The following is a 72,089-nucleotide window of genomic DNA, read 5'->3' as shown; positions in this document are numbered from 1 at the left end:
GTCAATCCTTTTGTCAATTCCCTTTTGCTGGGGATATCTTTCTTGACATTGGCCTCGCGTTTGTTCCTTGTTGACTATACCACTTGGATGTACTAGCCAGATCTCATCTTGCATAATTGTAAAGCTGATGGCATATTTTGAAGTCAATTCCCACTGGTTCTGACCAAACAGACTCTACTGGGGAACTTTTCCATGAAAGGAGAAAGATAAAAAAAAGGGAACCGAATAAAAGACAAAGGAAAAAGATGACTCTTTAACAAAAGAAACTATAAATAAAAGCATATCAAACGCCGATACCGACTCTAATAATCATGACATGCACATGTGGCCTATCCTCTGCCGTCAATCATCTTTCAATCTTCACTTGGAGATTCCCCATCTGATTTTTAATCTTATTCGACTTGTAGTGCCCGAAGGGTTTTCACTATCAAGCCTCTCTCATTTTGGTTTTTCTCTCAGCTTTCATCGCCTTATGGTGTCCGTGAAGATTTTCACCGATAAGACTCTCATTTGTATCACTTTCTAGCTGGGGATTTGGAGTGTTGCCGGTATGACTCTTTACTAGGGATTCCTTTGGTTATCCACTCCTTCAACTCACGATCCTCACTCCATAGGGGATCAATGTCTTTTATGCAGGGGGATCAGAGTCTCTTCTGCATGGAGATCAGAGTCTTTTCTGCATGGGGATCAGAGTCTTTTCTGCATGGGGATCAGAACGTTATGTTCTGATAAAACTCTCTCATTTGTCTGACTTGGCGTCTTTTGAAGACTGATCAGAAGGTCTTTCTTTGGACCGTAGTGTGGGATTTTGGATAGGCTAGAAAGGAAGGGTATTAAAGGCTAAAAAATGCATCGATTTTGGGTTATTAACTACAACCTTCGGAACTAGATTTATTTACAACAAACGCAACCTTTGCCCCAATTTCTTGCTTGGGGATACTTTAATTGATTTTTTTTCTCATTTTTCAAAACTATGACCGAGCCGTGAAGCGCCTACGTATCCTCTTTGAGGAATCAGGTCAAACGTAGTTCCCAATTCCTCCGTTTTCTTCTGACTTTCTTTTTTTTTTAATCATTTTTCTCTTCTTTTCTTTTTTCCCTCTTTTTTTTTCTCTTTTTTTTTATTTTGTTGTTGTTGTTTTTTTCTTTTGTTTCTCAGCCATGCTTGCATTTTGTAGTCATTGCTACTGATTCCGACCGAGGGGTATGAAAGAAAATAAATAAGGCTCAAAAGGGGTAACGAAGAAAAAAGTGTTTAGGTAGCAGAACAAAATGCCTTCGTCATTCCAGTCTTCAAAACATGCCAAATGCAAACAACACAACAAAGATTTGTAGCCTCTTCTGATGGTGCTGGACTTGACAATAATATTCAACATCTGCTTGTTCATTTGTCACTTCTAAAGCACCGTTGGGCGACACTCTCACTCTCATTATCATGAAAGGTGAATAATCCGGTTTTCTTTATGTTTTACTTGCCCCAGTTCCATATGACTCGAGCTCTGAATAATCTCAAACCGTCCTTATTTCCTTTAACTGTTTTGATCACCTTTTCGGGGTTTTATGATTAACTTTTAAGATTAGGCCCAAACTGTGTGCGCATGTCATGTCACTAGAATCGGCGCTGAACAAAATGACAAAAGGACTAAACGAAAAGATGACTAGAAATAATAAAAGACCGGATTTTGCATTGGACTACCGGTGAAATGGTTAAAAAACAAAACAAACAGGAATAAAATCCTAAACAACCTGGACAAAATTTAAACAAACCGCTATGACAAAACGGAAAGATAAGCGGAAAGATATTGACACAAAACAATATCCGAATTACAATCCTAATAATCCGAACAACAGAAATGACAACAAAATAAGCCACCACAAGCTTCTCTCTTGCTAACCAAGGAACGGAGCGCCCTCCCACTTTATCAAAACTGGCATCTTAGCCACTGAGCTTCGCATCAGTATTGCCTAGACCATTACCAACTTTAATATCATCAACCTTAGTCAACAAGTCCCCAATAGGATTTGAGTGCTTCTGCTATCAGACCTGATCCCCGCAAAGTGTGCATCATGATGTGCGAGTAAAGGATTATGCGCGATGTTCTAGGCGTCATTGTCCGGCTTACCACAAACCAACCACCTTCTTTCTTTGTGATTCAAAACGAAACAGGTTAAAATGGACTCAGTCGGTCCCCATTATTAACAACATCTTTTCTGTTTCTTTTTTCTTTTTTCTTTTTTTTTCTTTCTTTTTTCTTTCTTTTTTCGATTTTTTTTTTCTTTTCTCTTTTTTTCATTTTTCTCTCTTTTTTTTCATTTTTCTGTTTTTTCATTTATTTTTTTTGTTGTGGTCGAATCTTATGGAGATTACCTACGTATCATGACCCTACATGAATCAGACCTTGCGTAGTTCGGACAAAATGAAAGGTAACAACAATGAGACATTTTTTCTTTATCAATTTTCATAATAAAACAAACTGGGTTTCAAAGGTTTAAAGATGACCTACAAACTCGAAAATCAAACAACCCCATATATTCTAATCAAGAGATTTATAAACTCAAAAACAAAAGGCTAGCTCCCTTTGTCCTTTTGATAAATGCAACCCAACGGTTATTTTTTGCAAATGTGGCCTCTTCCAAATTTCACACGAATTTTGAGGCCGGAGAGGATTGTTTTATGACACGTTACAAACTTGTCCATTCTTTTATGAAAATAACCTTTCGACAACTGAAAGATACTCTAAGGCTATTTTGGCAAGAACGGTTTAAGACGCGGCCGAAGCTGGCTCGGCTTATTTTGACTAAAAATCCAAACGGTGTTCACCTGACCGCTGACTCTTTGTTTTTTTTTTGAAATTATAATAAAAACCTGGTGTTGCAAACACGACCCTTCAGCGTCTCGGGGACGAAGATTTTTTAAGGCTGTGCGGGTCAACTGGACAAAAATCATAAAAAATGATCCAATGTGGCTGTTTATACAAAGTCAGCCTTCCGGCGTCCCTTTAGGGAACATTCAACTATTTTTGACAAAAACAACATCACCCGACTTATTTATGACTCTTTTTATCATTTTTCAAAAATAGAAAACTCAATATTGCAAACACGGCCTTTCAACGCCTCAGGGACGAAGATTTTTAAGGCTGTGTAGGCCAATTGGACCAAATCCAAAACAATGACCCAAAAGGTGGCTGTTTATGCAAAGTCAGCCTTCCGGCGTCCCTTTCGGGAACATTCGGCTATTTATGACAAAACAGCATCACCTGACTTATTTACGACTCTTTTTATCGTTTTCCAAAATAGAAAACTCAATATTGCAAACACGGCCTTTCAACGCCTCGGGGACGAAGATTTTTAAGGCTGTGTGGGTCAACTTGGACCAAATCTTAAAAAATGACCCAAGGTGGCTGTTTATGCAAGGTCAGCCTTCCAGCGTCCCTTTTGGGAACATTCGGCAATGTTTTGACAAAACAGCGTCACCCGACTTCTTTATGACAAATTTGACATGTTTTTTTTTATTTTTTTTTATTTATTTATTGGTTTTGGCTATTTTAGCAAAAGGTGGGGTTGGACCCGATGAGGATTGCCTACGTATCTCACATCCGGTGAGAATCAAACCCGCGTAGTTCGGGCAAATAAACTATTTTTGAGAAGACCCTTTTCCATTTTCTATTTTTTTTACAACAAACAAACAAACTATTATTTTTTCATTCATAACAAACAAATAAACTAACGTAAAACATAAAACATTCCTTCTTTTTCTTTTTTTCAAAATTTCGGCAGAGTTTCGACACTACTTGGACATTGGTTTTTTTTCTAAAAAATAAGTAGTTATATCTCTACACTGTTATTTTCTCCTCTTTTCATGATTTTCTAATTTATGGGAAATGATGACAACATACAAAATCTTTTTGAATTTTCAATGCTCCTTTTTTATTTTTTATTTATTTATTATTATTTTCAAAATGTGGCATGGGAGACATAGAGATTTTCAAGACTTCTTGGATTCTACAAATGTTCCCCATGTGCTTTTCCCAAAATATGAAGCATGGGGGACATATGGAATTCCAGGACTTCTCGGATTCCACAACGTTCCCCATGTGCTTTTCCCAAAAATGAAGCATGGGGGGCATAGGGAATCCAAGACTTCTTGGGCTCCACAATTGTTCCCCATGCTTTTGATTAAAATAACACCATGCTTAAAAAAACGTGTCAGCCTTCTTATTTAACATGATCAGCATGACCAGGTGTGTCATTTGTCCGCAACTATCATTGGTCCGCCAAATGACCTATTCACCCTTGAATAAATACAACATGTAGCACATAGGATGCCAAAAAATGGTCTATTATTTTCAGGTTGCTTGTCCTAGACGGACCCAACCCCTGTGTTAAGTCCCCTAAGTCAAATGCACATGATGCAAATAAACGTTCCTACTAGGGATCCGGCATGATGTCACGTAATTCTATGTTCGAAAACCTGGGTCGGTGTTCTGGACAGTGTACCCGAGCGGACAACTCGAGTTGAGGAAGGAACTCCTTTCCGGGAACCAAAAGGCCAGCCGGCTTAGAAACTTTCTGAGCCTCTTTTATTTAAGGTATGACACTAACAGAATAGGGAGTCTTAGCCAGTAAGCACATCCCCGGAGGTAAGAAGAGAAGGTTTCAACACAGTTTATATGTACAGTTCAAATAATATCAAAGCAGTAAAAGCAGCATTTAGTACATTAGGCTCAAACATGTAAAAATCAGATAAAGCCAAATATAACAATTTATCTAAGCTCGAATTTCTAACCCTGAACCAGTGGTTCTGGGTTAAGCTAGTCCCCAGCAGAGTCGCCAGAGCTGTCACACTTCCTTTTTCCGCGCGGGGGCGTATGGAGTTTTTTCCAATTAAAGGACAATCGAAACGGGATTTGTTTGTTTATTTCGGAGTCGCCACTTGGGAGATTTAGGGTATCCCAAGTCACCAATTTTTAATCCCGAATCGAGGAAAAGAATGACTCCATATTACAGTCTGCGTACCAGAAATCCGGATAAGGAATTCTGTTAACCCGGGAGAAGGTGTTAGGCATTCCCGAATTCCGTGGTTCTAGCACGGTCGCTCAACTGTCATATTCGGCTTGATTATCTGATTTTATACAAATATGAACTTATGTGCAAAATTTAACTTTTAACCACTTTTATCATTTACTATTATTTTTATCAAGAATTGCAACATCGTGGAAATATATCTCGAACCACGTCACAATCAGTGTACCCGTGATTATTGATACATCTCGGCTCTGTTGAGATTTTGGATTTGGGTCACATAAATGTACACCCGAGTTAAGGAAAATAACTAGCGTATTGTTATTTTGGGAAGGCCGTAAAATTCGCTAAGCGGCCTGTCCCGAATTCTAAGTATTTTAATATATACATTTAGAGGGCCCCGCAGCTTGTGCATTTTTGTTTGTCGAGGCTCGTCTCCTTCATTATTTAATAAAAAAAAAAGAACTTGCAACGTCATGGAAATGCATCTCAAACCACGTCACAATCAATGTGCCTGTGATTAGAGACACATTTGGACTCCGTTGAGATTGGGATTTGGGTCACATAAATGTGCACCCGAGTTTAAAATGTAACTTAATTAAATCGCGTCTAAAGAGTCTAACGCGTTATTATCTTTGAGGAAGGCAGTGAAATTCACCAAAACAGTCCATCCCAGATTCTAAGTATCGATTATGACCAATTATTGAGGGCCCCGCAATTTGTATTTTTATTTGGAGAGGTTCGTCTCATTTTTATTATATTAAAAAAAAAACTTAAGGCAACCACGATTTTTCACTTTGCGGTGGCCATAGAATTTGCTAAAACGACACACCTCGGATTCTGATTTCAAAGGATTACTTCTACCAAAGGTTTAAGCCCATATTTACACAACTACTAAGAGCATTGCACTAGACTACATCTGTTGAGCAAAATCACGTAAAAATAAATCTATAACCTAACTGCAATGTTCCTTAATAATACAAGCACTAGAAACAAAACTTAAACAAAACAAAAAAAAGAAAACTAAGCATAATTATGCATCTTTTGCCAGAATCTCACTCATATGCTCATATTAAAAAAACAAGTGAATAACCACATACATATGAGCAGGGAACAACTAAAAATCTACTGAATCAAACGAAGAAAAGCGCCAAATAAAGCCTCAAACAAATCTGAAAGAAAAACTAACCGCGAGGCAGCGTTGTCCTTGAAACGCGATGAACCGTAGACGAACCTTGACACCTCGGACAACAACCTCGACGTACCGGACCTCGACAAACAAAGACGACCTCAACGGAAACGGAAAGCTCGGACCAAGACTATCAACGACCCGAGATGTGGGCTGCTGCTGATTGTTTTTCGACGCAGCAGACCGATACGAGGAGATGGAGCAGAAGGGGTTGTTGGGATGTGAGGAAGGAGCAGCAATGGCGAGTCACTTGGGCGGTGGTCGATGAAGGAAGTTTGGACAGGAGGTGGGTCGACGATGCAGCAGTGGTTGTTGGGGAAGCTGGACGGGATGGAGGGAGCTGGTGGGGGGGCGTTTGGACAGAAAAGATGAAGCAGTGGTTGTGGGTCGATGATGCAGCAGTGGTTCCGACGAAGAAGCAGCAGCTGCTGCTGCTTGATAGCAGCTGAGGCGTGGGGGGTCGTTTGCGGGTTCAGCTAGTGAGGAAGACGATGGGGGAGTTGGGCGACGCAGCAGCAGTTACTGCTGCTCGACGGGGAATGAATGATCTTTGGCGACGCGTCGCAGCAGCAGCAGTAGCGCTGCTCGCTGCTGGTTGACAGAGTGACGATGGGCAGCGAACTGTTTGATCGACGGGCTGCTTTGGTTCACTGCTGGGCGCGAAGAAGTGACGGGAAGGCTGGTTATGGTCGTTTGGACGTGAAAGAGGAGGAGGCAATGGGCTATGGCCTGAGGTTCCTCTCTTTGTTCAGTTCTTTCTTCATGAAGAAGAAGAACGTGAATAGTGCCCTCTCCTTTCTTGTTTCCAAGTTTTCTCCTTCCTCTCTTTCACGTTTCTCACCCCTCCCTCTTTCCAAAATTTTTTGCTTTTTTTAAAATTCTTTTCACACCCCCCCCCCCCTTTTTTGCGTTTTTCTCTCTTTTTTTTTGTAGTTCTTTTTTTATCCGTTCCTTTTTCACGGTCCCCCCCCCCCTTTTTTTCCAATTTCCTTTTGTTTTTTTAATCCAATCCCCCTGCCCGTTTCCTTCTTTTCTAATTCCCAACTCCCCCTGTCCCTTTCCTTTCTTAAAGAATTCTTTGCTTTTAAAATTCTTTCCTCCATTCTTTTTGTCTTTTTCCTCCCCCCTTTTCACGTTATGTCCCCTCTTTTTTCCAAATTTTCAGCCTTTGTGCAAAGAACATGGACCCTACATGTGTAGGGGTCCAAGACATGTGTCCCCCATGCGTGGTGGGGTTCGGATTATTATGGGTTAGATCCGAAAATTATGCCTAAAAACGGGTAGTTTAAACCCAAATATTATTCTTTGCCCAGACCCGAGAATAAAACACGATGTTATTCAATTAATCCTATGTAAGCAAAATAACTACCGAAATAACACTAATTATTTAAAACAAAACTATTTCTTCTTTTTCTTTTTTTCTTAGTATTTTTTTCAAGACTAAAATAGCTACAAAGCATAAATAAAACTATTTTTGTCATTTTCGTTTTTATATAAAGATAAAATATAAAGTACTATTTTTTTGTATTTTTCAAAATTAAAAGAAATACATAAACTAAAATGTTTTTATAAATATATTTTTTGTAATTTTTCCTTTTGCGACGAAATAAAGTAAAATATTCAAAATTAGCTAAAATAGCTATATTAGATCTAAATTAAAAATTCGCGCCAAAAATGTGAAAATTCCCGGGGAGGGTCAAAAATCACACGTCTACACCGATCACACTCCTAAGTCACAAATCATCCCCCGAAGCTAATCGAATCGTCGGAATCCACATCCGAGCCTTCTAACTCATAGGTCAACATCCGGTTGACTTTTCCAAAACAAGCCTTCCTTAAAGAGACTAAGTGTCTCATTTCCTTCCAAAAATCAACCCAATTCAACTTGTTCACACAAGACACTGATAATGAAGCATAACGAAACAGGAAATGGGGGAAACGGAGCGGTTCTCATGAGACGACGGGTTGGGTCGTCACATGGCTAGCACGAAATTGGAAGATTTTTAGAAATACAAATGTAAATACAAGTTTTGTAGTAGCACAGATTCGAAAGGAGATAAGAGAAAGGATAGGATTAGTACAACATTCAAAAAAATCTAGTAGATGTTATAGTTTGATTCAAAAGTTATGTAATTAGTTTGAGGTTTTCTTGATAGTTTGAGGTCTAGATGCTCATAGAACCCCTCCTGGAAGGTGGCTATGGTAGTAAATGCTCCTGAGTTGTATAAAGGTTGTTGTTAATGATATTTCACAGGTTATTACCCAAAAAAATATCAAACTTCTAGTTTTTTATTTCAGACCTCCATCCAAAAAGAATAATGCAATTTAGAGCCTAATGTGATGACCCGCCATGTCATCATGCCACATAGGCGCCATTTGGCATATATTAATGTCATGTGGAAGCTTACATAAGAATAAGGCTAGCATTTGTCAGAAGATTTTATAGAGGTATGGACATTTCCTTAGGAAAAACCTAGATCCTTATGGATTTGCTAGGAAAGTCCTTGGAATCTTCTAGGCTTGTAGAGAATTCTAGAAAAAGCCCTTATCTTGTAAATATCAAGAACTTGTGTAATAATTAATATTTATGCACTATCCCCTAGGAGACTAGTATATAAAGGGGGTCATTCATTTGTAATTCATCAAGCAAACAATTCAAGTTCTCTCTAATACAAAGCTTCCTTGAACAATTCTCTTGTGTTCTTTCTACCATTCTCTTAGCGATCTTAAAGGTAGTAAGGCTGACTTGGTATAGCAAGAACGTGAGCAATTTGTGCAAGATCGTGAGCGAGTTGTCAAGTGCCGCACGTGTACTTAGTTAACAACTAAGGACGTGACAATGTGGTATCAGAGCGAAGGTTTCAACTAAGGGAATGGCGAACGGCGGAGAAATTAATGTTGCCAACACCCAAGCCAACATCATCCAGGATGCTGCTGGCAAGAGCGGCCGTAGCAAAAAGAGGAATGCCACCAACAAGAGCCAGGAGGTGTCACCTGAGGTTGTGTCAAACGAAGGGCTTACATCCCAAGAACCATCTGCCACTGAGGCGAGCGAGGATGAAGTGGAGGTCCTTCCAGAGGACGTCTCGCTTGGTAAAGAGTGGGTGATGAAGATGAACGGGGGGATGGATGCCGTGGAGATATTTGGCCAACGCTTGGGGAAGGTGGAAGGCACCCTTAATGTTCTTGAGGGGCACACTCTTAAAGAGATTGAGAGTATCCGAAATGACTTGGAGGGACGTACACAGACTGAGATGGAACTAAGGAAAACCATCACTGCCTTAGAGTGCAGACTCATGGAGGCTTTGAGTACTATCGATGCTATGAAGGCAAAGATAGAGTCACTCGAGGAGCATGTCAATGCTGGCATGACCGAGGTAGCCAGTAATGTTGTGGTGACGAGGGAGGCCAAAATCGAGGCTCCTAAACCCCCAATGTTAAAGGTGTTCATGATGCACAAGAAGTGGAAAACTTCCTTTGGCACTTGGAGAACTACTTCAGGCACGACAAAGTGAGGGACGACGAGGCCAAGATCAAAACTACGGTATTGTACCTCTTAGAGACTGCCATGCTATGGTCGAGAAGGAAGATGGACAACATGGATAAAGGTTTAGGTACTATTAGCACATGGGATCAGTTCAAAGCGGAGTTCAAGCGATAGTTCTTTCCAAACAATGTCTTGTACGAGGCAAGGCGCAAGCTTAGGGAATTGAAGCAAACAGGGAGCATACGTAACTATGTCAAGGAGTTCACTACCATTATGCTTCAAATGCCCAACCTGACCAATGATGACTTGTTGTTCCACTTCATGGACGGGTTGCAAAATTGGTCTAAGCAGGAGTTGCAACGCCGACAAGTCACTAATATAGACCAAGCCATAGTGGAGGCCGAATCATTGATGGACTTCAGGCATGACAAGCATGACAAAGGTAATGGCAAGGAGTCAAAGGTTAACAATGTCAAAGGTGGGGGAGACCGTGGCAAAGGCAAGGAGATACAACAACAATACTCCAAGACTCAAGATTTCAAAAAGTCGAGTGGCCGTCAGGGCTATGCCGAGAAGAAGGCACAGGTCGAGAAGAAGGGATGCTATATATGCGGAGGGCCACATGGCTTCAGGAATTGTCCTGACCTCAAGAGCCTCAGTGCCATGGTACTTGAGCGGAAGGAGCAGCCACAAGGAGAGAGTCCGGGAACCGCACAATTGGGTATGATCGGATTATGTGGTGTTGTCACGAAGCAAGCTATCCAACCTACCGAGAATGGCAATCAGTACGTGGATCTCACCATCAACAACAAGCCCGCTCGTGCAATGGTGGACACTGGAGCAACTCATAATTTCGTGATTAAGGCTGCCACAAAGAGACTGGAATTGAAGCTTGCTCCAACCAACTCTCGCGTCAAGACCGTGAATGCCGAGATACAGAATGCTCGTGGGGTAGCTAATGGAGTTGGTGTCAAATTGGGAACTTGGAAAGGTATGACAAACTTTACCGTAACCGCTATGGATATCTTTGACATCATACTGGGGCAAGAGTTCTTTAGACATTGTCATACTTTAATCGACCCCTACCTCCAACGTCTCTTGGTTATGGAGCGAGAAGGAGCTTGCATGGTACCTACAATGACTATGCCACACGGACAGATCCAAGCACAACTCTCAGCTATGCAGGTTGTCAAGGGGATCAAGAAGGGGGAGCCCACATTCGTGGCAACCATTGCAAGTCTAGAGGAAGACAAGAATTTTCAAGATATAGTGTCGCCTTGCATAGAGAAGTTGCTTGAGGAAAACAAAGATGTCATGCCCGAGGAGTTTCCTAAGCACTTGCCGCCTAGGCGAGAGGTGGATCACAAGATTGAGTTGGAGCCAGGGGCTAAACCACCCGCATTTGCCCCATATCGTATGGAACCGCCCGAGCTGGAGGAGCTCAAGAAACAATTGAAAGAGTTGTTGGATGTTGGTCACATTCGCCCATCAAAGGCACCTTTCGGCGCACCAAGTATTGTTCCAGAAGAAGAAGGATGGATCGCTGCGTTTGTGCATAGACTACCGAGCACTTAATAAGGTCACCGTGAAGAATAAGTACCCAATCCCGCTCATTGCTGACTTGTTCGATAGACTTGGGCAAGCCAAGTACTTTACCAAGGTGGATCTTCGAAAGGGCTACTACCAGGTTCGCATTGCGGAAGGGGATGAGCCAAAGACAACATGTGTGACGAGATATGGAGCCTTTGAGTGGTTGGTGATGCCCTTCGGCTTAACCAATGCACCGGCCACATTTTGCACCCTTATGAACAAGATCTTCCATCCCTACCTTGATCAGGTCGTGGTAGTCTACCTAGACGACATAGTCATCTACAGCAACACCTTGGGGGAGCACATGGAGCACTTAAGGAAGGTTTTCCAAGTCTTGCGAGAGAACGAGCTATACATCAAGAGGGAGAAATGTGAGTTCGCGCAATCAAAGGTGCACTTCTTGGGCTATGTCATTAGCAATGGCGAGCTACGCATGGACGATGCTAAGGTACGTGCTATCCAGGAGTGGGAGGCACCCATAAAGGTAACTGAGTTGAGATCCTTCCTTGGCCTTGTTAACTACTATCGCCGGTTCATCAGTGGATACTCAGCAAAGGCCGCACCATTGACTGAGTTGCTAAAGAAGAACAAGCCATGGGTTTGGACGGAGCATTGTCAAAAGGCATTTGAAGGCCTTAAGATAGCTGTAACAGAGGAGCCAGTCTTGGCGTTACCTGACTTTGCCAAGACTTTTGAGGTGCACACAGATGCCTCAGACTTTGCCATTAGAGGTGTCCTGATGCAGGATAAGCATCCCATAGCATTTGAGAGCCACAAGTTAAATGAGACGGAGCGGCGTTACACGGTACAAGAGAAGGAAATGACTGCCATTGTGCATTGCCTTCGTACATGGAGACATTATCTGCTCGGGTCGAGGTTCGTGGTCAAGACTGATAATGTGGCTACTAGCTACTTTCAAACACAGAAGAAGCTCACACCAAAGCAGGCTAGGTGGCAGGATTTCTTAGCCGAGTTTGATTATGCGCTAGAGTATAAGCCGAGAAAAGGTAATGTTGTAGCCGATGCCTTAAGCCGGAAAATCGAGCTTGCTGCAATCACTTCAGTGAGATGGGATATTCGGGAGGCTATAAAAGAAGGCATGCAGCATGATCCAACAGCCAGACAACTTATCGAGTTAACTAACAAAGGCAAGACGAGATGGTTTTGGATAGAAAACGGCCTACTACTTACCACAGGTTGGCGGGTCTACGTTCCTAAGTTTGGAGACATTAGACGACAAATCATAAAGGAGAGTCATGACACAATGTGGGCTGGTCATCCAGGTCAACATCGCACTAGGGCCTTGGTTGAGTCAGTCTACTATTGGCCACGCATGCGAGATGACATAGAGTGCAGACTTGTCTTGTCTGTCAACAGGACAAGATTGAACAACAACAACCCGGAGGACTTTTGGAGCCACTACTAGTTGCAGAGCGTCCATGGGAGAGCGTGACTATGGACTTTATCACTTGCCTGCCGAAGTCTGATAGTTATGGTACTATTATGGTGGTCGTGGATAGATTTTCCAAATATGCCACCTTCATGCCCGCCTTACCGGGTTGCACAGCTAAGGAAGCCACCAAGCTATTCTTTAAGAACGTGGTAAAGTATTGGGGCTTACCAATGCATATCATCAGTGATCGAGACCCCCGCTTCACTAGGAACTTTTGGAGAGAGTTGTTCGACATACTTGGCACGGAACTGCACTTTTCTACTAGTTTCCACCCACAGACGGATGGACAAACGGAACGAGTCAATGTCTTACTAGAATGCTACTTGAAGCATTATGTAAGCACGCATCAGAAAGACTGGGCAAAGCTCCTAGACATCGCCCAATTCTCTTATAACTTGCAGCGGAGTGAGTCCACTGGGCGGACACCATTTGAGCTAGCAACAGGCCAACAACCACAAACTCCACATTCATTACCAGCCGCATTCGAGGGAAAGAGTTTGGGAGCTTATCATATGGCTAAAGGATGGGAGGAGCAGCTCGACATTGCTAAGTCCTACTTGGATAAGGCAGCTAAGAAGATGAAGTTTGCGGACCGTAAGCGGCATCCCACATACTATGGAGTTGGGGACATGGTCATGGTGAAGTTTAACCCAAGACAGTTCAAGGCACTACGGGGCATGCATCAGAATTTGATTCGCAAGTATGAGGGGCCATTTAAGATCGTCGCCAAGGTAGGCAAGATCTCATACAAGCTTGACATGCCATCGTATCTTAAGATCTACCCTGTCTTCCATGCCAGCATGCTTAAGCCATATCATGAAGATAAGGATGATCCGAGTAGGGGCCAATCAAGTTGGGCGCCAATGACTATCACCTCCTCGCATGATCGGGAGATTGAGGCTATCATAGATTACCAGGCCAAGCGAAAACAAGGGCAAAAAGCCACCGCTATGTTCCTTGTCCATTGGAAAGGGCAATCACCGGAGGAGGCCACGTGGGAACGATATGAAGACTTGTGGCAATTCAAAGATAAGATCCGAGAGTTTATGCAGCAGCAGTGCGCCGCGGTCGTCGCAATATTGGGTGGGGGGGAGTGTGATGACCCGCCATGTCATCATGCCACATAGGCGCCATTTGGCATATATTAATGTCATGTGGAAGCTTACATAAGAATAAGGCTAGCATTTGTGAGAAGATTCTAGAGAGGTATGGACATTTCCTTAGGAAAAACCTAGATCCTTATGGATTTGCTAGGAAAGTCCTTGGAATCTTCTAGGCTTGTAGAGAATTCTAGAAAAAGACCTTATCTTGTAAATATCAAGGACTTGTGTAATAATTAATATTTGCACACTAGCCCCTAGGAGACTAGTATATAAAGGGGGTCATTTATTTGTAATTCATCAAGCAAACAATTCAAGTTCTCTCTAATACAAAGCTTCCTTGAACAATTCTCTTGTGTTCTTTCTACCATTCTCTTAGCGATCTTAAAGGTAGTAAGGCTGACTTGGCATAGCAAGAACGTGAGCAATTTGTGCAAGATCGTGAGCGAGTTGTCAAGTGCCGCACGTGTACTTAGTTAACAACTAAGGACGTGACAACGTGGTATCAAAGCGAGGTTTTAACTAAGGGAATGACGAATTTCTAAATTTATGCATGTTTTAAAAATTATATTAAAAAGGTACTACAAAATGCTACGTCTAGTTTTTCAATTAATGAAATCTTAAAAAAGCGTAGTTTAATGCAACTATAATGTTGTCACTTAAGGAGTTTAATAGTAATATTTCTATTAGTTATATATATGACTTATTAATACCATATATACGTCGATTACATTTACATTTCTTTCCACTCAAATGCTAAAGATTCTACTTAATGTAACAATCACCATAGATGCAGTCATACAACCTCGCGTTGTAGGATAGACACATCTCTCCGCCATTTGTATTCAAAGGTTTCGAATTTGAGCCTTTTCCTCTTTTAATAAGCTACACACGGTGCAAATTCAAATTAGTCGGAACCACAGTACGCGTAACATCGGATGGAAAACAAAAAAATCATTATAAATGCTAAAATAATTCAAAAGGACTGATGTTCTCAAAGTTGTATTTAAGATTTACAAGCATGTTTCTGTTTCGCTTGAAAAAAACACCGGATGGGAAACAAAGAGAAATCACCATATTTAAGGTTTACAATCCTGTCTGTTTCGCCCAAAAATGAGCAAGAGATACATCAGCAATATTAACAAATCAACTATAATGGGGTGAGGGCAGTAAGTACGCAACCTTGCCCTACCTTGTGCAGGTAGAGAGGGATTTAAAATACCTAAAATGGAAAAGAAAACTTTGCGACGTTCTTTTACATTGTAGTGCATTAAACAAACTAAGGATGTTACAACTAGAACAATTTTCATTATATCTCCAATGAGTTTAGCACGTCGATAACCACTCATGGATGGAAATTATATAGAGCAAAGACGAATCCAAGATTCAAATTTAATGGGTTCAACATTTAAGTTCTTATGGCTGGACCCATTACACTTTTGAATCTAATGGTTCAAAAATCAAACTCTTTTGAAATCTTTGTGATTTTTCACAAAAGATCTATACTTTGTGTCGAAAATGTTGGATTCAGTAGAACCTGTTGGTTGTATGTTCCATCCGCCACCGATGCAGAGGGTTGTGAACGTTTTCGGCTCTCGTTTCAAGAGATTTGAGCTCCATTCTCTAGATTTATGGCCTCATTTATGTTCTTAGCCAATTCTGCAGCTGTTCCAATGTAAGTATGAGGTGTTAAGTTCAAGAGAGTTGTCTTCGCATCAGCCGGTATGTCCAATTTTTGTATGAATTCTCTACAAATTTCTTTGGTCACTGTTCTTCCTCGGGTTAACGCCTTCAGTTTCTCATACGGCTCTGGCACACCATACCTTCGCATTACCTAAACACCAAACAAAAATAGAACAAATAAACTTTCTAAAATTCTTCATGTTTTATTAAGCCAGGAACATGGGAGGGGCTCGAGAAAATTTCTTGAAACATATCCTAGCAAACACTATCAGCATTACTACTACAATATGTTTCATCGATCATACGGGGAATCTCAAGTTTGGAATCTAGAATTATTGCATACACAGCAGGTTGACTAACACTAACAATAAGATCAGATAAAGCAAAAGCTGCATACCGTTTGTATTGGTTCGGCAAGAACCTCCCAATATTTATCTAAATCTTCAGTCAGAGCAGCTTCATTCACCTAGATTAAAAACCGATAAATCAGAACAAATTAATAAATTGATAATTCAAGATGAGTACGCGGACGTGTGGAATACAGTACGGTAACTTCTCCAATATCTGTATCCACATTTTATTCAATACAACAACAACAAACCCAGTGAAATCCCACAAGTGAGATATGAGGAGGGTAGTATGTACGCAGACTTTACCCCTACCTTGGTGAGGTAGAGAGGTTGTTTCCAAAAGACCTCGGCTCGAGAGGATGTCCACATTTTACTCAATGTCGTGAAAAAATGGGAGATGTACATTTTATAGCACTTGGCAGTCTAAGCGCCTCGAGATATTCAGGAAAGGATACGACGTGCAATTTCAACTTGTACTGCTTACCTGAAGCTTCTTGAATCCCCTGTAATGCACTTCAGTTAGCAAGAAGAGAATGTCCTAGTCCTACTCCCATGTTTCTCAGAACAGTTGAATCTGTCAAATCCCGCTGCAAAATGACAAAATTAGGATCACAGAAAAATTACGAACACAATAGATGGAACTGAAACAATCAGAATAGCAACATAACCCACAAACCATCATGCTCAAAATTTGTCTTGTCTTTGCTACTCTCAAGAACAACAACAACAATAACACAACACAGTGAAGTCCCGCAAGTGGGGTCTGGGGAGGGTAGTGTGTACGCGGATCTCACCCCTACCCTGGGAAGGTAGAGAGACTGTTTCCGATAGACCCTTGGCTCAAGAAAGGTGAAAAGAGACAGTAGAGACAAGCAATATCAACAAAGAGGGCCAAAAAGATAATAACGACAAAGGAAACATTAGCAACAAGCTGTCACAACTTTCAAGATAAAGATAGAGATAAACATGACCGCATTAGACATACCTGCCAACGTGAAATAGGTAGTTTAGTGCTCAAATGGTATAGATTTCCATTAGCTACTCCAAGATTGCCTTCACTATTTTCAAAGTCAATCGGATTTACTTTGTGAGGCATCGTGGAGGATCCAATTTCACCAGCTTTAGTTGTCTACGTAACATAAAAGAATTATGAACTCCATTATCCGACAAAAGAATAATAATAGACGATATCCAAAATGTAGGATACTCACCTGCTTAAAGTAACCCAGAGAAATGTATCCCCAAACATCTCTATCAAAATCAACCAAAATGTTGTTAAACTGAACAATCGAGGGAAAAAGTTTGGCCATATAGTCATGAGTTTCAATCTGCATTACAATGAAATTGAGTCAGAAGTTGAAAACAGTCTCTAATTATGCACTCATTCAGAAAGGTATATAAACTTCAATACACGTATTTCCTCCTTTCTGTTATGCACGACACACAAACTTTGGTTTCTGGTCCATTCCAAAATCAACACATTTCTATATTTCGAAACTCTTTGATATTAATATTTGCATTTTGCCTTAATCACATGCTTTATAGGAAATGTTGCACGTTGAAGACCACAAGATTCTATGGGTTATTTTATTATGATATATATATTTGGCTTATGTCTTAAAAGTCTTTCTTTCTTGGACTATGTGCCTAGTCAAATACCGTCATATAAACTAAAACAAATGGAGTACCTCACAAGCTATAACCTCCCTCTAACTAATGAACAAAGCTCAACTATGAAATGAATTATGCAGCACCAAGACAAATAATTAAAAGAAAGGGCACAGTAAGCCTAATATGGTGCTGAAGAATCAAAAGGATTCAATCTGTAAAACAAACCTGAGGAACATATGGATTGAATTTTAATCCAAGTGACATCACAAACTCCTGAACAATGTGTGGCCAGTTTACTTCAGGATATGCAGCTACATGTGCATTGTAATTTCCTACAGCACCAGCAAATTTCCCGAGCATCTCAATTTGAGAAATCTCCTTTCTTTCCCTGCTTAATTGATAAGCAAAAATTGCCATTTCCTTTCCAAGGGTTGTTGGTGAAGCTGGCTACAAGTTGCAAAAACAATGAGCAATGCTTTGAAAAAAGAAGTGTTCAAAAATTATTAAGAAGCGAACTACATTTTGCAATCACTAAGCATATATATGAATGACCAAGGCCGGAGCTAGAAGTCTCGTTACGGGTTCGGCTGGACCCGGTAGCTTTTGTTCAAGTAGTGTTCAAAACCTATTCAAAGTACACCTAACTAGAGGATGTATGGGGCAAGAAAATTATACCTGCCCGTGGGTGCGAGAAAGCATGGGAACAGAAGAATATTGTGTGGCCATGTCACATATCGCTCTAATCAATTCATCCATGACCGGCAAAATGACCATGTTCAAAGCTCCTTTTAGCATGGGAAAGATTGTTGATGTCCTCAGATGTACAAGCAAAGTGAAAAATCTCGAGCACCTACCACAGAAACAAGATAAATTCATAGTTAGTTACATCACATAAAAAATTTGGGTCGATAGTTTTCACATAAATCTCTTTAACTCTAGTTTCCTACTTAGATTGAAAGAAGATGAACGTGTAAAATACACCAGAGATTTATCCATACCATAACTATCTCTGGATGTGATCGACATCTTTGTTTCAAGAAGTATTCCACTGCTTTCACATCATGGTTCGTGACTTTCTCAATCTTCTTAACTTCCAAGGCGTCGTTCATACTAAATTCATCAATCAAGTCTTGCAAAAATGTCTGAGCTCCTTCGGAGAAGTTTGGAAATTCAGAGATTTCATGTATTTGAGACATTTTTAACAACCATTTAATCTGACAAAACAGAGACGTCAACGGATTAGTAGAACTTTGTATCTTTTTGAAAAATTCCAAACGCAAATGATCTTGAAATTAGACTTTAGTGACAGATGGTCAAGGGGGAAAAAGTAACAACCTCAACCAAAACGCGGAAACGAATTAAGCCAAACTCGCTCATAAAAGGAGCCAATTCTTTGACTTTACCCCAATAACGTCCATCCAATGGGCATAGAGCTGATAAACGTGAGAGTTCTAGATCTTGAGAATGATCGGAAAACATCCCTTTGACCTGAGAAGTTAAAAGGATACGATGTGAATAAATCATATAAGCAATAAGTTCAAGAAAAGAAAAGAACCATCTCTCCAGTAAACAACAACAACAACAACAACAACCCAGTGTAATCCCACAAGTGGGGTCTGGGGAGGGTAATATGTACGCAGACCTTACCTCTACCCCGAGGGGCAGAGAGGCTGTTTCCAGGAGACCCTCGGCTCAAAGAGGCAACAAGAGACACTATATTAGTACTATCAATAGACTCATAATAAAACAACATAAAATACCATAAAATCCATAACATAACATAAATACCATAAAATAACAAAGTAACAGTAATATAAGACATATAGGAAATACGAGAAAGATGTAAGGTATTAATACACAGCAGATAAAGCCCATCATCAGTAGTTGATCAATAGCATCCTAAGACTAATTCCTAACTGGCTAGTCTCACTCTAGTGCGCTGTAAAAAGACATCACAATTTCCCCTAACCTACAACATTAATGCTCGATCTCCACAATTCCCTGTTTAGGGCCATGTCCTCAGTAACCCTAAGTCGCGCCATATCCTGCCTGATCACCTCTCCCCAATACTTCTTAGGTCTCCATCTACCTCTTCTCGTACCCACCACCGCCAGTCGTTCACACCTTCTCACCGGTGCATCTGTGTTCCTCCTCTGAATGTGCCCGAACCATCTGAGTCTTGCTTCCCGTATTTTGTCCTCCATGGGGGCCACACCCACCTTCTCTCGAATATCTTCATTTCTAATCTTATCCTTCCTTGTATGTCCGCACATCCACCTCAACATCCTCATCTCTGCAACTTTCATCCTCTGGATGTGTGAGATCTTCATCGGCCAACACTCGGTCCCATACAACATAGCAGGCCTAACCACTGCCCTATAAAATTTACCTTTCAGTAACAGTGGCACTTTCTTGTCACACAGGACCCCCGTCGCTAACCTCCATTTCATCCACCCCACCCCTATACGGTGTGTGACATCCTCGTCGATCTCCCCGGACCCCTGAATAAACGACCCCAGGTACTTGAAACTACCCCTCTTAGGGATGACTTGAGAATCGAGCCTCACTTCCACTCCCGCTTCCGTCGGCTCTGCCCCAAATTTGCACTCAAGATATTCCGTCTTCGTCCTGCTCAACCTGAAACCTTTGGACTCAAGGGTATGTCTCCAAACCTCTAACCTTTCGCTGACGCCGCGTCGTGTCTCGTCGATTAGGACTATGTCATCAGCAAATAACATGCACCATGGCACCTCCCCTTGAATATGATGCGTTATAGCATCCATCACCAGGGCAAATAGGAAAGGGTTGAACGCAGACCCTTGGTACAACCCCGTAATAACCAGAAAATAATCGGAATTGCCTCTTGCTGTCCTAACCCGAGTCTTAGCTCCATCATACATGTCCTTAATCGCCCTAATGTAGGCAACCGGGACCCCTTTAGCCTCTAAGCATCTCCATAAGACCTCCCTAGGAACCCTGTCGTACGCTTTCTCTAGATCGATAAACACCATGTGGAGATCCTTCTTCTTATCCCTGTATTGTTCCACCATCCTCCTAATAAGGTGGATAGCTTCTGTGGTAGATCGCCCCGGCATGAACCCGAACTGGTTGTCTGAAATAGACACCGTCCTTCGCACTCTCATTTCTACCACTCTCTCCCAGACTTTCATGGTATGACTTAGTAATTTAATACCCCTATAGTTGTTACAGATCTGGATATCGCATTTGTTCTTATACAACGGGACCATTGTACTCCACCTCCACTCTTCGGGCATCCTATTAGTCTTGGATATAACATTAAGCAACTTAGTAAGCCATTCCAAGCCTGCTCTACCCACACACCTCCAAAGCTCAACCGGAATTTCATCTGGTCCGGTAGCTCTGCCCCTTCTCATCTTACGCATTGCCTCCATGACCTCATCGACCTCAATGTCCCGACAATCACTTAGTTCATGGGGGCTGTCGGCATTCCTCAATTCACCTAGTACAATATCCTGATCCCCTTCCTCATTTAGAAGTTTATGAAAGTAGGTCTGCCATCTCCTCTTAATCTGGTCATCCCCCAACAAAACTTTGTGGTCCTCATCCTTTATGCACCTCACTTGGTCCAAATCCCGAGCCATCCTCTCTCTCACCTTAGCGAGTCGGAGTAACTTCTTCTCCCCGCCTTTGTTCCCTAGTTCCTCATACAAACGAGCAAAAGCTGCCGTCTTTGCCTCCGTCACTGCCATCTTTGCCTCCTTCCTAGCTACCTTATATCTTGCAATGTTCGCTCTCTTCTCCTCCTCTCCAGTGCTCCCCACTAACCGCAGGTAAGCCACCTTCTTCGCTTCCACTTTACCTTGTACAACTGAATTCCACCACCAGTCTCCTTTGTGGCCACCGGTGCGGCCTGAAGATACCCCTAACACCTCTCTCGTCGCCTTCCTTATATAGTCTGCCATCGTCGACCACATAGTGTTTGCGTCCCCACTACTTCTCCAAGCTCCCATTGCCGACAACCTTCCTTCCAACTCCTGGGCTTTAACCTTAGTCAAGGCGCCCCACCTAATCCTCGGGCGGCCTCGTATTGACCTCTGTTTCCTTCTTATCATAATACTAACGTCCATCACCAAGAGCCTATATTGCGTTGTAAGGGTCTCACCTGGGATAACTTTGCAATCCTCGCACAACCTTCTCTCGCATCTCCTGAGGAGGAGATAGTCAATTTGAGTCTTCGCCACCGAACTTTGGTAAGTAACCAAATGCTCCTCTCGCTTCGGAAAACTCGAGTTTGCCTAGATCAAATGCCTTGGCAAAATCCAGCAGTGAGGTGCCCCCTCCGTTCCGTTCCTCGAAACCAAAGCCGTCATGCACCTCAGTATAACCACCTGCAGATGACCCAATATGACCATTGAAATCCCTTCCTATGAATAACCTCTCGGAAGGCGGAATACTACGAACAATGTCATCCAACCCTTCCTAAAAACGCCTTTTAATCTCCTCATCACAACCTACTTGCGGTGTGTACGCGCTAACGATGTTTAAAGTACACTCACTGTCACACCTCCTTTTTGCGCGCCCGGCCCCGAAGGGTTAATGCGCGAGGGGAGTTTTTCCACTTTAAGTGACAATATTCGAAATGGGATTATTTATTTAATTCAGAGTCGCCACTTGGGAAAGGTTTGGCTTTTGGTGTCCCAAGTCACCGGTTTATCTTGAATCCCAAATCGAGGAGATTTTCGACTTTTCCAAATGAAGTCTGCGAACCAGAAATTCTAAGTAAGGAATTCTGTTGACCCGAGGGAAGGTGTTAGGCACCCTCGAATCCCGTGGTTCTAGCACGGTCGCTTAAATTATTATAATGGCTAAATATCTGATTTAAATACATGTTGTGACTTATGTGCTTTTATTAAGTTTAAACCGCTTTTATTATTATCATTTATTTTTATAGAATTGCAACGTCGTGAAAATGCATCTCGAACCACGTCACAATCAATGCACCCGTAGTTGTTAACACATTTCGACTCCATTGAGATTTGAATTTGGGTCACATAAATGCGCACCCGAATTTAAGAATGTAATCTAATTAAGCCGCGCCTAAAGAGTCTAACGCGTTATTATTTTCTGAGAAGGCCGTGAGATTCATTAAACGGCCTAGCCCGAATTCTAAATATTATGATTAGTTGTTGAAGGCCCCGCAATTTGCATTTTCCTTTTTATTTGGCGAGGCTCATCTCATTAAAAAAAAATAAAACCTACAATGACTACATTTCTTATTGTTTTCGTTTCCAGAAATAGAAGAAGGAAAGATGTATGCTAATTGAAATATAAAAACCGGATTACTACCAATTTCTAATCACTTATAAAAATGAAAAGACGCCATACCTTACGAAATATTTTGTTTGAACAAAGAGGCTATATGGAGGTGGATGGAATGCAATACTTAATCCGAACATTTTCTCGAATCGAGCTTAACTAGACTTATTTAAGCTAGGTTAAGGAAATTGGATGCTAGGCATTGTTACTAATGGGGATTCGAACATGTACCTATATGTTGCCTAACGGTCTTGATAAATGGAAAGAAAATAACACAGAACATTATTGTGTAGGTGGAAATATTCTATCCTATACATGTCATTATTTGATGGGAAACCAGTCGAAAGTTCTATGCCAATTATCCACACCTTCTATATATTATGCCATTACATCTTGTACTTAGCAAACAACTAGAAACTAAGATGCAAAGAGCTAAACTTGATTAAGTATTGTCTAACTAATCTTTCACTACTGAATCACACTAATCAATTTATACAACAGAGATCAGTGTATCACAAGCAGTACAAAACAGACATCTGAATCTTCTTCAAGAACTCCTTTCATTTCATGCTTTTGAACTGTTACAGTTAACACCAAAGTGGGATTTGAAATGTGTACCTGGAAAAACACTGAATACTGAAATGCAAAGAAGAAGTGAAGTAGGAAAGTCAGCAGCAGCAGGAAACCAAATAGCAGCAGCAACAGCAGGTAACCAAATAGAAAGCAGAATCCCAGTGCAAGATGCAGCTGGAACCAATGAAAGATGACAGAGTGTGGCCAGTTCCCAGTAATATGAATCAAAATTTAGGCAAAAACAGATCTGGGGATGCACTGATGCTACACGCCACTAAAAAATCTCAAACAGAACTTAGAAGAAATGATATGGAATAGGGAAATCCGGCCAGATGAGAATCAAAACAAAGAGGAAAAGATGCAGTTCCTCTTTCCTGTGTTATCCTCCCTCTATCTATTTCTGTCTGTGTGTATATATTTGTATGTATTTCCACTCTCTCTTTCAAAAATTCCTCACAGTGTGTGTCTTTTCTCTTCTCAAATCTTCAGGGTTCTCTCACCTCTAATTCTGTATATTTCCCTTAGGCGTGTCCTCTTTTATAAGACTTCCTTACCCCTTTTAACAGCCTGTTTAGACTATCACCATACCCCTCCCATGTGCCTTCCTTTTTCAGTTCCACTTTAGCTAATTAAGTATTAAACCCCATCATTCCCCTGGCAGGCTTAAACTTTCCCATTTTATTAACTAAAAGCAAGCATGGGCAGTAGAATATATCTGACAGCATATGCTGTCAAACCATTTAAAAACTTAACAAAAACCTTTATGCAGGCCACAGGCTGGGCACAAGGCACATGAGGTGCACCAATGCACATATTGTGCAGGAGTGCACATGCCCTCCAATTCAGAATTTAAACCAAACATCCCTCTTACATTACTGATCCAATTCAAACAGCTATAAGTAAACAAAAACTGGTTCTTAATTGACTCAACAAATGCTTAGCAGAAGTAGATCGATTTGTTATTGTTCGGACAATTGAAACTAATTGACGACACATGTCGACTCGACTATATTAGCATTAACATACACAATCGTAACCAAAAATCAGACATTTAACAGTATCGACACATAATTCGAATTATACTGACTGAGCAAAGTGGTACTCGAGGAACCAATTGCTCAGTCAACATTTGAAGCTCATTATTGTACAACAAATACATATGTCTTATCAGAATAGGAGGGGGGGGGTTTTAGACGAACAACAGAGGTTCAGGCAAAGTGGTTGAAGCACAGTTGATAGAAGTCAAGGACAGAAAACGAACAGACCCTTACAACAATCAAACGAACCAAAACAACTAAGAAAAGAAAGAAACTCACCTTAAACCGCAAAAGATCAAAAACCTTAACTCGGACTTGGTCAGGCTTTTCTTAAGGCTGAACGGACTTTAAACGAAGTGTTTCTCAGATGAGAAACACTTTGATTAAAGTCCATTAGACCTTAATCTCTTCGGTTGAACCAGTGACGGAGGAACACAAAATTTTCAAAACTTAGATCTGGGATTCAGGCTTCCCTGATCAGATTCGGACCAAACCAAGTATGGTTTGGTCACGAGGGGGGTCTGGGGAGTGTCTGGTGTGAAGCTGGGGTTAAACTGTGTAGATCAAGTTTTGACTCGAATCTTCAAATGAAGATTCGAGAAGGTGGGGAGGGATTCGAACTACATGGTTAACAGATCCATGTTCAGGAAGGCAAGGGGATTCTAGGGTGTTAAGGGGAAGGTCACCGGCGTTCATACCGCCAGTTTTCATGGTGGGGGATACAGGGGCGGCTCTAGGGTTTGAAGGGGATGAGGTTGTGAAGACGAAGGCTGGGGTTCGGATAGGGGGGCAGGGTAGGATTATGGGCTTATATAGTTAGTGGGTGGACGGATCTTGACCGTTAGATCAATTTAGATCTACGGTCTGGATCTGATGGTTAAGTGGGACGGTGTCGTTTCAAGTGTTGAGGGTTTGGGTTCGGTCCGGGTGTAAACGGGTCGGGTTTGTTGGTGGGTTACGGGGAATTGATCTTGGCCGTTGATCACTCTGAGATCAACGGCCCAGATCAGGCACGATCTAAACGACGTCGTTTGGACACCCTGGGTACTAAGTGGTCTGGACCGGGCAGGCCTGGGTTTTGGGCATTGTTTGTTTGGGCCAATTTTATTGAATTGGCCCAATCCGGAAGAAGAAGGGGTCCTTTCTCTTTTTTTTTTTTTACTTCTTTTTCTTATTTATATTTTTTTTTTATTATAAAAATACAAAAATAAGTAAAATCAAATTAAAAATAAACACCTAGTACAATTATTTGCACACACATTAAAATAATTCAAAACAGGTAAAATTAAACAAAACAAAATCACGGACAAAGATGCTTGTTTATGCTTTTCTATTTAAACCGTGTTACGGTTCAGATTATGCATGACACGTACACATATTTTTTAAATTTTGTTTTAATAAAGTAAATAAATAAAAATGGGCCAAAGTCACAAATAAATCAACAAAGTGCCGCACAGAAATCCAAAAATTGTACAGCATGACCAATTTTATTCTTTTGGAGCGACTGTCGCGCAAAAACAAAAATCACGTGCTCACAGCTGCCCCTCTTTGTTCGGAAACACGAAGAGTTTTCGTGCAAAGATAAAGTGAGTGTATATGAGCGATTTTTGCCTATGGACCACTCCGTATGAAGCATTTTTTTTTTTGAAAGGTCTGACCGAATCTTGCTTCAAAGATTTCCTACATATCTTGGGCTAAATAGGAATCAGGTCAATGTAGTTCGAGAAGTTTTGGTAGCTGGGACTACCATGGGACTGCAATGCTTGCTGCTACTGCTGCTGCTGTTGTCACTGCTACGTCACTGACCGCCTTATTACAACCAAACAAAAATTGGAAACTTGAACTAACTACTTATATGCATGTCACCTGCTAGTTACAAGATTCCTATCTATGATTCTTTTACGACATGATCTTGGGTCTTAGCTGATTCTGCTTGTAGACTCCGATCTGAATCTTGATGCTTGCGAGTTGCGGCGACTTGTTTAACCTCTGGGATACTGAGTGAGACGCGATTGGCAGGGTTCAGGCCCTTAATTAAACGTTGGAGTCAACCCTCCTTGCATTTACTCCGATATCTCGGGACATCTTCTCCTCTTTTTTTTTTGTGATTCCGAACTGGGATTCATCTCGTGGGTCATTTCGATCCATGTGGCTCGAGGTCAGACCTGCGGGAAAAAACAAACAAACGAACGAAACTTTCTGCCCCAGTTTCACTAGGAAAATTTCGTTAATTATTCACCAGGAAGTTCATAAAATTGATGAAAGAGGATATGCATGCTCAGTTCAGGGTTGGAGCCCTAATACCGACTAGCTGGGGAAAGGATTAGTTCAGGGTTTAAAACCCTAATGCCGAACAAAGGAAGAATTCAGTTTAGGGTTTTAAAACCCTGATGCTGACTAAAAAGGAAAAAGTTCAGTTTAGGGTTTAAAACCCCAATGCTGACTAAAAGGAAAAGGTTCAATTTAGGGTTTAAAACCCCAATGCTGACTAAAAGGAAAAGGTTCAGTTTAGGGTTTAAAACCCTAATGCTGACTAAAAGGAAAATTCAGTTTAGGGTTTAAAACCCTAATGATGATTGCATGAAAAAGCTCAGTTTAGAGTTTAAAACTCTAATGCTGGCTGAAAGGAAAAGTTCAGTTTAGGGTTTAAAACCCTAATGTTGACTAAAAGGAAAATTCAGTTTAGGGTTTAAAACCCTAATGCTGATTGCATGAAAAAGCTCAGTTTAGAGTTTAAAACTCTAATGCTGGCTGAAAGGAAAAAGTTCAGTTTAGGGTTTAAAACCCTAATGCTGACTAAAAGGAAAATTCAGTTTAGGGTTTAAAACCCTAATGCTGATTGCATGGAAAAGCTCAATTTAGGGTTTAAAACCCTAATGTTGGCTGAAAGGAAAAAGTTCAGTTTAGGGTTTAAAACCCCAATGCTGACTAAAAGGAAAATTCAGTTTAGGGTTTAAAACCCTAATGCTGATTGCATGAAAAAGCTCAGTTTAGAGTTTAAAACTCTAATGCTGGCTGAAAGGAAAAGTTCAGTTTAGGGTTTAAAACCCTAATGCTGACTAAAAGGAAAATTTAGTTTAGGGTTTAAAACCCTAATGCTGATTGCATGAAAAAGCTCAGTTTAGAGTTTAAAACTCTAATGCTGGCTGAAAGGAAAAAGTTCAGTTTAGGGTTTAAAACCCTAATGCTGACTAAAAGGAAAATTCAGTTTAGGGTTTAAAACCCCAATGCTGACTAAAAGGAAAAGGTTCAATTTAGGGTTTAAAACCCCAATGCTGACTAAAAGGAAAAGGTTCAGTTTAGGGTTTAAAACCCTAATGCTGACTAAAAGGAAAATTCAGTTTAGGGTTTAAAACCCTAATGATGATTGCATGAAAAAGCTCAGTTTAGAGTTTAAAACTCTAATGCTGGCTGAAAGGAAAAGTTCAGTTTAGGGTTTAAAACCCTAATGTTGACTAAAAGGAAAATTCAGTTTAGGGTTTAAAACCCTAATGCTGATTGCATGAAAAAGCTCAGTTTAGAGTTTAAAACTCTAATGCTGGCTGAAAGGAAAAAGTTCAGTTTAGGGTTTAAAACCCTAATGCTGACTAAAAGGAAAATTCAGTTTAGGGTTTAAAACCCTAATGCTGATTGCATGGAAAAGCTCAATTTAGGGTTTAAAACCCTAATGCTGGCTGAAAGGAAAAAGTTCAGTTTAGGGTTTAAAACCCCAATGCTGACTAAAAGGAAAATTCAGTTTAGGGTTTAAAACCCTAATGCTGATTGCATGAAAAAGCTCAGTTTAGAGTTTAAAACTCTAATGCTGGCTGAAAGGAAAAGTTCAGTTTAGGGTTTAAAACCCTAATGCTGACTAAAAGGAAAATTTAGTTTAGGGTTTAAAACCCTAATGCTGATTGCATGAAAAAGCTCAGTTTAGAGTTTAAAACTCTAATGCTGGCTGAAAGGAAAAAGTTCAGTTTAGGGTTTAAAACCCTAATGCTGACTAAAAGGAAAATTCAATTTAGGGTTTAAAACCCTAATGCTGATTGCATGGAAAAGCTCAGTTTAGGGTTTAAAACCCTAATGCTGGCTGAAAGGAAAAAGTTCAGTTTAGGGTTTAAAACCCCAATGCTGACTAAAAGGAAAATTCAGTTTAGGGTTTAAAACCCTAATGCTGATTGCATGAAAAAGCTCAGTTTAGAGTTTAAAACTCTAATGCTGGCTGAAAGGAAAAAGTTCAGTTTAGGGTTTAAAACCCTAATGCTGACTAAAAGGAAAATTCAATTTAGGGTTTAAAACCCTAATGCTGATTGCATGGAAAAGCTCAGTTTAGGGTTTAAAACCCTAATGCTGGCTGAAAGGAAAAAGTTCAGTTTAGGGTTTAAAACCCCAATGCTGACTAAAAGGAAAAGGTTCAATTTAGGGTTTAAAACCCCAATGCTGACTAAAAGGAAAAGGTTCAGTTTAGGGTTTAAAACCCTAATGCTGACTAAAAGGAAAATTCAGTTTAGGGTTTAAAACCCTAATGATGATTGCATGAAAAAGCTCAGTTTAGAGTTTAAAACTCTAATGCTGGCTGAAAGGAAAAGTTCAGTTTAGGGTTTAAAACCCTAATGTTGACTAAAAGGAAAATTCAGTTTAGGGTTTAAAACCCTAATGCTGATTGCATGAAAAAGCTCAGTTTAGAGTTTAAAACTCTAATGCTGGCTGAAAGGAAAAAGTTCAGTTTAGGGTTTAAAACCCTAATGCTGACTAAAAGGAAAATTCAGTTTAGGGTTTAAAACCCTAATGCTGATTGCATGGAAAAGCTCAATTTAGGGTTTAAAACCCTAATGCTGGCTGAAAGGAAAAAGTTCAGTTTAGGGTTTAAAACCCCAATGCTGACTAAAAGGAAAATTCAGTTTAGGGTTTAAAACCCTAATGCTGATTGCATGAAAAAGCTCAGTTTAGAGTTTAAAACTCTAATGCTGGCTGAAAGGAAAAGTTCAGTTTAGGGTTTAAAACCCTAATGCTGACTAAAAGGAAAATTTAGTTTAGGGTTTAAAACCCTAATGCTGATTGCATGAAAAAGCTCAGTTTAGAGTTTAAAACTCTAATGCTGGCTGAAAGGAAAAAGTTCAGTTTAGGGTTTAAAACCCTAATGCTGACTAAAAGGAAAATTCAATTTAGGGTTTAAAACCCTAATGCTGATTGCATGGAAAAGCTCAGTTTAGGGTTTAAAACCCTAATGCTGGCTGAAAGGAAAAAGTTCAGTTTAGGGTTTAAAACCCCAATGCTGACTAAAAGGAAAATTCAGTTTAGGGTTTAAAACCCTAATGCTGATTGCATGAAAAAGCTCAGTTTAGAGTTTAAAACTCTAATGCTGGCTGAAAGGAAAAAGTTCAGTTTAGGGTTTAAAACCCTAATGCTGACTAAAAGGAAAATTCAATTTAGGGTTTAAAACCCTAATGCTGATTGCATGGAAAAGCTCAGTTTAGGGTTTAAAACCCTAATGCTGGCTGAAAGGAAAAAGTTCAGTTTAGGGTTTAAAACCCCAATGCTGACTAAAAGGAAAATTCAGTTTATGGTTTAAAACCCTAATGCTGATTGCATGAAAAAGCTCAGTTTAGAGTTTAAAACTCTAATGTTGGCTGAAAGGAAAAGTTCAGTTCAGGGTTTAAAACCCTAATGCTGACTAAAAGGAAAATTCAGTTTAGGGTTTAAAACCCTAATGCTGATTGCATGAAAAAGCTCAGTTTAGAGTTTAAAACTCTAATGTTGGCTGAAAGGAAAAAGTTCAGTTTAGGGTTTAAAACCCTAATGCTGACTAAAAGGAAAATTCAGTTTAGGGTTTTAAAACCCTAATGCTGATTGCATGGAAAAGCTCAGTTTAGGGTTTAAAACCCTAATGCTGGCTGAAAGGAAAAAGTTCAGTTTAGGGTTTAAAACCCTAATGCTGACTAAAAGGAAAATTCAGTTTAGGGTTTAAAACCCTAATGCTGATTGCATGAAAAAGCTCAGTTTAGAGTTTAAAACTCTAATGCTTGCTGAAAGGAAAAAGTTCAGTTTAGGGTTTAAAACCCTAATGCTGACTAAAAGGAAAATTCAGTTTAGGGTTTAAAACCCTAATGCTGATTGCATGGAAAAGCTCAGTTTAGGGTTTAAAACCCTAATGCTGGCTGAAAGGAAAAAGTTCAGTTTAGGGTTTAAAACCCCAATGCTGACTAAAAGGAAAATTCAGTTTAGGGTTTAAAACCCTAATGCTGATTGCATGAAAAAGCTCAGTTTAGAGTTTAAAACTCTAATGCTGGCTGAAAGGAAAAGTTCAGTTTAGGGTTTAAAACCCTAATGCTGACTAAAAGGAAAATTCAATTTAGGGTTTAAAACCCTAATGCTGATTGCATGAAAAAGCTCAGTTTAGAGTTTAAAACTCTAATGCTGGCTGAAAGGAAAAAGTTCAGTTTAGGGTTTAAAACCCTAATGCTGACTAAAAGGAAAATTCAGTTTAGTGTTTTAAAACCCTAATGCTGATTGCATGGAAAAGCTCAGTTTAGGGTTTAAAACCCTAATGCTGGCTGAAAGGAAAAAGTTCAGTTTAGGGTTTAAAACCCTAATGCTGACTAAAAGGAAAATTCAGTTTAGGGTTTAAAACCCTAATGCTGATTGCATGAAAAAGCTCAGTTTAGAGTTTAAAACTCTAATGCTGGCTGAAAGGAAAAAGTTCAGTTTAGGGTTTAAAACCCTAATGCTGACTAAAAGGAAAATTCAGTTTAGGGTTTAAAACCCTAATGCTGATTGGCTGGGGATAAAGCTCGAGAATACTACACGATCTATTTTTCTCTGTTTTCTTGTTTTAATAGAAGATAAGAGGGAGTTTCGTGGAAGCTTACCTTTCGAGTGAATTCATCATTGCCGAAGTACTTCCTGTACCCGTGTACCTTCTTCTTTGGGCGACACCTGCTTCTTGCACGGTTGTCTTGGATTAGACCTGTTTCAACCTTTCAAACAAAGAATCGTTTGTTAGTTCGGAAATGACGGTCGGTTTGGTGACCTTGATCGTTCCCAGTTGCTTTCTTGCGTCTTTATTTCTGTTGTGAAGTTCCGCCATTGATTTGATTCGAATGGCGAAACCCTTCTAGGCTGTTCAGGCTTGTATTTCTAGATTCCGCGATGATTTGCCTCGTAAGGCCCTTTTTTTCTTTTGTCCCGTTTTGATTGAAGGTTCTCAACGGGGATTTTATTGGAGGTGTTCTGTGGAGATTTGTACAAAAGGAAGCTCTGTGGGGGGAATATTTACAAAGGGACTCGCTGGGGACGTGCTGGGGATTTGTTTCAAAGCGGGCTTTCTAGGGTTCGTTGGAGTAAGCTTGTTGGGGAATGTTTACAAAAGGACTCGCTGGGGATGTGTTGGGGATTTTTTTTTTTTTTTATTGGGGGAGACCCTGCGGGAGATTGTTCAAAAGGGGAGATTCTGTGGGGATTTGTACAGAGGGAGACTCTGTGGGGGTTTGTCCAAAGGCGGACTTGCTGGGGAAGATTTCAAGATTTCTCTCTTTCCTCTTTACTCTGAAACGCCATCAAACGTCATGATTCATCATGCTTGGGCAATCATACCAACGAGATGAGGCGCTTTCCTTCATGAGACGGGATTCCGTGCTAACAAACCATGCCACCTGTCCTTTCCGGTGTGTCCTGAACTTGGGGTTAAAATGCAAAAAGGGATTCGAAAAGAAACAAAGAAAGGGGAAAACAAATCAGAAAAGGAATACCCTTTTCGGGACGAGAAAGACTTATCTGAGGAAGATAACGCTGGCTTTAAATGACATGACATGCTCTTTGGACTGGACGTCCGACCTTCCATGAACTTGCGTTTTCCTGAACCAGTACAGATCTGTGATTCCAAAATCGGTGGAACTTTTGCCGAGACCTTCTTGGGGTAGAGTCATTCTTTTTCGGCCAACAGCGCCCTTTGCGGGTTTTCGCTGGCTGACCTCTCTCATTTCTCTTCCTGTCACCGCTTGATAGCACTCTTTGCGAGTTTCTACTAATCAAGCTCTCTCATTTTGGTTTCTCTACTCCCGTCGCCTCGTGGTGCCCGAAGGTTTTCACCGCCGAGACTCTCTCATTTTATCTCTCTCAATTCAGAGTGTGATGGTCTTCATTTGTGACGCTTATTGATTCCCCACCATATTTGGTGATTGATTTGAAAGCTTGTGCTTGGTAAAGAGAGGTAGTGATACTAACTTCTCAACTGCTCGACGTGCCCCGATTTTCAATTTCAGGGTGAATGGGATTTTATTGTTGGTGTGACTGAACCTCAGGGAGAGGCTGCCTACGTATCCTTTCGGAATCAAGTCAAACGTAGTTCAGGCCTCAATCAATGTTTTGTTTTGTTTTCTCTTTTTTTTTTTGTTTTGTAAGCGGCTCAAAAGTTGGTAGAGAGAATTGGGTAGTGTTTGGGGAGTAGTGGGGAATAAACACCTTCGCCATTTTCAAACGTGTCAGGACCACTGGAGTATGATTTAGACGTAATACCTCTTGACTGCTCTGCATTTACTGCTGTGTCGGGGTCATTTCCTTCGATATCACCTAAATACAATGCTCCTCTTGGAAATATTTTCCTTACGATGTATGGGCCTTTCCAATTTGGGGCAAACTTTCCTTTTGCTTCTTCATGATGCGGCAGAATACGTCTCAGTACCAATTGTCCTACTTCGAAATTCCGGGGTCGGACTTTCTTGTTGTAAGCACGGGCCATCCTTCGTTGGTATAACTATCCGTGACAAACTGCAGCCATCCGCTTTTCATCAATCAACGTCAATTTCTCTAACCGAGTCTTAACCCACTCGCTGTCCTTGATTTCTGCTTCGACAATGATTCGAAGTGAAGGAATCTCTACCTCTGCCGGTATTACGGCCTCGGTCCCATAAACCAGAAGATAAGGAGTTGCTCCTACTGACGTGCGTACCGTAGTGCGGTACCCCAATAATGCAAAAGGTAACTGCTCATGCCACTGTCGGGAACTTTGGATCGTTTTCCTCAGAATCTTCTTGATGTTTTTGTTTGCCGCTTCCACGGCACCATTGGCTTTTGGCCGATAAGGAGTGGAATTCCTGTGTGTTATCTTGAATTGCTTGCACACATCTCCCATCAAGTGACTGTTCAAGTTTGCTGCGTTATCTGTAATGATAGTCGCAGGAATACCGAAGCGACAGATAAGATTTGAGTGTACAAAATCCACCACAGCTTTCTTGGTGACCGACTTGAGAGTGATAGCTTCTACCCATTTTGTGAAGTAATCGATGGCTACCAGTATAAACCTGTGTCCATTCGAAGCCTTTGGTTCAATCGGTCCAATGACGTCCATGCCCCAAGCGACAAATGGCCAAGGGGCGGACATGGGATGCAGTTCCGTGGGAGGTGCATGAATCAAATCACCGTGCACCTGACACTGATGACACTTCCGGACAAAGCTAAAGCAATCCTTTTCCATGGTCATCCAATAATAACCTCCTCGAAGGATTTTCTTCGCTAAGACATACCCGTTCATGTGAGGTCCGCACACACCTGCGTGTACTTCGTGCATGATCTTTCTCGATTCCTCGATATCGACACATCTTAGGAGATTGAGGTCCGGGGTCCTCTTATATAACAATTCACCGCTTAGAAAGAAACCACTTGCATGTCGCCTAATGGTCCTCTTCTGATCTCCAGTAGCATGCTCTGGGTATTCTTGCGTCTTCAGGAATTTCCTGATGTCATGGTACCAAGGCTGCGTACTTGATCCTGCCTCGATTACACTGCAGTAACCGTGTCTTTCCTTGATTTGGATTTCCAAAGGATCGACGTGGGCGTTGCCCGGGTAGGGCAGCATTGAAGCCAAAGTAGCAAGTGCATCTGCCAGTTCATTGTGACACCTCGGAATGTACCTGAATTCTATTGATGTAAAGCGCTTGCTGAGGTCCTCCACATGTTGTCGGTACGGGATAAGTTTGACATCCCGAGTTTCCCATTTGCCTTGAGCCTGCCGGATGATCAGGTCAGAATCTCCCATAATCAGCAAGTCTTCGACATCCTGATCGATTGCCATATGCATGCCCATAATGCAGGCTTCATACTCGGCTGTATTGTTTGTGCAAAAGAAACGCAGTCTAGCTGTGGCGGGATAATGCTGACCGGAAGGCGAGATCAAAATTGCTCCAATCCCTACACCCTTGGCGTTCATGGCTCCGTCAAAGAACATCTTCCAAACATGAGCTTCTTCCGAGATCACTTCTATGGTGTTTACCTCTTCATCTGGAAAGTAGGTATCCAATGGCTGGTATTCCTCATCGACCGGATTTTCGGCCAAATGATCAGCTAACGCCTGGGCTTTCATGGCCGTGCGAGTGACATAAACTATGTCGAATTCCGTAAGCAAGATTTGCCATTTAGCCAGTCTCCCAGTAGGCATTGGTTTCTGAAATATATACTTCAAAGGATCCAACCTGCTTATGAGGAATGTAGTGTGGGCTTGGAGATAATGTCTCAGCTTTTGAGCAACCCATGTGAGAGCGCAGCATGTCCTTTCCAGCAGAGTGTATTTGGCCTCGTAGCCGGTGAATTTCTTGCTCAAGTAGTAAATTGCTTGCTCCTTCTTTCCGGTTACGTCATGTTTCCCGAGGACGCAGCCGAAAGAATTCTCTAAGACTGTCAGATACAAGAAAAGTGGCCTTCCTGGTTCCGGAGGGACCAAGACCGGGGGATTCGAAAGGTATTCTTTGACTTTATCAAAGGCTTCTTGACACTCAACTGTCCATTTGATCGCCGCATCTTTCCTTAAAAGCTTGAATATGGGCTCACACGTGCTTGTCAGCTGGGCAATGAACCGACTGATGTAATTCAACCTGCCTAACAGACTCATCACGTCTTTCTTTGTTCTCGGGGGAGGCAGATCTCTGATGGATTTTATCTTAGTTGGATCTAGCTCAATTCCTCTCCTGCTTACGATGAAACCCAAAAGTTTGCCCAACGGAACTCCGAAAGCGCATTTGGCGGGATTTAGCTTCAGGTCATACTTCCTTAGCCTCTCGAAGAATTTCCTCAAGTCTTGGATGTGATTATCCTGCGTCCTGGACTTGACGATCACATCGTCCACGTACACCTCTATTTCCTGATGCATCATGTCATGGAAAATGGCAGTCATGGCCCTCATGTAAGTAGCCCCCGCATTCTTCAAACCAAATGGCATGACCCGGTAACAGTAGGTGCCCCAAGGCGTGGTGAAGGCAGTTTTCTTGGCGTCCTCTTCATCCATCAGTACCTGATGATACCCAGCATAACAATCTACGAAAGACTATATCTCGTGTTTGGCACAATTGTCAACGAGGATGTGGATGTTGGGCAGCGGGAAGTTATCTTTGGGACTCGCTCTGTTCAGATCTCGGTAATCTACACATACCCGAGTTTTCCCGTCCTTTTTTGGTACTGGAACCACATTCGCCAACCATGTTGTATATTGGACTACCAGGATCACTCCTGTTTTCAATTGCTTGGTGATCTCCTCCTTAATCTTGTCACTGACCTCGGTTTTGAACTTTCGTTGCTTTTGTTGAACTGGAGGACAATCAGGATGAATAGGCAATTTGTGAACCACTAGATCGACACCTAGTTCCGGCATGTCATCATATGACCAAGCAAACACGTCTTTGAATTCAAAAAGAAGTTGAATTATCGCCTCTCGCGTTTTCTTGTCCGTGTGAATGCTTATCTTGGTCTCCCGGATTTCTTCCGGGGTTCCTAAATTTACCGGTTCAGTGTCATTCAGATTTGGCTTAGGTTTATTCTCGAAATATTCCAACTCTCGGTTTATCTCCCTAAAAGCCTCTTCCGCATCATATTCTGGTTCTGGGTTCATTAATTCGCAGTTAAATAACTCATTGTGATCTGGGCGTGAAGTCCGCAAGCATGTCATATTTAAAGCCGCATTATTAGGACTGAAAAGAAAGATAAAAGGAAAAAAGTAATAAAAATCATAACAGAAGAAAGAATAGGAAAGCAATGATGATTTTTATTTTTTATATTTTCTTTGGAAAGTTGGAAGACAACAATGTTTACAACCAGGAATTCAAAGCAACAATTGAAAAGAAGAAAACGTTCAAGTTATGTCCTGGAGATAACTTGTGACACAGGAAAGGTGGCAGGACAGGTCTACCCGGACTTCCGTCTAGTCGGGAATGGCGTGGCCTCCCAGTTTTGAAGTTGGGCGCTCGGCCCCATGTACAGCATCTCAGCAGTGCTTGTGCCTTCACCTGGTTGAACCATGTGGACCTCGTAGAGCATCTCTCTCATTGCCCCACATATCTCCTCGATTTCCTCAGCTGTGAAGACTTCATCATCTTCTTCTTCAATGTACCTCGGCCTGATGAAAGTTGCGTATAAATCCGGCAGTGGTTGAGGTAACTTCCAACCCTCATTTCTCCTTTTCTTTGCCCATTCTTCGTCTGCTGGAGTAGGTTTGAAACCTATTCCAAAAGGTTTCTTAACGACTGGCAAAGTAATGGGTTCTGTTATTCCCTGAAGGGTTCGTCCAAGTCCCTTCCCTGGCCTAAATCCGTGCCGGATCATCTCTTTGGCCACCATAAACAAGGCGTTAGACAAGAAAGGCTGGGGGCAGGGTATTCCCTCTTCGTGCTGCTCTGCCAGTACAATCTCGTAAGCTTGATAGACCGTATGTTCACTTCCTTCTCTCGGTTCAAGGTACGGGATGGATGGGTCCCGATAAATGGCATGCTCATCTTCCCCGTGGACCACGATCTCTCGGTCTTCATACTCGAATTTTACCATCTGGTGAAGAGTGGGCTCCTGCCGTATAGATCCAAGGTCTGCCAAGGAGAAAATTGTAGGATGTGTCCATGTCGATCACCTGGAAGGTTACTCGAAATTCGACTGGTCCTATGACCAACAACAAGTCTATTTCTCCCATGGTATCTCTCTTGATGCCGTCGAAAGCTCTTACGCAGACATTGTTGGGTCGGATTCTTCCGGTCCCAATTTCCATTCTTTGTAGCGTGGAGAGCGGGCAAATGTCAACGCCTGAGCCTCCATCCAACATTACCCGCTTGACATAATAGTCTTCGCATTTAACTGTTAGATGCAAAGCCTTGTTGTGTGCTGCTCCTTCCGGGGGTAAATCATTCTTGCTGAAAGAGATTTGGTTGACGGCGAAGAATCTTTCTGTCATCCGCTCTAGTTGCTCCACCGAGGTTTCAACTGGTACATATGCTTCATTCAGGGTTTTCAACAGGATCTTTTGATGCTCGGTTGACTTCATCAATAATGACAGCATGGATACTTGCTCAGGGTACTTGCGCAGCTGATCTATCACTTCGTAATCCGGCATTTTCATTTGTTGGAAGAACATTTCCGCTTCTTCGACACTCACGGGCTTCTTTGAAGGGAAGCGCCTTTGCGTGGCGTTGTTTAATTCTTGGGTATTTGAATACCTTCTAACGAAAGTATTTTCTGGAAGTTCTCCCATGACCTCTTTACCTTTGTACATTACCAAAGTCTTTTGATAATTCCACGGCACTGTGGACGGGTTGGTCATTGGCTTTTGTGGCACGCGTCCGATAACCACTGGCTCATTCAGCTGAGGTGGTTGAATCGTCCCCCGGACCACATGGGCCCCTTTTGGCACGTACATAGGTTTTGTCTTTTTGATCCCGAAGTTCTACGCCTTCTCAGCTCGACCTCGCGGTATGTAAAGAACTTCATTTTTTACAGGTACCACTTTCTTTTCTACCTTCTTTTCAGGCTTGTTCTTTATATCCTTGACCTCTTCCCCCTTTTCTGGTTTCTGGTCTATTTCAGGTCTCTTCCCCGTGTCGACAATGGCAATTATGGCTTTCAGAGCAGGGTCGAACTCTTTGTCTTCACAAATCATTCCAATCAGCGGCCCATTATTGTGAGCGGGCAATGGATTTTTAGTCACATTTGGGATCTCTTCGTCCCTTAGCACTATTTTCCCCTGCTCTATCAAATTTTCGACCGCTCTTTTCAATGACCAGCAGTCGTTTGTATCATGTCCCTCGGCCCCTGAATGATAGGTGCATCTGACTCCGGCTTTGTAAGAAGGCGATGTTGGGTTTTGCCTTGTTTGGGGAATTGGTTGCAAGAAACCCAACTGGACTAGCTTAGGGAACAAAGTAGAGTATTGTTCACCGATGGGCGTGAAAGTCCATCGTCGAGGTGGCTCCTGGGGGCGGTAGTTATTCTGCGGGGGTTGCGGGTTATAGTGGTTGCGGTAAGGAGGCTGATTTCTGGGAGGTGGAGCTGGGCCTCGGTTGGCTTGTTGCGGTGGATGATTATAAGGTTGGGCATTCATGACCATATAAGGTTGATGAGCATATGCCAAATTTGAGTGGGGGTAGTAATGTTGTGGGGCTCTTTCCGGAAAATGGGGCCTAGGATGACGATACTCCCTTGCTTCCGAGGCCGCCATAGTCGTTTCTTCCTTCTTCTTCCCCCTTGTCGTTCCTCCGGTCCCGCTTTGGACGGCCTGGGAGGTCGCCCTTATGGCTGCCTGACTCAGAATCCTACCTGTTTTCAAGCCATTTTCCACCATCTCTCCAATCTTGATCACTTCCGCGAATGGCTTACCCATGGCTGACATCATGTTTTGGAAATAGTCAGACTCTTGAGCCTGGAGAAAGGTAGTGACCATTTCCACTTCATCCATGGGAGGCTTCACTCTCGACGCCTGTTCACGCCACTTAATAGAATACTCTCTAAAGCTTTCCGAAGGCTTCTTCTTCAAATTCGACAGAGAGTTTCGGTCTGGCGCAATGTCAATGTTATACTTGGAATTGTTTTACAAAATCTCTGCCGAGATCATCCCATATATGCCATCGGGACATTTCCTGATCCATATACCATTCCGAAGCTATCCCTACTAGACTTTCCCCAAAGTATGCCATTAGCAGTTCTTCTTTTCCGCCGGCTCCCCGCAATTGGTTGCAGTATTTCTTAAGATGTGCAATGGGGTCACCGTGCCCATCGTATTTCTCAAACTTGGGGGTCTTGAAACCCGTTAGCAGGTGCACGTGAGGAAACATGCACAGGTCGGCGTAAGAGACGCTCTTTTGTCCGCTCAATCCTTGCATATTCTTCAGACTTTGTTCAAGGCTTCTCATCCTTTTGGCAATCTCATTTTGTTCTACAACTCTGGGGTTCTAATCCTGCCCTGGTGCGAGCTCGCACTGAGGTGGTAGAGGATTAGTACTGGTAGCGAACCTAGTTGGTTCCATTGAGAACGATGGTGCTTGGAATGTAAAAGAGGATGAGTCAAAGCTTGGCTTGTACGTGGTAGGTTGTGCCGTAACTGGGCAAGGCGATGCAGTAAAGATGTTCATGCTTGCATCAGTGGCCGACATTCGGGGATGAGGTTCAGAAGGCGATCCAACGGAGAAGGCTGAGGTGGTTGGGTACCCGAATGGGGTAGCAGGATAATTTATGGGGACATTAGAAGTCCCACTTGACTTGGAGAGTAACTCAGGGAATCCGGGGACGACACTTGGCGGCTCTTTCCCATTATTCCATTCGTCCAGCATTTCCAGCATGCGGAGCCGTAGGATTCTATTTTCCTCCGCAGTTGCGGATTCAGGTGTGAGGACGGCTGAGATTGAGCTCTCCTCAGAAACAGGGATCGTTTGCAATGGAATTTCTGAAGACATTTCCACACTTCCTTTTGACCTGGTGAAGTAAGTGTGAGTACTGCTTCTGGCCCTAACAACAGGTGGTTGAACGCTTCTCCTTGACCTCGTGAAATATGAGTGTGAGGCCAGACTTTCACCAAACCAACCGTCTTTTCAAAAACCCTGGAAAAATGCTCAATGACAAACGCACGGTTAATTTGTAGCAAATAACAGATAGTTAATCTCACGTTGGGCATGATGCACCTATACAGCTAAGTGGATTACTATATGTTTGCTACGAGAGCATGCGTCATTCCGGCATTCTTATTAGTTTCTTCCCCTTTTTTTCTTTCTTTTCTTTTCTTTTTCTCTTTTGTTTTTCCTTTATTTATTTTATTTATTTTGTAGTAAAAGAAATGCGACCGGATCCGATGAGGATTGCCTACGTATCACGATGCCTACGTGAATCAGATCATTACGTAGTTCGAAAAACACAAATGAGCGTGAAAGAAACAAACTCTTTATTATTGAAGCAGTCTATTACAAACTACATTCTGCAAAAATCAAACTTTGAAAAATAAACCTAGACTCAAAAATAGACTAAAAATCACCCTGATGGAAAAACAAACAGAAGACGCTAAGATACAGGCTTGACTTATGAGTGCATTATGGTTTTGAAAATTGGTGTCCGCGGGGCATCGTTCGGCCTCGCCGCGGTCCTAGGCGTGAGATCCCTCTCAACTTGCTCCAGCTCGTGCATAGTCTGCTTGACATAAACCATTACTGCCGAGGGGAAGGTAACACTGGACATGTTCTCACATCGCAGACATCGTCTGGTGATGGCATGGGCAATGGCTTTGATCCTATCTCTGGTTTGCTTCTTTTCTATGAGTAGGCGTTTTATCTGATCGCTGCATATCTCGAATACTTGAATATCCTGTATATGCTGATTCTCCAATCGTCGTACTTCCAACTTCATCTGGGCTATTGAGTCATACCAGTATCTGCTCTCAATTTGGAAATCCTTGGCCTGACTAGCTGCTTTGATCTCAAGTGCTGCCATCTCTCTCTTTATCTTAGCAACAGTCTTCTCGTGGTCGCCTTCCAATTGATTCAGGTATCTGCGATGCTTATCTGTTCTTGTATCCCACTGTGCTTTGAGCTCTGCTATGACGTTTTCAGATTTCTCCAAACCATCTTGCCACTCTCTGATCTCGCTTTTTAGCCTTTTTGTCAGGTGCTCGTCTGATCGACGCCTTGGCTGTTTATCTGCATCCAACCTTATCTGTTTGATCTGGGCTCTGAGCTTTTCATTTTCTTGAATCAACCTATTCCGCTCTCCCAGATCGGTAGCAACTTGCACGTTGTGTTCATATTTCAAGTTTTCCACTTGTTGCTTTAACCTGCTGATTTCGGCGCAATAGCCTCTTTCTTTTGCTAACCAATCCCACTGCTTTTGTGATGATTCGGTAAAATTCCGGATGTGGGGTCTCTTAGCTGGCCTTTCATGCTCGAGTTCCCTTCTGTACCATGCAAGGTAACATGGCGCCGTTTCTCCTTTGGCTCGATCCCGCACGCAAGTATCTGATTTCAAATATTGACCCTCATTCCAGATTTGGCGAATCTTTGCTTCTGGGAACTGTCCGTTAGGACTTATCTCAACTGCTTGAGTGCTTAGATCTTCCTCATGAGGTACTGTCTGGCATCTTCCGAACTGTCTTAAAACTCGGCAGGGTGCGTAAGGTTGAATGCTCTTAAGCCCCATCAGTAAGAAATGAATTTTAGCTGAAGACATATATAGGATCTCATTAACAGGCAACCATCCCAACGTCCATTGTATTTGGCTGGCGGTAAGAGCTTGAAAGAACGAGGTCCATGCCAGGACTCCTTTGGGCAAACTGATCTCTTTGGTTCTCGTGTAAGATTCTTCTATGCGGGTCTTTTCCGGGGAACCATGGCTCAAAATCTCGGAATGATGGCAGAGGTGCTCGGTCATCCATATCTGTAGGAGCAAGTTACAACCTTCGAAGAAATTTCCCCCAGCTTTACAAGCTGTGAGAGCTCGAAAGATGTCGGATACCACCATAGGCGCGAGAGTATTGTCACTTTGCGTGAGTAAAGTGCTGACGACCCCAGATATCTTCAAATCAATGTTTCCATCTTTCCTTGGAAATACCAGAAGGCCCAGGAACATCATCATGAATGCTACCCGTCTGTGCTCGTCCCACTTCTGACGAACTCCTTTGCTGCACAGTTTGTTGATTGGATTATTGAATCCCCCTCATGACCGTACCTATCATATATGAAGCATGGAGTACAGAATCCGGCTGCTAGATCCGGGTTGTGGACTGTTCTAGGTATTTTCAATGAATCTAGGAACCGATGTACCGTGACGACTCTTGGGGCGACCAAGTATTTTTCCCTCAAGGGAAGCTCAGTATTCCCGATGTATCCGGCCATTTCTTCCAAAGTCGGGGTGAGTTCAAAATCAGAGAAATGGAAAACATTGTGCGCCGGGTCCCAATAGGTAATCAAAGCTCTTATGATATCTCCCCGGGGCTGGACTTCCAACAGACCCACAAGACCTTTCAGATATTTCTTAACCTCATTTTGTCCTTCAACACCTAGATCATTCCACCATAGCCGTAACTTGACAGGGATTTTGGTCATTATTGAAAAATGTTCATTTTGCATCGTGCTCATCCTGCACATTTATTAAGGTGATTTTAACAAAACGACTTGACTCAAAATATTTTAAACAGAGGGGATCAAGTTTTGAACACGTCCTTTAAACACTTCGGGGATGAAGAGTTTAAGGCTGTGCGGGTCAACTGGACAAAAATGCTAAACAAGACCCAAAAGGTGGCTGTTTATGCAAAGTCAGCCTTCCGGCGTCCCTTTCGGGAACGTTTGGCTATTTATGACAAAACAGCGTCACCTGATTTATTTATGACTCTTTTAAAATTTGACACATTTTTTTTTATTTATTTATTGATTTTGGCTGTTTTAGCAAAAATGGGGGTTGAACCCGACGAGGGTTGCCTACGTATCTCACATCCGGTGAGAATCAAACCGGCGTAGTTCGGGCTATCGTAAAATAGGAAAAAAATGAATAAACCTAGAAATCAGGAATGCGTATTTTTTACATTTTTTTTTTGAAAAGAGATAAAGATTAAAGAAACTATTTATTTTTTATATTATTTTTTTTAGGAAAAATTTGGACTATTAGTCTGGATTCATAAAAGGGGTACTACGAAAGAAACAACACATTTTTTTGAATTATGAATTTTCGATTTTTTTTTTTTACTTTTAAAATAAATACCTTTTCTTTTTTATTTTTTGATTTTGAAAGTGATAAAAGAAAATTTTTATATTTTTTTTTAATAACTCTCAATAAACAAGACAGTTTTTTTTTAGAAAAACTCCGGCGAGGTTTTGACACTACTTGGACATTGGTTTTATTTTCCAAAAATAAGTAATTATCTCCCCTACGCTGCTATTTTCCCCTTTTTTTTTAGGAACCGGTCGACATGCGGAACCGAAGCAAATAAATGCACAACACAGATAGGAATGCAGCATGATGGTCTTTTCCATTTCAGGTTGCCTGTCCTAGACGGACCCAACCCCTGTGTTGAGTCCCCTAAGTCAAATGCAATATGATGCAAATAAGTGTTCCTACTAGGGATCCGGCATGAAGTTTCGTTATACTAGGTTTAAACCCTGGTATTTGTTCTAGACTGTGTACCCGAGCGGACAACTCGAGTCGAGGAGGGGGCTACGTACCGGGGACCCGCGAGATCGTCCGGCTTTGTAACTTGTCCGACCTCTTTCTTATTTCAGGTATTGACACTAACAGAATAGGGAGTCTCGACCAGCGAGCTTCTCCCCAGAGGTAAGAAGAGAAGGGTTTCGGCACAGTTTATATACAGTTCAGATAATATCAAAGCGGTAAAAGACAACATTTAGCACGTTATGCAAAAACATGTAATAAAGATCAGATAATAAAGCCAAATATAACAATTATTCTAAGCTCGAATTCTTGAACCCTGAACCAGTGGTTCTGGGTAAACAATCCCCAGCGGAGTCGCCAGAGCTGTCACACCTCCTTTTTGCGCGCCCGGCCCCGAAGGGTTAATGCGCGAGGGGAGTTTTTCCACTTTAAGTGACAATATTCGAAATGGGATTATTTATTTAATTCAGAGTCGCCACTTGGGAAAGGTTTGGCTTTTGGTGTCCCAAGTCACCGGTTTATCTTGAATCCCAAATCGAGGAGATTTTCGACTTTTCCAAATGAAGTCTGCGAACCAGAAATTCTAAGTAAGGAATTCTGTTGACCCGAGGGAAGGTGTTAGGCACCCTCGAATCCCGTGGTTCTAGCACGGTCGCTTAAATTATTATAATGGCTAAATATCTGATTTAAATACATGTTGTGACTTATGTGCTTTTATTAAGTTTAAACCGCTTTTATTATTATCATTTATTTTTATAGAATTGCAACGTCGTGAAAATGCATCTCGAACCACGTCACAATCAATGCACCCGTAGTTGTTAACACATTTCGACTCCATTGAGATTTGAATTTGGGTCACATAAATGCGCACCCGAATTTAAGAATGTAATCTAATTAAGCCGCGCCTAAAGAGTCTAACGCGTTATTATTTTCTGAGAAGGCCGTGAGATTCATTAAACGGCCTAGCCCGAATTCTAAATATTATGATTAGTTGTTGAAGGCCCCGCAATTTGCATTTTCCTTTTTATTTGGCGAGGCTCATCTCATTAAAAAAAAATAAAACCTACAATGACTACATTTCTTATTGTTTTCGTTTCCAGAAATAGAAGAAGGAAAGATGTATGCTAATTGAAATATAAAAACCGGATTACTACCAATTTCTAATCACTTATAAAAATGAAAAGACGCCATACCTTACGAAATATTTTGTTTGAACAAAGAGGCTATATGGAGGTGGATGGAATGCAATACTTAATCCGAACATTTTCTCGAATCGAGCTTAACTAGACTTATTTAAGCTAGGTTAAGGAAATTGGATGCTAGGCATTGTTACTAATGGGGATTCGAACATGTACCTATATGTTGCCTAACGGTCTTGATAAATGGAAAGAAAATAACACAGAACATTATTGTGTAGGTGGAAATATTCTATCCTATACATGTCATTATTTGATGGGAAACCAGTCGAAAGTTCTATGCCAATTATCCACACCTTCTATATATTATGCCATTACATCTTGTACTTAGCAAACAACTAGAAACTAAGATGCAAAGAGCTAAACTTGATTAAGTATTGTCTAACTAATCTTTCACTACTGAATCACACTAATCAATTTATACAACAGAGATCAGTGTATCACAAGCAGTACAAAACAGACATCTGAATCTTCTTCAAGAACTCCTTTCATTTCATGCTTTTGAACTGTTACAGTTAACACCAAAGTGGGATTTGAAATGTGTACCTGGAAAAACACTGAATACTGAAATGCAAAGAAGAAGTGAAGTAGGAAAGTCAGCAGCAGCAGGAAACCAAATAGCAGCAGCAACAGCAGGTAACCAAATAGAAAGCAGAATCCCAGTGCAAGATGCAGCTGGAACCAATGAAAGATGACAGAGTGTGGCCAGTTCCCAGTAATATGAATCAAAATTTAGGCAAAAACAGATCTGGGGATGCACTGATGCTACACGCCACTAAAAAATCTCAAACAGAACTTAGAAGAAATGATATGGAATAGGGAAATCCGGCCAGATGAGAATCAAAACAAAGAGGAAAAGATGCAGTTCCTCTTTCCTGTGTTATCCTCCCTCTATCTATTTCTGTCTGTGTGTATATATTTGTATGTATTTCCACTCTCTCTTTCAAAAATTCCTCACAGTGTGTGTCTTTTCTCTTCTCAAATCTTCAGGGTTCTCTCACCTCTAATTCTGTATATTTCCCTTAGGCGTGTCCTCTTTTATAAGACTTCCTTACCCCTTTTAACAGCCTGTTTAGACTATCACCATACCCCTCCCATGTGCCTTCCTTTTTCAGTTCCACTTTAGCTAATTAAGTATTAAACCCCATCATTCCCCTGGCAGGCTTAAACTTTCCCATTTTATTAACTAAAAGCAAGCATGGGCAGTAGAATATATCTGACAGCATATGCTGTCAAACCATTTAAAAACTTAACAAAAACCTTTATGCAGGCCACAGGCTGGGCACAAGGCACATGAGGTGCACCAATGCACATATTGTGCAGGAGTGCACATGCCCTCCAATTCAGAATTTAAACCAAACATCCCTCTTACATTACTGATCCAATTCAAACAGCTATAAGTAAACAAAAACTGGTTCTTAATTGACTCAACAAATGCTTAGCAGAAGTAGATCGATTTGTTATTGTTCGGACAATTGAAACTAATTGACGACACATGTCGACTCGACTATATTAGCATTAACATACACAATCGTAACCAAAAATCAGACATTTAACAGTATCGACACATAATTCGAATTATACTGACTGAGCAAAGTGGTACTCGAGGAACCAATTGCTCAGTCAACATTTGAAGCTCATTATTGTACAACAAATACATATGTCTTATCAGAATAGGAGGGGGGGGGGGGTTTTAGACGAACAACAGAGGTTCAGGCAAAGTGGTTGAAGCACAGTTGATAGAAGTCAAGGACAGAAAACGAACAGACCCTTACAACAATCAAACGAACCAAAACAACTAAGAAAAGAAAGAAACTCACCTTAAACCGCAAAAGATCAAAAACCTTAACTCGGACTTGGTCAGGCTTTTCTTAAGGCTGAACGGACTTTAAACGAAGTGTTTCTCAGATGAGAAACACTTTGATTAAAGTCCATTAGACCTTAATCTCTTCGGTTGAACCAGTGACGGAGGAACACAAAATTTTCAAAACTTAGATCTGGGATTCAGGCTTCCCTGATCAGATTCGGACCAAACCAAGTATGGTTTGGTCACGAGGGGGGTCTGGGGAGTGTCTGGTGTGAAGCTGGGGTTAAACTGTGTAGATCAAGTTTTGACTCGAATCTTCAAATGAAGATTCGAGAAGGTGGGGAGGGATTCGAACTACATGGTTAACAGATCCATGTTCAGGAAGGCAAGGGGATTCTAGGGTGTTAAGGGGAAGGTCACCGGCGTTCATACCGCCAGTTTTCATGGTGGGGGATACAGGGGCGGCTCTAGGGTTTGAAGGGGATGAGGTTGTGAAGACGAAGGCTGGGGTTCGGATAGGGGGGCAGGGTAGGATTATGGGCTTATATAGTTAGTGGGTGGACGGATCTTGACCGTTAGATCAATTTAGATCTACGGTCTGGATCTGATGGTTAAGTGGGACGGTGTCGTTTCAAGTGTTGAGGGTTTGGGTTCGGTCCGGGTGTAAACGGGTCGGGTTTGTTGGTGGGTTACGGGGAATTGATCTTGGCCGTTGATCACTCTGAGATCAACGGCCCAGATCAGGCACGATCTAAACGACGTCGTTTGGACACCCTGGGTACTAAGTGGTCTGGACCGGGCAGGCCTGGGTTTTGGGCATTGTTTGTTTGGGCCAATTTTATTGAATTGGCCCAATCCGGAAGAAGAAGGGGTCCTTTCTCTTTTTTTTTTTTTACTTCTTTTTCTTATTTATATTTTTTTTTTATTATAAAAATACAAAAATAAGTAAAATCAAATTAAAAATAAACACCTAGTACAATTATTTGCACACACATTAAAATAATTCAAAACAGGTAAAATTAAACAAAACAAAATCACGGACAAAGATGCTTGTTTATGCTTTTCTATTTAAACCGTGTTACGGTTCAGATTATGCATGACACGTACACATATTTTTTAAATTTTGTTTTAATAAAGTAAATAAATAAAAATGGGCCAAAGTCACAAATAAATCAACAAAGTGCCGCACAGAAATCCAAAAATTGTACAGCATGACCAATTTTATTCTTTTGGAGCGACTGTCGCGCAAAAACAAAAATCACGTGCTCACAGCTGCCCCTCTTTGTTCGGAAACACGAAGAGTTTTCGTGCAAAGATAAAGTGAGTGTATATGAGCGATTTTTGCCTATGGACCACTCCGTATGAAGCATTTTTTTTTTTGAAAGGTCTGACCGAATCTTGCTTCAAAGATTTCCTACATATCTTGGGCTAAATAGGAATCAGGTCAATGTAGTTCGAGAAGTTTTGGTAGCTGGGACTACCATGGGACTGCAATGCTTGCTGCTACTGCTGCTGCTGTTGTCACTGCTACGTCACTGACCGCCTTATTACAACCAAACAAAAATTGGAAACTTGAACTAACTACTTATATGCATGTCACCTGCTAGTTACAAGATTCCTATCTATGATTCTTTTACGACATGATCTTGGGTCTTAGCTGATTCTGCTTGTAGACTCCGATCTGAATCTTGATGCTTGCGAGTTGCGGCGACTTGTTTAACCTCTGGGATACTGAGTGAGACGCGATTGGCAGGGTTCAGGCCCTTAATTAAACGTTGGAGTCAACCCTCCTTGCATTTACTCCGATATCTCGGGACATCTTCTCCTCTTTTTTTTTTGTGATTCCGAACTGGGATTCATCTCGTGGGTCATTTCGATCCATGTGGCTCGAGGTCAGACCTGCGGGAAAAAACAAACAAACGAACGAAACTTTCTGCCCCAATTTCACTAGGAAAATTTCGTTAATTATTCACCAGGAAGTTCATAAAATTGATGAAAGAGGATATGCATGCTCAGTTCAGGGTTGGAGCCCTAATACCGACTAGCTGGGGAAAGGATTAGTTCAGGGTTTAAAACCCTAATGCCGAACAAAGGAAGAATTCAGTTTAGGGTTTTAAAACCCTGATGCTGACTAAAAAGGAAAAAGTTCAGTTTAGGGTTTAAAACCCCAATGCTGACTAAAAGGAAAAGGTTCAATTTAGGGTTTAAAACCCCAATGCTGACTAAAAGGAAAAGGTTCAGTTTAGGGTTTAAAACCCTAATGCTGACTAAAAGGAAAATTCAGTTTAGGGTTTAAAACCCTAATGATGATTGCATGAAAAAGCTCAGTTTAGAGTTTAAAACTCTAATGCTGGCTGAAAGGAAAAGTTCAGTTTAGGGTTTAAAACCCTAATGTTGACTAAAAGGAAAATTCAGTTTAGGGTTTAAAACCCTAATGCTGATTGCATGAAAAAGCTCAGTTTAGAGTTTAAAACTCTAATGCTGGCTGAAAGGAAAAAGTTCAGTTTAGGGTTTAAAACCCTAATGCTGACTAAAAGGAAAATTCAGTTTAGGGTTTAAAACCCTAATGCTGATTGCATGGAAAAGCTCAATTTAGGGTTTAAAACCCTAATGTTGGCTGAAAGGAAAAAGTTCAGTTTAGGGTTTAAAACCCCAATGCTGACTAAAAGGAAAATTCAGTTTAGGGTTTAAAACCCTAATGCTGATTGCATGAAAAAGCTCAGTTTAGAGTTTAAAACTCTAATGCTGGCTGAAAGGAAAAGTTCAGTTTAGGGTTTAAAACCCTAATGCTGACTAAAAGGAAAATTTAGTTTAGGGTTTAAAACCCTAATGCTGATTGCATGAAAAAGCTCAGTTTAGAGTTTAAAACTCTAATGCTGGCTGAAAGGAAAAAGTTCAGTTTAGGGTTTAAAACCCTAATGCTGACTAAAAGGAAAATTCAGTTTAGGGTTTAAAACCCCAATGCTGACTAAAAGGAAAAGGTTCAATTTAGGGTTTAAAACCCCAATGCTGACTAAAAGGAAAAGGTTCAGTTTAGGGTTTAAAACCCTAATGCTGACTAAAAGGAAAATTCAGTTTAGGGTTTAAAACCCTAATGATGATTGCATGAAAAAGCTCAGTTTAGAGTTTAAAACTCTAATGCTGGCTGAAAGGAAAAGTTCAGTTTAGGGTTTAAAACCCTAATGTTGACTAAAAGGAAAATTCAGTTTAGGGTTTAAAACCCTAATGCTGATTGCATGAAAAAGCTCAGTTTAGAGTTTAAAACTCTAATGCTGGCTGAAAGGAAAAAGTTCAGTTTAGGGTTTAAAACCCTAATGCTGACTAAAAGGAAAATTCAGTTTAGGGTTTAAAACCCTAATGCTGATTGCATGGAAAAGCTCAATTTAGGGTTTAAAACCCTAATGCTGGCTGAAAGGAAAAAGTTCAGTTTAGGGTTTAAAACCCCAATGCTGACTAAAAGGAAGAAGATTCGAATGAAGATTCGAGAAGGTGGGGAGGGATTCGAACTACATGGTTAACAGATCCATGTTCAGGAAGGCAAGGGGATTCTAGGGTGTTAAGGGGAAGGTCACCGGTGTTCATGCCTCCGGTTTTCATGGTGGGGGATACAGGGGCGGCTCTAGGGTTTGAAGGGGATGAGGTTGAAGACGAAGGCTGGGGTTCGGATAGGGGGGCAGGGTAGGATTATGGGCTTATATAGTTAGTGGGTGGACGGATCTCGACCGTTAGATCAATTTAGATCTACGGTCTGGATCCGATGGTTAAGTGGGACGGTGTCGTTTCAAGTGTTGAGGGTTTGGGTTTGGTCCGGGTGTAAACGGGTCGGGTTTGTTGGTGGGTTACGGGGAATTGATCTTGGCCGTTGATCACTCTGAGATCAACGGCCCAGATCAGGCACGATCCAAACGACGTCGTTTGGACACCCTGGGTACTAAGTGGTCTGGACCGGGCAGGCCTGGGTTTTGGGCATTGTTTGTTTGGGCCAATTTTATTGAATTGGCCCAATCCGGAAGAAGAAGGGGTCCTTTCTCTTTTTTTTTTTTTACTTCTTTTTCTTATTATTTTTTTTTTATTATAAAAATACAAAAATAAGTAAAATCAAATTAAAAATAAACACCTAGTACAATTATTTGCACACACATTAAAATAATTCAAAACAGGTAAAATTAAACAAAACAAAATCACGGACAAAGATGCTTGTTTATGCTTTTCTATTTAAACCGTGTTACGGTTCAGATTATGCATGACACGTACACACATTTTTTGAATTTTGTTTTAATAAAGTAAATAAATAAAAACGGGCCAAAGTCACAAATAAATCAACAAAGTGCCGCACAGAAATCCAAAAATTGTACAGCATGACCAATTTTATTCTTTTGGAGCGACTGTCGCGCAAAAACAAAAATCACGTGCTCACACTCACCCACCACCAATTTAATAGTCATTAGTCTACCAACGACGTTTAAGAAAATGAGCTGAGTACTGATGAACCCCACACCAAATATGAACTTATCAAAAGGCACTTATACAGCAGTCAAGCACATACAAAGAGCAACCTTATGCCTTAGGTACCGTAATGAGTGTGCTTAACATTGGAGATGACTAGTCAATGAAGTGGCCTAGCGGTCAATGACGTGAGTTGAGAACCATGAGGTATCGGGTTCAAATCCGAGGGGATGCAAGAACACTAAGTGATTTCTTACCATTTGCCCAAGCTTTGGCGGACACACTTACCCAGTACCCGTGCTGGTAGCAGGTAGCCAGGTACCCCGTAGAATGAGGTGCGTGCAAGCTAGCTTGCTCAGTCCAAGGAGGAAAAAAAGGCCAAGTAAACATCCATAGAAAACTAATTTTCACCAATTCGAAATAACTAGTATACCCCACCATTGCCTGAACTTAACAATTTGCTAAAAGCAGAACGAACCCTTAATACCAGTATACCCATTGACATCAAAACTAAAAAAACAAGCATCCAGCACAAAACTAACAACATAAACGAATATTTTTTAGAAGAGAAAAAAATAGAATTGTCAGGTAGAATAAATAGCATTGAAATTTCATCTAAAAACAAGGAACCCAATAGTAAAAAAAAAGGCACCTTTTCTTGAGTTTTCAAGGAGCTGACGATGGACCCTTTAGCAATTGCTCTGCAAGAACAGTTTTTTATAGTTGGGAAAGAAAAGTTAAAGGGATTGACCAAAGAATTCGGAAATAAATTGGACTTTTGGGTAATGGGGATTGATAAAAACATGTTTGATTGATATTTGAAGAATTGAAACAAGTTCTCAGTTCCATTTTTTGTCAAAGCTATAACTCCAGGGCTGGAGTGGTCGGAATATGGAAAAATAGAGGAGTGGCGTCAAAGGTATAGGGTTTTAGCACTATGGTTAGGGGGCAATATGAACCCAAAATCATCTAACCCGGCCAATTAATGGGTTGAGTTATAAACATTTTAGTTTATGAGTATTTTTGATAGCCCATTCTGACCTATTTAACAGTCCAAATACAACTCATGAAACTCATCTAAAACAAAGTATCTCAACCTAACTTATTTAGAAATTTATTTAGTTGCACCAATTTTTTTATTTTTTTATTTTCTGTATTTTTAATTTTTTGTTCTTTTATTTTTCTACACCACACACTACCCACTGTGACGACCCAAAGGGTCATCACCTGTTTTCTCTTTCATTTCGTGCTTTCAAGGCCTTGAAAACCTCACTTTTAGTCACCTCAATTTGCGTGCGCAATCCGGGCGCGTAGCCGGAAAGCTTAAATATGAATTCTGTGTAAAAATTGATGAATTTTGATATTAATATGATTAAAGTTGACTTTGGTCAACATTTTGGGTAAACGGACCCGGACCCGTGATTTGACTGTCCCGGAGGGTCCGTAGAAAAATATGGGACTTGGGCGTATTCCCGGAATCGAATTCCGAGATCCCAAGCCCGAGAAATGAATTTTTGTGTGAAATTGTTTTCTGAAATTAATTAAGGAAAATGGAAAGGAAATTTGATCAGCAGACTATGGTATCGGGCTTGTATTTTGGTTCCGACGCCCGGTACAAGTCTTATATGTGATTTAAGCGCTTTCTGTAAAATTTGGTCGAAATCAGACGTCATTTGACGTGTTTCGGACCTAAAACTCTAAGTTTGAAAGTTTATGAAGTTTGATGAAAAAGTGATGATTTTGAGGTTTGATTCCTCGTTTATGATGTTAATTTGGCGATTTAATCGCATGGTTAAGTTCGTAGGAGGTTGTTGGGTTAGTGTGCGTGTTTGGTTAGGAGCCCCGAGGGCTCGGGAGTGTTTCGGAGGTGGTTCGGGGTGTTTTGAACTTAGTAAAAAGTTGCATAAATGTTCAATTCTGATATCTGGTATGTTGTTCTATGCGATCGCATAAGAGCTTCCGCGATCGCATAATGTAAATCTTGAAGTGCCCAGTTTTGTTCTATGCGATCGCATAGTAGACTCCGCGATCGCGTACCTCTCAATTCCTTCTATGCGATCGCACCCTTCCCTCCCGCGATCGCGTAGTGTTAGCCTAAGAAGCCCTCCATTTTCCTCTATGCGATCACATAGACTAGCTCGCGATCACAGTGAACATTTTCCCCTTCCTCTATGCGATCGCATTGCCTTACCCGCGATCGCATAGACCAATTTTGCCCAGTGATTTTTTTTAAGTTTTCAGAAACAATAGCTACGGGTCTCATTCAAAAACACACGAGCTCTCTTCTTTCTCAAGCAATTAGGAGCCCATTGAAGTCCTCGTTCTTCAAGACCACTTGGGTAAGTAAATTCCCACTTATTTTCTTCATTTTTTTCTTCATCATTCATCAATTCCTAGGCTCAAATCATGTAATCTAGGGTTGAAATTGGGGGAAATGGGTAGTGTTAGGGCTTTTCGATTTTCTTTGATTTAGACCTCGTTTTGGGGTCGAATTTGAAAACAAATTGTATATTTGGGCTCGTGGGTGAATGGGGGATATGGAATTGGTCTGAACCTCGTGTTTTGACCAAGCGGACCCGGGGTCGATTTTGGAATTTTTGGAAAAAAGTTGGGAATCTATATTTAGGCATTGGGTTTGATTTGTTTAGCTATTATTGATACTATAAAGTCGTTATTTCATAGATTTGATTGAGTTGGAGCCGAATTCAAAGGGAAAGCGGTCGTTGTGGATTGATTTAGCCGTGGAAGTTGAGGTAAGTGTTTGGTCTAACTTTGGCTTGAGGGAATAGGAGTAGAGTCGTATTTGCTAATTGCTATTTATCGAGTACGGTGTATAGGCATGGTGACGAGTATCTATACACTAGTGTCTAGCATGACCGTGTGTCCTTATATTGAGATTATCCTGAATTGTCGTGATTCTTCCATGCTTATTTGATGATTTCTATATATTGTAAAGAGCATGAGACAGAGATTATGATTACTAAACTCCATGGAGCATGGCTTGAGTTGTGTTACAGATTGAGAAGGTATATGATATGAAATGACTCTTTGGAGCGATGGCTCGAATGTTGGAGTAAATTATAAAGTAAGGTACGAAAGAGAGAGATGGTTTATTGGTTATTCCCTCGCCGGGACGTTTTGTTGGTTGTTGATTTTTTTTCTCCCTTGCCGGGACATTGAGTTTATTGATATTGTTTCCCTTGCCGGGATTTTCTTCCCTTGTTTGTTTACTTCTTGCCCTGTATTTGTGACTGTTGTTTGGATGAGAAAGTATGATATTGGTGGAGCGGGTTGCCCGCCGCAACAATGATAAACGATATGGATCGGGTTGCACGCTGCAACAATGATAAACAATATGGGTCGGGTTGCACGCCGCAACAATGCTAAACGATATTCATGGATCAGGTTGCACGTCGCAACAATGTATCTGAGGGTCGGGTTGCACGCCGCAACAATGTTAAACGATATTCATGGATCGGGTTGCACGCCGCAACAATGATATTTGAGGACCGGGTTGCACGCCGCAACAGTGGCTGACGCCAGTGTGTTTTATTTGGAATATTCGTTTTCTTGATTCGCTATAAATTCTTTGGTTGTTTCTATCTTATATGGTGATTTCCTAATTATAATTGTTGCCTCCCCATAACTTGATCCCCCCTTCTGTTTGTTGACTGTTTACTTCCTGTATTTCTTTCCGTTGTACGTATATATTTGAACTGTACAGGTTTATTTGGTGGTCTGGTCCTAGCCTCGTCACTACTTCGCCGGGGTTAGGCCACGCACTTACCAGCACATGGGGTTGGTTGTGCTGATGCTACATTTTGTGCATCTTTTTGCACAGATCCAGGTGTTGGAACAACATTTGAGTAGCAGTAGCATTCTGGGAGTGAGCTTTCAGTCCAGGGACATTCAAGGTAGCCTTGCTGACGTCCGCAGGCCCGGAGTCATTTCTATTTTATTCAGTTTGTTATCATTTGTACCGTAGCAGATAGTTTTATGTTTCATTCAAACCTTGTATTTAGTATTCTCTAAATGTTCGTGAGTATCGTGACACTAGTATTGGGTAGAGGATTTTGTTAAACTTCTGCATTTCTTTCAGTTAATTACATTTGAGACTTCCGCTTTATTATTAAATGTTTCATTGTTTCTAATATTGTCGATGTTCGCAAAAAGAGGTAATTGATAATTGGCTTGCCTAGCTCCTATTAGTAGGCGCCATCACGACTCCCGAGGGTGGGAAATTCGGGTTGTGACAAGTTGGTATCAGAGCACTAGGTTACATAGGTCTCACAACTCACGGACAAACTCGATATAGTCTGAGGGATCGGTATGGAGACATCTGTATTTATCCCCTAGAGGATAAAGAGTTAGGAAAGTTTCGCATTTGTTCTTTCTTGTCGTGCGGTTCTATTTCTCAAGTACCGATTGAATTTCTACTCTGTTCTTTCGCAGATGGCGAGAACACGCGCTTCTTCATCTACCGCTCAGCCATCTGAGCCCCCAGCAGCAGCTCCTACAAGGGGTAGAAGGCGAGGCCAAGGTCGTGCCAGAGGCCGAGGCAGGGACAGAGCTCAGCCCCGAGCAGCAGCCCTAGAGGTGGAGCCTCAGGTTGATTACGACGAGAAGGTTCCAGCCCCAGCAGCTCCGGTGGGCCCAGCTCAGGTCCCAAAGGGGTTCATAGCCACCACAGTTCTTCAGGACGCTTTGGTCAGGTTGGTAGGCTTTGTGGAGGGCGTCATTCGAGTGGGTTTGCTTCCAGGAGTTCAGCCAGCGGTGGCAGATCAGCCAGGTACAGTGGCTCAGGTCGGGAGTGAGATCACTTTTCAAGAGGCGGCCAATGTGGGCCGTAGAGTTGAGGTGGTCCTGCCACACGAAGGCGGTCATAGGTCAGATAAGAGGCCCCGTCATGCAGGCAGATTCAATGGTACCTCGTTAGGAGGTAGAGGTTCTTATAGTAGAGGCCATCCTACCAGGCCTTATGAGTCAGCTTTCCAGGTCACTCATGGTACTTTAGGTGGTCATTCAGTTCGACAGGGTCAGCCTCAGTTTCTGCAGCTACAGCAGTCGCGTGGATGTTATGAGTGTGGCGTGTATGGTCATCTTAGGAGGGCTTGCCTGAGGTTGAGGGGTGCTCAGCCGCAGCAGCCGAGGTCTTGCCACGCTTGTGGTGACACGAGGCACATTGTCAGATATTGCCCTCGAGTTTATGGCAGCTCTCAGCATCAGAGTTCTAGTGCGATGGTTCAGGCACCAGAGGTCCCACAGCCTGCCCAGCCAGTTAGAGGTGGGGGCAGAGGTCATAGAGGTGGAGGTAGAGGACATAAAGGTGGAGCTCAGACCGCCAGTGGTAGAGGCCAGCCAGTAGCAGATCGTCCCAGAGGTAAAAGCTGCTGGGGCATTTGTAAACCCAAAAGACATGACCAAGAACTCATAATGTCCGTACCGAGTGCGGAAAGCTATCTTAGGAACATCAGATGCCCTAATTTTCAACTGATGGTAGTCAGATCTCAAGTCTATCTTTGAAAACACCTTGGCACCCTGAAGCTGATCAAATAAATCATCAATCCTCGGTAGTGGATACTTATTCTTGATTGTAACCATGTTCAATTGCCGGTAATCAATGCACAATCTCATCGAACTATCCTTCTTCTTTACAAACAATACCGGCGCACCCAACAACGACACACTAGGTCTAATGAAACCCTTTTCAAGCAAGTCCTGCAACTGGTCTTTCAACTCTTTCAACTCCGGTGGGGCCATGCGATATAGCGGAATAGAAATGGGCTGGGTGCCCTGAGCCAAATCAATGCAGAAATCAATATCCCTGTCGGGTAGCATACCCGGTAGGTCTGAAGGAAAAACCTCCGGAAACTCGCGAACCACGGGCACAGTATCAATAGAGGGAACCTCAATACTGACATCACGAACATAGGCCAAATAAGCCAAACACCCCTTCTCGACCATACGTCGAGCCTTCACATACGAAATAACACTGCGGTAGAGTAACCAGGAGTCCCTCTCCACTCTAAACGGGGCATATCGGGTAAAGATAAGGTCATAGTCTTGGAATTACAATCCAAGATAGCATGATAGGGTGACAACCAATCCATTCCCAAAATAACATCAAAGTCGACCATATCTAAAAGCAGCAAATCAACACGGGTCTCAAGAGCCCCAATCACCACAATACAGGCACGGTGGACTCGATCGACCATAATGGAATCACCCAACGGTGTAGACACATAAAACAGGAATACTCAGTGGATCACTGTGAGCACGTGATTTTTGCCTATACGAATTATTCCCATAAAATTCAAAATAAAATAATTTTCTTTTGTGTGCAATTTTGTGAATTTTCGTGGTTTTCAGTTATTGTTTGTGTTTGTGTGTGTGCATGTTTATTTGATCAATTAATAAGAAAATACAAAAATAGGTTACATTTGCATTTAGGATTTAACTTTATAATTTTTAGTTAAATCGTAAATTATTTTTTTTTACAATAATTGGAAAATCATAAAAAAATATATATAATGCACTTTGCATTTTTAGTATTTAATTGAGTGATTTTGGTATTTAATTATTTGTGATAAATTACTATTTAGGGTTAATTATTGATTTTAGGTTAATTTGGGTTTTATAATTTAATTTAAAATCTAGTTTTCATTTTTGGAAAAGGGGGATTTAAAATTGGAAGAAAATTAGAGAGGATTAGGTTTCTAGGCCAAATCCAATTTAATTCACCCAACCCAAACCTCACTTCCAGCCCAATAAACCAACCTACCCGCTAACCCGCCCCCGACCCGGTTCACCCCACCCATAACCAAACGACCCCCTCCTTTCAATCTCATCCCTAATTTTGAACACCCAAGAAAAACCACTAAAGAGGCCTAGACCCCTTTTTAGAAATTTGCCGCTGAAGGACAGACCCTTCGACCTTCGTCTTCTCCAAACTCGCCAAAACCAACCGCAAAAACCAAGGAACGGCCCCTGATTCTTCATCTTAAACCTTCAGCCATCTCCACTGATCTTCTTCAACGTTACATACCCTAAGCCCCTCGTCTTCATCGACAGACCAAGCTTCTTCTTGAACCACACTGAACACAAACACACGCACATACATAGAGAGGACGACTGGAAAACGGAAAGCAAAGAGAGGGGAACGACAGTGATTAGAGGAGAAACGAGCAAAAAAATTCCCATAAGAAATATTCCGGGCTGAGTCGATTTGCTACGTAATTGAGTCGGGTTGATTTATTTTCATCTTTGTACTCGCCTGAAGAGATTCCGGGCAGAATCAATTAAAGTTTTTTTTTATTCAGTTCTGTTTCGATAGAGATGGAATTTGCTTGCGCTCGTCGTTGTTCGTGGCCGCTAGTGTCTATTTCTCAGCTGTTGTTACTCTTAATTTCAAGGCCGAATTCATTTGTATTGGATACGAAATTAATCAAAGCTTCGCGTAATCAGGTTCAATATCTTTCTCTTTTTTATATCTGTTTGGTTGTCGATTGGGAAAATGTGATAAGAGCTATGCTAATCCATCTATAAACATTGGTCTGCGATTAATTTCAGTTGAGGTTGGATTCGGAGTTAGTATTTATTCTCGATTCGTGTTTGGAAATTATATTTGATATGTCATTTTGTTGTTTGGAATCCTGTATTCACTGTTCTGATTTGCCTCGAGCATGTTCAGTTAACAAAAGCTAATTTGAACGTTCGTTTTCTATGCCTCGAATGCCTTTAGCTGTTTATGATGTTGAAGTATCTCTTGGGATTAAGTTTTTCTCGAGTTGAAATGGACGATTTGTCCGACTTTAGGATTTGTTTGAATGAGTCTGAATCAGCGATGCATATTCTCATGGTTTTCTATTTGGTTGTCTGATTTTCTAGTATGCGTGATTTCAAGTGCCAAAATATTTAGGCCACCTTCTGTTTGGTTTTCTGTTTGGTTCTCGTCGACGCCTAAATCGTTCTGTTCTTTTCTTTGGGACATGCATAACAGTTTGTTTAGAGGAGTGTAAAGGGTTTGAACTAAGTTTGGGATATTTATTTGTCTGAAAGAATTCAAATCCCAACTGCGTTTGAAATTAATTAGGAAGCCTTTAAGGATAGCCTAAGAATTGTTTAATGAAAAGATGTATCTCACCTACTTAAGAAGTTGCTAGCACATGGTAGGATCAGTCTAAGGATTAATTTAATAAAAAGGGGATCAGCAATGCAAAGGACACCCTGTTCAATACTTTTAAGAGTTGGAAAGTAAGATAACATGGGGGGAACATTTCAAAAGGCTGAAATAATACAATTGTAAAGAAAAAGAGGAACTGGAAAGGGATAGTTTATGAAGTATATAACTGGGAACACACATTAAGATTAGGACACACCTTAGAGATAGAGACTAAGAGAAAAATGTGAAAAAAGAAAAAATTTGAAAACACCTGAAAACTTTAGCACTGTTCCATTGAGTTTGAATTTGCTAATCTGAAATTTTTCTCTCCTTGAATCAATTTCTTAACTGTTTGGACCTAGAAATAGTTTGAGTTTCAGTTATTTAGCTTGGATGTTGAGTTTGTTGGTTTAACTGTGAATCCGAAATTGGATTCTTGGTATTCTGGGTTGCATTTCACGGTTTTGAACTGATCTGGTGCACTATTTCCTTGGATCTGAACTCAACTCTATTGTTGTTACTGCTGAAATCCTCACCCTTCTGTTTCATCTTTACTTCCAGGTACACTTTCGAAATTGTATTGAAGTCGAAGTTGTGAATCAGCTTTGGATGAAACAAACCAGTTTGTTGTTATAATTGTTGTGTAATTCAGTCTACTGTTGTTCATGTTTAACTAGGCCTGTTGTAGAGACTTATCGTGAACATATTTGGATCCCCATCACATTAAAGCATGAGAAATTTCTGTTTCGAACTTGGTATTCTTTGCAATAATTATGGACTGTGGTAATGTAATTTAAATGTTTGAATGTTTGTGCTTTAGAGAAGTAGTTTGTTTCCAGGTTTCATGTTGGTTTTACTGTTTCATTAGCCATACAAATTGATATCTAATTTGTTAAGTATTTGATTTGACAAACTAAGAATGTGTATAGACTATAAGAATTTGAACAAAGCATGCCCGAAGGACTCTTTCTGTCACGACCCAAACTGGAGGGCCATGACTAGCACCCGACCATACTTGCCGAGCACCAACATACATTTCATCTAACCTTCTTTATTATCTTTTAGGGCTGACGAGATCAATATAAATGGTAGACCTGGATCATGGACAACCAGCAATAAAATATGACGGCATGAACATACATAGCAGGGGATGACCAGACAATCAAGAAACTACATATAAGGTATGAGCTACCATGAAAGACTATACAACAAAAACCAGCCGACAAGGCATACCAAACTATACATAAGTCGACATTTGTCTATGAGCCTCTAAATGAACATAAATGTTGCAACATAGCCGGAACAGGGCCCGACATACCCATAATGTCTATAAAAGAAATGAATACCAAGACCACGGCAAGTCCGGAGAAGGGATCTCGCCAATCACCGCTGAACTGGACAGCCTACTGTAGTGGGGGAGCTACACCTGCCTGTCTATCAAGACCTGCAGCACGACATGCAGCGTCCACAAATAAAAGCACGTCAGTATGAATAAAGTACTGAGTATGTAAGGCAGGGAACCATAAATACGATCAGTAATGTAAGCAAGGATAGAGAATATACAACGTGTAACATCTTAGTACCTCTGAGGGCTACTGACATGAAATGCATGATACATATGTATAAATACATAAACCTTTAAAACATTCGCCTCTGTGGGCATCATCATCATCATATCATACCCAACCATAATAGGCTCGGTAAAAAAGTACTCGGCCATCATAAGGCTCGGTAGAATCGTACCCGGCCACGTGAAGCTCGGTAAAACCCAACTGATCAGTGGTTGCACAATAGGTGTCGTACCCGGCCAACTATAGCGTGGCTCGGTAGAGTAAAATAGATACATATATATAATGCATGCTCGACTCATGGAATCACATTCTAAATCTTTCGGAGTGACGTAAGGTCGGTATCCTCTGTACACGTCATTAGGACTAACTCTTCACTATGAACCTTATAAGAATCAGGAAGTACCAACAACATTGATAACATAAGAATAAGAGAAGCAACATTAACATCAATCGTTCCATAAGAGGGAAAACAATGTAAGTACTGCTAGCTTCTAAGAGTAGAGTATCTTGGAAGCTCGTTCATTACATTATGTACAATCAGAGTCGTGCAAAAGAAGGAAAGGGATAGCCTCACATAACTTGTATATACTGCCCCAATCTCAAGCTATGCAATTGTCAAAACTCCTTAGTCTACAATAAGAGAAATGATACTATCGTTATCATTTAAGCGTCATAACTATTATGTATCGACCACAACCTATTTTACGATGAAACGGACAGCACCTCCCCTATATATATGACTTCACACCATTCAAAACAGTCACCAAACAGCCCAAACAACATCAATAATAAACATATTGAGCCTCCCAAAATAGTCCACGCACAGCCTAATCACTCCATACATATGACGACCACCATAGTCGTGTCAAACGACCCAGAAATGTTATGAATAACTATCATCCCACAACCCTACATATATATGGTGTTTCTCCACACCTTTACTCCTCCAAAACTCCACAAAACAGCAGTAAAATACGCAGTCCAACAACAACGCAAAACAGTCCACAAAACAATAACATTACTACCAAGCCTTTCGATATATATTTCACAAGTTCTAGCTTCAATGGCTTAGGCGCAACTTGGATAATCTTAAATACATATAGAGTAAGAGGTTACTTACCTTTATACAGAAATAACAATTCCAATTTGACTTTAAATTTCCATGAAATATCCCTCCAATTCTGTCACAACAACAAAAAAGCGAAACTAGCGATCAATTAGTGTTTTTCGGCACTAGAATCACTTTAGAAGGCTTGAAATCACCTAGGATTGATATTAAGAATATGAGGGAGTATTTACAGAACATAAACCCTTTAAAACAACCTCCCACACGAGCTGGAACGACACAAAAATGAGCAACAACAAGAAGAACAAGAGACTTACTAGCGCCACGGAATTCCCGACACTTGATTTGTGTTGTTTGCCCTTTTTTGGGGTCTTGAATCTTGAGAGAACCTTGAGAGGATATTCCTATAGTTCTAAGGTCTGAAAATAGTGAGAATAAATGACTTAAAACGGGTTGGAAGCATCCTATATAGGTCCAAATATCTTAAACCGCCTTAGCGGGCCCCATAGAGAGGTGCTTGGTGCAGTCTCGCAAAAATGCGAATATCTATCTACGACGAGATCGTATCGATGAACGGTTTAATGCGTTGGAAACTAGACTCATATATCTTTAATTTGGTTGGTAGATCACCCCGTAATTCCTTGTAAATTAGGATAAAAGATTAGAAACATTTGACCTAATATTTAAGTAAAATTATGAACCTAAGTTGCGACAACTTTTGTCGACTTTTGTTTCATAACTCGTTTGACTTCAAGACTTATGATACGGATATTATATGATTAAAATACCTTAATACATGACCTCTTGAGTGTATTAAGCACTGCTAGATTTACCTGAAAATACGAGTTACAACATCCTTGATTCATTTAACTTCTAATACTTGTTAATCACCCTTATACACTCTTGTATCACTTAAAACCAATAGGATTGACTTCTTATCATCTCAAAGATAATTCCTTCTTGGATTTATGTTAACTAATATATGGCATGAACTAACACATGTGGATATGGGTTGTAACACCCTCCCCCCTTAGGAACATTCGTCCTCGAATGTAAGGGTTCATGGGGAGTTTAAATCATCGTGGATTCCAATGGAAATTTTCGATCGATTTTCCCCTATAAAATGGTCACTAGCAAAACTTGCAAGCAATTAAGCCCAACATATGGCTTCACAAGGCTACACAAAGTATTATGCATATTTACATTATCTACATATCACCATTTTGTATTAAGGAGGAGTATTCTCAAATTATTGCTTACCTCATAGAGTTGTTTCACCTTCCAATGTATTCTATCTTCCACCAGCATCCTTGTTATCTTCATTCTGGAATAGGTAAGAGTATTTAGACTTCATCTCCTCTTCTTCTTCCCATGTCATTTCTTCCATATTTTTGTTCCTCCATAATACTTTGACGGAAGCTATATCTTTTGTTCTCAGCTTGCGGACTTGTCAATCTAATATCGCCATTGGCACTTCTTCATATGATAGGTACTCTGTAACTTATACATCTTTGATAGGGACGACTCGAGAAGGGTCTCCAATACATTTCCTCAACATAGATACATGGAATACCGGGTGGACAAATTCCAATTCGGATGGCAATTCTAACTCATAAGCAACCTGTCCAATTCATCGAAGAATTTTATACAGCCCGATATACCTTGGACTCAGCTTACCTTTCTTCCCAAAACGCATAATACCCTTCATTGGTGAGATCCTCAGGAAAACCCAATCACCAACCTCAAACTCTAGATCACGACGTCGGACATCAGAATAAGATTTTTGCCTGCTTTGTGCCGTCCTCAATCGCTCATGTATCACTTTCACCTTCTCAATAGCTTGGTGAATCAAATCTAGCCCATATAATTCTGTTTCACCGACTTCGAACCATCCAATTGGTGATCTACATCTCCTCCCGTATAGTGCCTCGTATGGGGCCATTTTAATACTGGAATGATAGCTATTATTGTAGGTGAATTCTATGAGTGGAAGATGGTCATCCCAATTCCCCTTAAAATCTAGAATACATGCTCGTAGCATATCTTCCAGTGTCTGAATAGTACGTTCAGCCTGTCCGTCAGTCTGCGGATGAAATGCAGTGCTGAGATTTACTTGTGTGCCTAAACCCTTCTAGAAAGACCTCCAAAAGTTAGCCGTAAATTGAGCTCCTCGGTCTGATATAATAGATACGGGCACACCATGAAGCCTAACAATCTCCTTGATATACAACTTCGCATAATCTTCAGTCGTGTAAGTTGTCTTAACTGGCAGAAAATGGGCACATTTTGTAAGTCGGTCGATTATCACCCAGATGGAGTCAAACTTATGATAAGAGCAAGGTAATCCAATAATGAAGTCCATATTAATCACCTCTCATTTCCAGGTTGGAATCTCTATATTCTGAAGTAATCCACCGGGTTTCTGATGTTCTATCTTTACTTGTTGACAATTGGGACATTGGGCTACAAATTCTGCAATAGACTTCTTCATGTTATCCCACCAATACTGCTCCTTGACATCATGATACATCTTTGTCGATCCAGGATGGATGGAATATCGGGATTGATGAATCTCATTCATAATCTTCTCTCGCAACCCTTCCACTTTAGGCACACATAATCAGCCCTGGTATCTCAGTGCCCCATCTCTTCCGATCTCAAAAGCCATACTTTTACACTGCTGAATGCTCTCTCTTAATCATACTAAGATAGGATCTTCATATTGCCGTGCTTTTACCTCGGCTACCAAAGATGATTCTGATGTATTATGTACTGTAACACCTCCGTCATCAGAGTCTAACAATCTGATTCTCATATTGGCTAGCTGATGAAGCTCTTTAGTCAACCCCCATCTACCTACCTCTATATGTACTAAGCTTCTCATTGATTTACGGCTGAGAGCGTCTGCCACAACATTGGCTTTACCGGGATGATACAATATCTCGATGTCGTAGTCTTTCAATAATTCAAGCCACCTACGCTGCCTCAAATTCAACTCTTTCTGCTTGAAGATGTATTGTAAACTCCTGTGATCTGTGTAGATGTCAACATGGATGCCGTATAAGTAGTGCCGCCATATCTTTAAAGCATATATTACTGCAGCCAACTCCAAATCATGGGTTGGATAATTCTTTTCATGCTTCTTCAATTGTCTTGATGCATAAGCAATCACCTTCCCACGCTGCATCAATACGCAACCCAAACCTAAACTTGAGGCATCACAATATACCACGTAACCTTCTATTCCTTCAGGAAGAGTGAGCACTGGTGCGGATGTCAATCGATTTTTCAGCTCCTGAAAACTACGTTCACAAGTGTCAGACCACTGGAATTTGGTAACTTTCTGTGTTAACTTAGTCAATGCTGATGTTATAGAGGAAAACCCTTCTACAAACCGCTTATAATATCCTGCTAGCCCCAGGAAGCTGCGGACTTCTGATGGTATTGTAGGTCTCGGCCAATTCTTTACTGCATCGATCTTCTGAGTGTCGACACTAATACCCTCATCAGATATATCATGGCAAGGAATGCTACTGAGTTCAGCTAGAATTCACATTTGGAGATCTTAGCATATAACTTACGATCCTGAAGCGTCTGTAATACTATCCGCATGTTCCGCCTCCGAACGAGAATATACTAGAATGTCATCAATGAATACAATCATGAACACATCAAGATAGGGCCTGAATATAGTATTCATGAGATCCATAAAAGCTGCTGGGGCATTTGTTAGCCCGAACGACACCACCAAGAACTCAAAGTGCCCATATCTTGTTCGGAAGGCCGTCTTTGGAATATCCTTCTCCTTAACCCTCACCTGATGATACCCTGAACGTAAATCAATCTTGGAGAAATACTTGGCACCCTGGAGTTGGTCAAACAGGTCATCAATTCTTGGAAGTGGATACTTGTTCTTTATAGTAAACTTATTCAACTGTCGATAGTCGATACACATCCGTAACGACCCGTCTTTCTTCCGCACGAATAGGACTGGTGCACCCCAAGGTGAAGTGCTAGGCCTAATGAAGCCCTTATCCAGCAAGTCCTTCAACTGCACCTTCAACTCTCGCAACTCTACCGGGGACATTCTGTATGGAGGGATAGAGATCGGTTGAGTGTCAGGCAACACATCAATGCTAAACTCAATCTCCCTTTCAAGAGGAAGGCCTGGGAGTTCATCTGGGAAAACATCTGGAAATTTGTTGACCACGGGGATTGATTGTAGAGTAGGTGGCTTCGCCTCCGCATCCGTAACGTGAACGAGATGATAAATGTAACATTTTGAGATCATTTTCCTTGCCTTAAGATAGGAAATAAACCTACCTTTCGGTGTAGCAATGTTCTCTTTCCATTCAATGACGGGTTCACCCGGAAATTGGAACCTAACCATCTTCGTACGGCAATCAACATTTGCATAGCATGAGGCCAACCAGTCCATTCCCATTATCACATCAAAATCAACCATTTCTAACTCAAATAAATTTGCCGAGGTTTGACGACTACAAATCATCACAGTGCAACCTCTATATACCCTTCTAGCAATCACAGAATCTCCTATCGGATTAGATACCGCAAGGGGTTTACTTATCAATTCAGGTTCAATGCCAAACTTATTAGCCACAAAGGGTGTAACATATGATAATGTAGATCCCGGATCAATCAGCGCATATACATCATAAGAAAACACAGACAATATACCTGTAACAACATCTGGAGACGACTCGAGATCCTGTCGACCTACTAGAGCATAGGTTCGATTTTGAGCACCACTCGAACTCGGCACTGCACCTCTACCCCTACCACGACCTATCGACTGCTGAAAACCCCGTGCTGGAGGTCAAACTGATGAGGAAGAACCAGACACAGATCCAGTCGGCTGAGCCATACCATCACCTCCTCTATTAGGACAATCCTGCATCATATGGCTAGGCTGCCCGCACGAATAGCATGCATCAGAACCTCGACGACACAGTCCAAAGTGGGCTTTGCCGCACTGATCACAATGTGGTGTTGGAGGTCTCATCTGACTAGTATCCCTGTGATGTTACGAGCTAGATGCCCGCGAACTCTGACCTGGACCAGAATAGGATCGATCATATCGAGGCCTCTGAAACTATGGAGGAGCACTAGCTACAGGTGGCGCCGAACTCCTCGAAAACTGTGGCCTGACGCTGCCTCTGAAGTCATCAGAATACCCTGCAAATCTTGCCCTCTTATGCTGGCCCCTATCCTGCTCCCTAACTGCCCTCTGCTGGCGCTTACGATCCTCTAGGGTCTGGGCATAAGCTTGAATACGGGAAATATCCATGCCTTCCACCAAATAGGCTGTCGTACACTCATTTATCAGATGTGGTCCCAACCCATTTACGAACATATGCACCCTATCACTCATCTCGGCCACCATATGGGGAGCATACCTTGCCAAAGAATCAAACTGCATATTGTACTCTCGCACACTCATATTACTTTGTCTAAGGTTCAAGAACTTATCAGCTCTAGCTCGTCGTATCTCAACTGGCAAGTAGTGACGAAGAAAGGCCTCAGAAAATTCCTTCCACGCAGCTGGAGGAGCGTTCGGACCCCTGGATCTCTCCCAACTATCATACCAGAGAACCGCTAAATCCCGTAGCTGATAAGAAGCCAACTCTACTGCCTCTATATCACTAACATGCATAACCCGCAGTGTACGATGAACCTGGACAATAAAAGTCTGTGGGTCCTCCTTGGGGTCTGATCCGGTAAACACTGGAGGGTCTAAATTAATAAAATCACGAACTCTTATACTAACTGGTTTATCAGCAGCACCTGTATTCTGCCTCTGAGCCTGAGCAGCTACAAAGCTAGTCAACAACTGCAAAGCACTCCGCATATCCTGGTATGTAGTGCCAGACGGAGGAACTAGAGGCACTGGGTGCCTTCTAATATCCTCTGGAAGAGATGGAGTAGATGAGGTATGAGAGGGCATCTCACTTTGAGCCTCACTTTGTCCTGCTCTGTCTTGGGGCACCTGACTGGTACCCTCTCCCGCTGTTGTATTAAGCCGTCTACTAATCGTTTGCTTCCTAGTCAAAGGCATCACTAAAAGAAAACAAGGTGAATATTAGAGACGAACACTTACGACTCAACTCTACGCACGATCTAGATTCAGGAAGAAGGTAACAACCCTAGATGTCATGTAGCCTCCTGATTATAAATATGGCACGCTACACATCCATAATCAAGACTCTACTAGACACGGCTCATAGACAACCTTGCTCTGATACCAAGTTTGTCACGACCCAAACTGGAGGACCATAACTAGCACCCGACCATACTTGCCAAACACCAACGTACATTTCATCTAACCTTCTTTATTATCTTTTAGGGCTGATGAGATCAATATAAATGGTAGACCTGGATCATGGACAACCAGCAATAAAATATGACGGCATGAACATACATAGCAGGGGATGACCAGACAATCAAGAAACTACATATAAGGTATGAGCTACCATGCTACCATGAAAGACTATACAACAAAAACCAGCCGACAAGGCATACCAAACTATACATGAGTCGACACTTGTCTATGAGCCTCTAAATGAACATAAGTGCTGCAACATAGCCGGAACAGGGCCCCGACATACCCATAATGTCTATAACAGAAATGCATACCAAGACCACGGCAAGTCCGGAGAAGGGATCTCGCCAATCACTGCTGAACTGGACAACCTACTGTGGTGGGGGAGCTGCACCTGCCTGTCAATCAAGACCTGCAGCACGACATGCAGCGTCCACAAATAAAAGGACATCAGTACGAATAAAGTACTGAGTATGTAAGGCAGAGAACCATAAATACGATCAGTAATGTAAGCAAGGATAGAGAATATACAACTTGTAACATCTTAGTACCTCTGAGGGCTACTGACATGAAATGCATGACACATATGTATAAATACATAAACCTTTAAAACATTCGCCTCTGTGGGCATCATCATCATCATATCGTACCCGGCCATAATAGGCTCGGTAAAAAGTACTCGGCCATCATAAGTCTCGGTAGAATCATACCCGGCCACATGGAGCTCGGTAAAACCCAACTGATCAGTGGTTGCACAATAGGTGATGTACCCGGCCAACTATAGCGTGGCTCGGTAGAGTAAAATAGATATATATATATATATATAATGCATGCTCGAATCATGGAATCACATTCTAAACCTTTCAGAGTGACGTAAGGTCGGTATCCTCTGTACACATTATTAGGACTAACTCTTCACTATGAACCTTATAAGAATCAGGAAGTACCAACAACATTGATAACATAAGAATAAGAGAAGCAACATTAACATCAATCATTCCATAAGAGGGAAAACAATGTAAGTACTTCTAGCTTCTAAGAGTAGAGTATCTTGGAAGCTCGTTCATTACATTATGTACAATCAGAGTCGTGCAAAAGAAGGAAAGGGATAGACTCACATACCTTGTATATACTGCCCCAATCTCAAGCTATGCAATTGTCAAAACTCCTTAGTCTACAATAAGAGAAACGATACTATCGTTATCATTTAAGCGTCATAACTATTATGTATCGACCACAACCTATTTTACGATGAAACGGACAACACCTCCCCTATATATATGACTTCACACCATTCAAAACAATCACCAAACAGCCCAAACAACATCAATAATAAACATATTGAGCCTCCCAAAATAGTCCACGCACAGCCTAATCACTCCATACATACGACGACCACCGTAGTCGTGTCAAACGACCCGAAAATGTTACGAATAACTATCATCCCACAACCCTACATATATATGGTGTTTCTCCACACCCTTCATCCTCTAAAACTCCACAAAACAGTAGTAAAATACGCAGCCCAACAGCAACGCAAAACAGTCCACAAAACAATAACATTACTACCAAGCCTTTCGATATATATTTCACAAGTTCTAGCTTCAATGGCTTAGCCGTAACTTTGATAATCTTAAATACATATAGAGTAAGTCATTACCTTTATACAGAAATAAAAACTCCAATTTGACCTTAAATTTCCATGAAATATCCCTCCAATGCTGCCAAAACAACAAAAAAGCGAAACTAGCGATCAATTAGTGTTTTTGGGCACTAGAATCACTTTAGAAGGCTTGAAATCACCTAGGATTGATATTAAGAACATGAGGGAGTATTTACAGAACATAAAACCTTTAAAACAACCTCCCACACGAGCTGGAACGACACAAAAATGAGCAACAACAAGAAGAACAAGAGACTTACCAGCGCCACGGAATTCCCGACACTTGATTTGTATTGTTTGCCCTTTTTTTGGGTCTTGAATCTTGAGAGAACCTTGAGAGGATGTTCTTAGGGTTATAAGGTCTGAAAATAGTGAGAAGAAATGACTTAAAATGGGTTGGAGTCATCTTATATAGGTCCAAATATCTTAAACCGCCTTAGTGGCCCCATAGAGAGGTGTTTGGTGCAGTCTCGCAAAAATGCGAATATCTCTCTACTACGAGATCGTATCGATGAACGGTTTAATGCGTTGAAAACTAGACTCATAGATATTTAATTTGACTTATAGATCACCCCGTAATTCCTTGTAAATTAGGAGAAAAGATTAGAAACATTTGACCTAATGTTTAAGTAAAATTATGAACCTAAGTTGCGACAACTTTTGTCGATTTTTGTTTTATAACTCGTTTGACTTCAAGACTTATGATACGGATATTATATGATTAAAATACCTTAATATATGACCTCTTGAGTGTATTAAGCACCGCTAGATTTACCTGAAAATACGAGTTACAACATCCTTGATTCATTCTAATACTTGTTAATCACCCTTATACACTCTTGTATCACTTAAGACCAATAGGATTGACTTCTTATCATCTCAAAGATAATTCCTTCTTGGATTTATGTTAACTAATATATGGCATGAACTAACACATGTGGATATGGGTTGTAACCGTTTCTTTCATCATTCTAGTAATAATGTTTGAATATTGCCCAAATGAATTTGTGTTATTTTTATAATTTTATTAAATACAACTTTGGATGTTTCTTTATTTTGCTTAGTACATGTTAACAAATTAGTTATTTGCGGTAAAATCTAAGTCTTTCTCTTTTATTTGTAGAAGTTTTATTTGAGGTGATTTACCCACTTTTATTATTGTTATTTGAATATTGTTTGGATAAAATCATGTGACAATATGTTTACCCAGTGTTTTGGCATTCTCTACTGGGAAACGTTCAAACTTGAATAAGTCGTAGCAGTTTCTTGAAAGCATTGAGCTAGTAGTATGGTCTAATATTCATTCATTTCTAAATTAATACTAGAACTATTGAAGTAGGTAACTTTCTTTCACAAGCAATGGTTGGTTTATTATGCTTAAAGCTCTCGCAGTGCCTTTATTTGAAACATTGTGATGGGGTTTGCTTCCAATCATATATATGAGACTAAAATGGAAAACAACTCTTCAACTTTTAAAAGACGTGTTAACTTTAAAAGCCTATTTTTGTTTGATGATAGCTGCCTAGAATTTTCCGAATAGGATCATGCCAATTTTCTTTTAGTTTAGTCAGGCGATCACACCATTGTTAGGTTAGTTTATTAATTGTTTATTTGATTTGTAACTATCCTAAATTAACTTAAAATAAATAATTGATGAACTTCGTAGTTGCTTTTAGGCGCGTTATTTAATAATCTACTTTCCTAAACTTGAGTGCACATTTATGTGACCCAAATCTAAATCTCAACGTTAGATAAAATGTGTTATGGGCTACAGGTGCATTTATGTGACGTGGCCCGAAACTTATTTTAAATAACGTTGCAAGCTTTCTTAAAAAATAATTAAATAAAAGCGGTCAAAAGTTAAAATTGCATATAGGATCAAAAATGCATTAAAATCAGATAATAGGCCAAATTATAACAGTTGAGCGACCGTGCTAGAACCACGGAACTCGGGAATGCCTAACACCTTCTCCCAGGTTAACAGAATTCCTTTCTCGGATTTCTGGTGCGCGGACTGTTAAACAGAGTCATTCTTTTCTTCGATTCGAGATTTCAAACAAGTGACTTGGGACACCATAAATCTC

General features: G+C 41.1%; 1 pseudogene; it reads right to left on the bottom strand.

Annotated features, from left to right (window-relative positions):
- Positions 1–14,816: 14,816 nt before the first annotated feature.
- Positions 14,817–19,285, bottom strand: LOC107788153 (uncharacterized; annotated as a pseudogene).
- Positions 19,286–72,089: the final 52,804 nt, after the last annotated feature.

The sequence above is a fragment of the Nicotiana tabacum genome, chromosome 6, assembly GCF_000715075.1.
Source record: "Nicotiana tabacum cultivar K326 chromosome 6, ASM71507v2, whole genome shotgun sequence".
NCBI classification, from domain to species: domain Eukaryota; kingdom Viridiplantae; phylum Streptophyta; class Magnoliopsida; order Solanales; family Solanaceae; genus Nicotiana; species Nicotiana tabacum.
Note: the sequence above shows the minus strand (reverse complement) of the source record. Positions and strands in the feature narration are given on the sequence as shown.